The sequence below is a fragment of the Equus caballus genome, chromosome 16 (assembly GCF_041296265.1).
Source record: "Equus caballus isolate H_3958 breed thoroughbred chromosome 16, TB-T2T, whole genome shotgun sequence".
NCBI classification, from domain to species: Eukaryota; Metazoa; Chordata; class Mammalia; order Perissodactyla; family Equidae; genus Equus; species Equus caballus.
In genome coordinates, this window is record NC_091699.1 from 27,980,732 (window position 1) to 28,052,820 (window position 72,089).

At 40.0% G+C, this 72,089-nt stretch overlaps 1 long non-coding RNA gene across 2 annotated transcripts; it reads right to left on the reverse strand.

The window, feature by feature from the left end:
• Nucleotides 1-12,749: 12,749 nt before the first annotated feature.
• On the reverse strand, nt 12,750-60,431 carry LOC138918203 (uncharacterized). 2 transcript variants are annotated; one of them, XR_011427232.1, is made up of 5 exons: nt 60,186-60,416; nt 48,514-48,618; nt 22,015-28,993; nt 16,041-16,494; nt 12,750-15,301 (listed from the first exon to the last, which is right to left on the reverse strand). It is a non-coding gene; the product is annotated as an uncharacterized lncRNA (long non-coding RNA). The 2 variants fall into 2 exon arrangements; XR_011427233.1 differs by lacking the exon at nt 22,015-28,993 and having other exon boundaries at nt 60,186-60,431.
• Between the last annotated feature and the right edge of the window lie 11,658 nt (nt 60,432-72,089).

Consider the following 72,089-nt stretch of genomic DNA (forward strand, 5'->3'; position numbering starts at 1 on the left):
GCATGTGCTGGCACCCTAGCAAAGAAGCAATTCCCTACTAGGAATTAACTAAAAGGTGTCTGTTTCCATTATTATTTGTATTTCCTCCCTTTGGCTGAATGCACTTTCATTTCCCCTGGGGTTTTACTTCTTTCAATATTTCTTGGCTGTGATCAGTTTGATTTCTGACACTTTGGCAGCTGCAGTTCAAGAGATGAATGCAACTAATTTGGTAGATAAAATTCTAATCTTTCCTGTCCTGATTGTCAATTTTTGAAAGGTAATCTAAGATGATGTCTTTATCCCATAATTTATTTTGTCTAGATTTGACTAAAGCCAGGCTTGAGCAGTTGATTACATTCTCTCAATCTGATCTGAAGGCTGAGACCAATGACACAGCCTCTAATTGTGGGAAAAGAACACAAATCCAAAATCTTTTGTGACAAAACATTAGCTATAAATTTGCTAGTTAAACAGAGTGTTTACGAAGTTGCTAATGAGTGAACTTGGCTTTCTTCCTTCAGGTCTGCCTTCCTCTGCTTTCCTTGGTCCAGCAGAAAACTCTGTTGGCATATTTAAGAAGAACTGGGAAAGGTTTTCCTTTAGAGAGAATTCCCTTGGCTCCAAAGAGAACTCTATTATGCAAAGTAAACTCGATATCTGCCTAAGCAAGTGCCAACCACTAGTATCTGGCACTAAAAAATATACTTATTAAAGTATATTTTTGGTTCAGAAGCCATTGCAAAATGTGTCTACAATTTTAAGCCAGCTAAATCACTTGTATATCTCTCACTTAAAAATGTATATATATATATATATATATATATGTATATATACACACATTCCCTTGGGGCTCACTAACCCTTAAATCCACTAATCTCTTTATCTTGAAAGACTCTGTTTACACAAATGAGCTTAAACACTTTCACTTTAATTCTGGGCTTTTTTAGTTAAGCCAATAATGAGCTTACTCATCCTTGTGCATTGCTAAATGGAAAAGCACCTTTGGCGTCTGTGGACACGGCCTCCCCGAGCTAGGCCAGGGCTACGTCTCCTCGACTTTCTCGGCTTTAACCTTTAATGTGGCATGAGCATCCCAGCCCTGCATGCATGATGAATGGAATCTCCGGCCCATCTGAAAACACGTTTGCGTTGGCAGGAAGATTTAGTATCCCCTGTGCACCCTCAAGATAAAAAATCTTCTGGGCTTGTGGGAGCAATTTGTCTAAGAAGAGTAATTTTAGAAATTCTCGCAATGACTTTAGAGGGGCTGAATTCATGGTGGTTTTCCCCTTGATTTTATTTCAAACACCTGTTCTTCATGAACAGGCATAATTTGAAGCCAAGGTAATGGGGGCCCACGGATGCGCAGAACACAGAGCTGACTTTTGTCCTTTGTGTGGTTTCTCTCCGCGTGTTGCATGGGAGCCAGTGTGTGTATTAAGAACATTCGCTAACTCTGGCTCTTGCATTTTCAAAACTGCGGTCCCCATTACAAGGCTCACTCGGTGTGATAAGTCTAACTGATGAATTACTAAAACAAAAATAGAAAATTGATAGTTGCGATAACTTTCTTTGGTGCACAGCTGGTACAAGCATCTTGTTCTCACATCTGTGTGTCAGCAGTCTGCCCCCCACATCCCACCACTGCAGGCACTTCTTTTCTTCTTGGAAGTAAATCTCTTTGCCAAAAATCTGTTTGTTTGTTCTGCTCAACAAATGGTACATGATCTTGTTAATGAGCCCTCCTGCATTTTTCGCAGCAACACTTTCAAACATTTTTTCCTTTTCCTTAGTCTCTTGACCAGAGCCTAACTGCATAACCGTGTGTTTTCTCCAAGTGAGGCAATGCTGGGGGGAAGTTTGTCTCTGGCCTCCTTGGCACTTCTCTAAATAGCAGACACTACAACATTAGTCTGTCCGGTTTGTCCTACAGCCTGGTTGAGCCAGCCAGTACTAAGGCAATGAAAGCACAGTGTTTGAGAGCAGGAAGTCCGTAGTCAAGCAGATTTGACTCTGTTTGTTATGTGTGTGATCTGAAAGGGGGGTACTCCATCTCTTCTTGAGCCCAGTGTCCTCATCTACAAGAGCAATGACAACACCTGTCATATATAGAATGAGGGCAGGATATTAATTTAGGCTGGGGTTAGGCTTCCATAACAAAGAGAGCCGACATTAACCAGGGGTTTAAATATCGTAGAAGTTTATATCTTCTAAACACCAGAGTCTGAAGGGAACATTCCAGATTGGTGGGTAGCCCGATTCCACACAATCATTTAGAGATCTTCATTCACATTGTTCTGATATTCCCTAGAATTTTATTTTTATCTGTAGGGTCCAGGCTGGGTTTCCATGGGTTCTGGTTTGCTGAAGGGGATACAGGACATCAAGGAAGCTTGCCCATGGTCTTATATCACCTGCCTTGACATGGCACATATTACTTCCACCCATATTCCATTAGAGGAGACTTAGTCACGTGGCCATACTTGACTGCAAGGAATGCTGGGAAATGTAGTCTTACATGGGCCCAGGAATGTGGAAACAGATTAAGGTGAACAGTTAGAAGTTGCACCACATAGCAATAGAACCTGTCTCAAAATTCTCAGAAGATTAAATGAAATCACATATGATTGTGCCTAGCACATGGTTAACGTCTGATACATGTAAAAGTAGTATCTGATCAACTCAAATGTTAGAGTGAGAACAGACTACCAGCAGACTCAGTTTCACTTATTCCTAGCTCTAAAAAGACCTATCTCTGACAGGATATCAGGAGTTTCTGCCCCACTAGAAAAGGGATCTGGAATTAATCCACATCCCCATGTCTGCTGGTCCGGAATCCGTGTGAAGTACCTGTTTTCTTGGGTTTCCAATATGACTTAGAGTCCCACCTGAATTCTTTGCTAGGTTAGGCACTACCCCTCACTCTCCACATAGTTCTTGATACTTCTTTTTTTCATGGTGGGACCCTGCTTTCTATAACCCCAAGCATCTAATTGGGCTCCCCTCCCTCTTGACCACCAAGTTCGAATTAGGATAAAACCAGCAGACTACCTCTGTGCTCTCTTGCCCTATCATGTCATGTAATTTATCTTTTTGCAATTGCTTGCTTACTTGTCTGCCTTTTGCCCCAAACTATGAATTTTCCAAGGACTAGATATGCCTTATTTACCATTATACCCCTAGTTTTCATCAAAGTACCTAGCATATAGTAAGTGCTCAATAAGTATCTGAATAAATGGAAAATTAAATAACAAACAACTGAAAAATGTCCCTAGAAACTCAGTATATCATTTAATTTTCTTAGATATAAGCAACTAAAGCTGACGGTGGACAAATTAAAGGAGAAAAATAATTCGTCTTAAAAAGTTAAAATATGGGAAGTCACAGAATTATTGAGAGCCATGAAATGAGTAGGCTGAGGCCAAGTAATCAGGGCAGCACCCAGAGCCATACTAGAAACAAGTCAGAGAGAACTGGTGCCGCCACTGAATAGGACACTACATTTGTATGGCTGCCGCTTCCACTCTCAGAATTTGATCTTGGAACAATCATCAAACCATGCATGATTGCTTCTGATTGAGGCTCTGTCACATGCCAGTGCACTAGCTGCAAAGACGTGCTCAGTATCTGTGGTGGGATTCTGTAGCTGCTGTCCCTTGGGATTCACAGAAGGGAAGTTCCCCAACAGACACAGGAAGGGTCAATCGGTCAATGTCAATTGGCCAAAAAGAAAGACAATTACAGTAGTCCCCCCTTATCCAGGTTTTGCTCTCCATGGTTTCAGTTACCTGTGATCAAATGAAGTCTGAAAATATTAAATGGAAAATTCCAGAAATAGACAATTCACAAATTTTAAATTGTGCGCTGTTCTGAGCAGCGTGATGAAATCTCACGCTGGCTGCATTGTCCTGCCCAGGATGTGAATCCTCCCTTTGTCCAGCGTATCCACACTGTATGCGCCACCTGCCCATTTGTCCCTTAGTAGTCCTCCCTGTTATCAGATTAACTGTCGGGTATCTCAGTGCTTGTGTTCAAGCAACCCTTATTTTACTCTATAATGGCCCCAAAGTAAAAAGCATAGTGATGCTGGGAGTTTGGATATGCCAAAGAGAAGCCATAAAGTGCTTCCTTTAAGTGAAAAGATGAAAGTTCTTGACTTAATAAGGAAAGAAAACAAATCGCATGCAGAAGTTGCTAAGATCTACGGTAACTTTTATTACAGTATATAGTTATAATTGTTCTATTTTATTATTAGTTTTTGTTGTTAATCTCTTACTATGCCTAATTTATAAATGAAACCTTATCATAGGTATGTATGTACCGAAAAAAAGTGTAGTGTATATAGTGTTTCCACTGTTATCCACAGTTCCAGGCACCCACTGGAGAGTCTTGGAACATATCCCCTGCAGATAAGGGGGGACTGCTGTATTCATTACTCAAATACACATGTTGCTTTTTTAATGTTCTGATTCCTTCCAAAGAAAGTTGACCTAAAATGCAAAGGATTAAAGTGTACCATAAGCATCCCACACTGTACCAAGAATGTTTCCAACATCCTCTCTCACTTTCTCACTTCTATATGCATGAATATTTCTGAAGGACTTCTTGATCAATTTATTCATTGTGGTACCAGCCATGTTTTAACTCTCTCTGGACACAGAGAAGAATTGCACAAAGACTTCTCAAAATCTACTGCTTTACAAAGACAAGAGCTTATTTGTATATGCAAGATGAAGGGGGATGCTAGGCCTTAATGAAGTGGTTGCTTTCCTCTATGAGAAGACGTAAGACATATTCTGTGTTTGTATGTTTATACATTTGTTTATCTTTTTCCTCACAAATTGCAGTCTTTATAAGGAACAAAGCTGTTTTTGTTTGTTTGTTTTACTGCTGTATCCCAGATCCCGGAACAGTTTACAATGAATAGTAAGCACTCAATAAGTATTTGTTGAATGAGTAAATAAATGGGTATATGCTATATAAGTATAGTGGTTAACACAAAAATGAACATTCTGACCTGTTCTGTTTCTCCTACTTGAAGTTTGGGTGTTTGTATGTTATCTTTCTATTGAGTAGGATAAGACACAGGAATCCGTGAAGTCAGACATGGGCACCATCCTTGGCCTCCACGACATTTTCTTCCACCTACTGCATGATCTTATTCTAGTAAGATACCCATCTCCCCCATTCCCAATCCCCATCCAAAGCCTTTCCCTCTTCACTAGCTCATTTTGTAAAACTGCTTCTCCTGGAAAAAAACCTTCCTATAGCCCTATTATCTCTAAAGTACCACCTCTTTCTCTCTCCTTCCTGCCAAGCTTCATAAAAGAATAAACGTGCATGCTTTCTCTACATTCGCCCCATCTCTCATCTTTTAAAATACATCTTTAAGTGCTGCTTACCATTCTTGACATACCTGTGGTATTTGGCCCTATTGAGTCCGCATGATTTTCTTCCTCAAATCTTTCTCATGCATTAAATTCTGGACTATGTGTTGTTCTGGTCCCTTCCTTCCTTGACAACCACTCATTTTTAAATTTCTCTTCCTCCTTCCCATACGCCTTAATATAGGCCCACTCTCATGTCTCATCTTTCACCTTCTCCTCTTTTACTGTTTCCTTTGATGATCACGTTTATTTTCATGAATTCCTCTATTGCCTTTGCTTTATCTATCACATTCTTCAAAAGTTACTAAACACATGTTTTAATGAATAAATGAATGAAGTTCAAATCTGTTATCTTTCAGATCCATGCATTTCTAAACATATATGGAACTAGGTTTTGCTTATTATCTATCTCTAATGCCTGGCATAGATCTGCGTTCTTTACATACTGAATGAATGAATAGACACTTTCGTACAAATATCTCATTTGCATAGAAAAATTCAATAAATCCAATACAATTTATTTTCCCACAAGCCAGATCTTCATTTCAATTTTTTCCCCAGCTATAAGTGTCATGCTAATACTTGGGGTCATTTTCATTTCCTCTCTTTCTCTTACATTCTGTCAGTTTCCGTAGTCTTCTGAATTCCACATGTATAAAACACTTCAAATCTTTCTTTCTTTTCCCAATCCCGATTCTCATACTCTAGGTTGGTGTTCATTTCTCCGGTGTTTTCCACATTCTTTTCCATCCAACCTAAGCCTCATAATTATAATTCAAATTCTCATCTCTTCTCCCTTCCTATCTAGCCCCTCTAGTAATACAGCATGGTTGTTAAGAATATCAATTTTGGTGTAAGCTAGACTCAGGTTGAACCCATCTCTGCCTCTTATTAGCTGTGTGATCTTGGGCAAGTAATGTAATCTCTCTGAACCTCGATTCCTCATTTGTAAAATATGGAAAATAATAGTACCTATCTCACAGGTGCAGAACACAGTGTCTGACCTGTAGAGAATGTTCAGTAAATATGAGGATTCATGAGTATGTAGGTAGTGGCCATGGTGGTGGCAGCAACAGCACTAGAGGTCCAGTCTCCATCCTCTCTTGCTCATTCAGTAATCTTTCAGAAGCTCCTAAAAGACTGCATCTAATGATGAACCACTTACAGGCAGTCTTATGCATCCTGTGAGGAAGAAGAGAAATGCCTTGAATTGACCAATCAGGAGGATGCTAAAACCAACATCAGAGAATTCTTGTAGGAATTCAAAGAGAAAGTTCACATGAAGAAGTTAGCTCAGTACCTGATACCGATTAAACACTTAATAAATGAAATAATCTTTGAGGATATTCTAGAGGAGAATGCATTGTAGTGCTAAAATAAGACATAGTCTTATGGAAACCACCCAAGGATGTTGTAGCAGACATTAAAGCCATTCTCCATTTTTTAAGTTCACAAAAGGATTGTATTTTCCTGCCCTCTTGAAGTTAGATGCATCCAAGAAGTTTACTTTGCCCATTGAAATGTGGACCAAGATGACCTCTTACTTCTGCAGGGAAGCATTTAATTGCCAATACTCAGTTCTCTGAAATTCCCTAGCCAAACAGAACTGCTCTGCTCACCTTCAGTAGACATCTAGTGTAAGAAATAAATCTTTGCTGTCCTAAACCACTGAGATTTGAGAGTTGGAGCATAACCCAAGCTATTATTACTATTAGGGATTGATAACCATGTGCCCAGAGAACTATCTAACCTTCATTCTCACCCTTGAGTTATTTTTTTAAATTAAGTGGACTACAAATTTTTTAGATGAATTAATTAATAAAATCCTGAGTGTTCTCTCTTTAATGAGAAATGACACTAATACTGTGTAAGGGAGGAAGACAATTCCTCTACCCTCTAGGTCCTTCTGGCTGGTCTAAGAATTAAATTGAATGAGACAGAATAGCAGGAGAAAATCAAACAAAGTTCAATAACGTGTATACATGGGAGAAACCCAGCAAAACTGAGGAACTTGCCAGAATGGCTGAAGCTGCCGCCTTAAATAGTATCTTCAGCTAAAGACAAAGGACGATGTTAGAAGTAGTGGTTTCAGACTCCAAAGGGGAGGAAGGCAATTTACTTGGAGATGGAAATGCAAATGTTTGTTAAACAAGTGTTTGCTGGGCCATCTATAGGCAAGTTGACCAGAGAGAAAGAATTTTCATAAAAATGGGCTTGTTAGGGCCTTTCTATCCCACCCATTTTACGTTATACTATAGTTTAATCTTACAGTGTTAGCTGCTTCCTGGAACAGACCTATCTTAACTTCTTTTAGGCAGTTAACTGGAAGGTCAGAGTTTCTTTCAGAGTCTTCTGTTGTTAAAAATAATCCAGCCTGGGACCAGCCCAGTGGCACAACTGTTAAGTTTACAGTTCCACTTCGGCAGCCTGGGGTTCGCTGGTTTGGATCCTGGGTGCAGACATAGCACTGCTTGGCAAACCATGATGTGGCAGGCATCCCACATATAAAGGTAGAGGAAGATGGGCACAGATGTTAGCTCAGGGCCAGTCTTCCTCAGCAAAAAGTGGAGGATTGGCAGCAGATGTTAGCTCAGGGCCAATCTTCCTCAAAAAAAAAAAAAAAATCGAGCCAAAGAGACACATTTAGGGGTAGGCAATTCTGATCCTTCACAACTGGAACTGGAACTTGTGGAAAGACCAAACACCAAAAGAACCTCATTTCTGCTCTCCAGAATAGAGCTGCTTACAGCTTACACCTCCTGCTCCATGCTTTCTGTCCGACTTTCCTGACACATCTCAAGTTATAGTAGATGACTATTCCCTAATAACTCCAGGTTTTCTTCCTTCCTGAATGTATGCTCACTGTTCCTTTGACCTGGAATGCTGTTTTTAAATATCATCATTCTTTTATCTCATGTCTAAATTTTACCCATCATTCAAGGTCCAACATAAATCCTCTCTCTCTCTCTAAAAGACTTCTTACCTTTAACCCAGCTGCAATTATTGTTACTACCAAAAGGGGGTCGTCTACTTGCTGTAAGACAAACCAACAGTTGAGAGGGAAGGTGGTAGGAGAGAAAGGTTTTATTACAGCTTGCTAGCAAGGTGGAAGTTGGAGGACTAATGTCCAAAATAAACATCTTAAAGGGGACACAGAATCTTGAAACAGCTATATGAGCCAGTGGGTTATAGGGAAGGGGGTTAGGAATGTTGACCCTCTGGTGTTACAGACTTGGAGTCGCCACACCAGATCTTTCAGTTGTCATGGATATAGCATAGAATCTATGTCCAGGGGTCATCACGTTCCTAGGGAACTCAAAGGAACAAAGTTATCATCTTATGGCAGCTGGGAGGGAAGATAAAATCTACAGAGCATGTATATCTCCTAGAGGGTGCATAGCCAGCTGGGCTAGTTAATTAGAGGTCATTCAAAGTTACAATATAGTCTCTTTTCTACAATATGGCCTCCCTTCTGTCAACCTTGTGTTGAGCCAGTATCAGTATGGCCTCTTCTTTGATCTCCCCACGGCATTTTATGTATACCTCTCTTAATTTACTTTTTATTTTACATTCTTTTTATCAACATGTATAATTTAAATCCCTCAGTAGATTGAAGCTTCTTGATGACTTGATCCGTGACTTGTATACCTTATCCTGGGTGATTTAACAGATTACTTGGCCTTAGTAAGTCCTTGGAGATAATTGTAATGAATGATGATGAATGAAGAGTATTGATTTTTAATTGTACGACAAGACAGCAATCTATGGCACAAGAAATAAACTGTATGAAGATTTTTAAAAAGATGTCCTGATTTGTAGGAAACCTAAAAGGAAAGAAATATTTCCTGTATGGGAGGAACAAGAAGAAACCCAGAAAGCAGAAGAGAAGGGTCATCCCTGCAAAGACATTTGGAAGCACTGCCCATGAGAGCTAAACTAAATCACTTCCCCGTAGGAGATGAGAGCTCAGAAGAAAGGCCACACAATTCTTCCAACTTCTGTAGTTTTAATGCCAGATTTTTAAGAAATGATACATATGCTAAGAAAAATAAGCTTTAGATCATATTTAGAGAATCTTATATTCCTGGAATCTACAAAGTAAACTTTTTTAAGTATACCAATTGTGTACTGTTTAGTCACTCATTTGCTCAAATACAATTCTTGCACTTTAATTAAAGAACAATATTAGCTGGGCTACATCGTATTGTTCAAAAATCTTACAGAAGGCAGAGGCTTAAACAGACGCCCTGTTTCCTGACTGCCCGGCAGGTCCCAGTAGAGCGTGATGGCATATGTACATAAGTGAGATCGCATGCTCACACTTAAAATGCGTAACATCTTCACTTCTGACACCACAATCTTCCCCACCCCAGAAATCCAAACATCCAGGTTTTTAATGAAGTATGTCAACTCCGTAGAGATTTAGCGGTCCAGCAAGTACGTGGCTTCTCTGGTGAGGAAAAGGAGGTGTACTGGCTCGCAATAAAATACACTCCCTTAAAACAGAAGCAGGAGGAAAGTGTGTTATTGCCTCTATTGTTTGAATTGTGTCTCCTCCATGGGTTTGTAATGCTAATATTTCACATTAGGTCACTTACGAAGAAGAATTTTCAAATCATTAAAAGGCTATTGTTAATAGAGTGATGCGAAAGAATAAGAAAGTGTCCCCTCCCCCTCCACAGACCTCAGCCCTCCCCAAATACCAGCACCTGGAAGAAGCCACGCTGTGCTTTCTTGAAAAGCTCTTGGAAGCCAGAGAAAAACAGGCAAGATAGAATTAAGAGAAAGGGACGTATCCCACTGACTCTGAGAATAGAAGAGAAATGTGGAGAATGTCTGAATTATTAGCACAGCAGAAAAATATTTTATTTAAGAGCTACATCTTCACAGCTCTGCCTGAAGGGTTTCACTCAAGCTGCCAAAAAAAAAAGGTACAGATTCAAAGCTCAGGATACTCGAGAATCCGTCATGTTGTGTGTAGGAAAATCATAAAATCACCAGCGGAAAAAAGACACAGTGGGAGTCCCAACTGGTAAGCCATTAAGCTCCCGGGCATGCATCATACTTCATCCTGAGGGACAAAGGAGGAATTTCAAACGAATTTCCCAGCTCTGTCTATGGAGCAGCTCTTTCTGACGATAAAGTCTATCTTTTAAGGAAGCTAACTCAGGGTTTTGTTTTATTTTGTTTTGCATTCATCTTCATCAAGAAAGGAAATTTACATTTTAGGTCCTCAAAATGAAAGATTGCAAAACTATGTCTTGGCCCATGAATTTAGACAATTCATGGGTCACCAAGATAAGAGCTATGTCTAAAGAGTATAGTAATAATATCTGCTCTACACCAAGCACTTGCTTTCCTCCAGGTCTATGCTAAAGAGTCTGTCTACATGTGCGACTACATTTGCACAACCACCTCACCAGCTGGATGCTTTGCAGTGGAGGAAAGTGGAGCTTACAGAAATTAAACATTTAGGTGAAGGTCACACTTTTGGTAAGTGAGAGCAAGAGTTTGATCCCCACCTCTGTCTGATGCTAAAGCCATGCTCTAAAAGAATTTCTCAACCTCAGCACTGTCATTTTGGGCCAAATAACACTTTGTGGTGGGGGGGCTGTCTTGTACACTGTAGAGTATGTAGCAGCATCCCCAGTTTCTACCCACCAGCTGCCAGTAGCACCTCCTACTCAGTTGTGACAACCAAACATGTCTCTAGACATTGCCAAGTGACCCCGGGGAATAAAATTGCCCCCAATTAAGAACCACTGCTCTGAGCTAGTGCTACTAAAAAATGTAGACCTTGCACGAGTTCCCAGACTGCAATCATAAGAAGCTTGTGCCAGAATGCAAATCAACTATGTCACTAAGAACTGTTTACTTTCAATGACTTTTTCTCAATAGCAAGACTTTTTCAATGAAGGAAGCAATGTGTGGATTTTCATTCTGCAGCAAGCTTTTTATCTCATCAAAGACCAACACTATGGATGGGGTTGCTCTAATCACTGTGGTGTATTGCCTCCATGAAACGCTGATATTCAATGAAAATGTGATAATACTTGTAAAGTTGCTTTTTCTCTTAAGCCTGTGGTAGTCTTTATTTTTGCCAAACTCCTCTCATCAGTGACAGAAAATTATTGTAAAGCAGAGCTTTACGAAGTATCAAAGGTCTGATTTGAGTGTTGGATTGTGTTGCTAGGTCCCTGACAATATGCATGAGTGAAAAACCTCAGTGCCCGACCAGAGAGCCTGTCCCACATTACACCATTATAAAGTCTAACACAACTCATCCATAGTAGCCATTGCAACCTGCAAGTTACTGGGGACTCTGTAGTCCCCATACTCCCCCACGGCCCCATGCCCATCCAGTCCCTGTTTCTATACAGTAGTCTACTGTCATGTCGTCCTTTACCATCGCATTGACAAATACCACAAATATCAACACGTACTGCGAGGTAAAAATAACAACAACAGGGGCCAGCCCCGTGGCCGAGTGGTTAAGTTTGCGTGCTCTGCTGCAGGCGGCCCACTGTTTCGTTGGTTCGAATTCTGGGCGCGGACATGGCACTGCTCATCAAGCCATGCTGAGGCAGCGTCCCACATGCCACAACTAGAAGGACCCACAACTAAGAATATACAACTATGTACCGGGGGGCTTTGGGGAGAAAAAGGAAAAAGCTAAAATCTTTAAAAGAAAAAATTAACAACAGTGGCAGCAGCACTAACTGTCAATAATTGAATGCTTCATTATGTGCAAGGCATTAAGTAAGCTCTGCATATGCATTAGCTCATATGGTTTTCACCAGAACCTTATGAAGAAGGCATTATTCTAAGCTCCATTTTACAGATAATGAAACAAATCAGAAAAGCTAAGTACTTTGAGAGAGGTCTTTTGACTGGAATCAGCCCCAGATAGAACTCCAAAATCTAGGTTTTTTTCTTTAACTTTTTATTATAAAAAATTCAAACATAATTAAAATTGGACAAAAGAGTACAATAATCCTCACGAATCAGTCATCCAGTAACAACAATTACCAACTCACAGACAATCTTGTTTCGTTCCTAACCCAATCCACTTCCTCCTCCATTTATTACTGTGAAGTAAATCCCACACAGGATTATCCATAAATATTTCAGAATATATGTCTAAAATATAAGGACTGTTTTTTAAAAACATAACTCCCAACCCATTATCGCACGTTAAAATATCGTCAATGATATCTTAATACCACTAAATATCAATTGTGTCATAATTGTTATAGATGTTTCTTTTCTATTTTATAGATTGTTTGAATCAGAATCAAATATGATCATTTCATTGCGATCAGTTCATGTAAGACTTCAGTCTCTTTTCGTCACTCTCTCTTTTCATTTGCAATGTTTGTGTTAAAAAAAAAAAAAACTGGGTCATTAGTCTCCTAGAGCAGGCATCTGTGTCACATTTTCTTCTTTGTTTTATTTTTTTTTCAACCCTTTAAAAATGTAAAACCATTCTTAGCTCCAGAGTGTACAAACACCAGCAAGACCTAGGCCGTAGTTCGCGGACAGATGTCTATCGTAGAAGATCTCACAGTCTGCTCTGTGCTAATCGCAGCCTCGCGTGTCATTAACGTGTTCCTCTATTGTTTGTGTTTCCTATAAGTTGTGGTTAGATCTAAATGAGGGGTTCAGGATCAATTCTTTCGATAAGACTACTTCTTATCAAAGGTGGTGGTATATTCTTCCATCTGGAAGCACATATCTGTTTTTTCTCTCCCCCCCCAATTTTTATTTTAACATCAGTGCTCTACGTAGGTCTTTGACTTCAAAGAACTTTTAAGTCTCTTATGAGGGCATAAAATAAATATATACAAAAATATAATAGTAATACCAAATAAGCAATTTCCTCACTCATTCCTGCAGTGTTTGTTGAGGGACTCCGTGCTAGACCTTGAACAAGGCACTGGGGATACAGGGACTCTACCCTCAAGGAGTTCAGTCTTGTGATATGTGCTTCGCTGGAGTCATGTCCGACAACCAGTGGAATACCATCCTGGCATTCAGGGAACCAGGGAAGCTGCACCCAGCAAGAAGAAATGGCAAGAATGATAAACATTTGGAGGAGGGAGAGATCAGGTCCTCTTGCTCTGGGCCAAGGATGCTTCCTAAAAGTGTGATGTGAGTTGGACCTGGAAGGATAAGGAAGAGGTGGGGTGAATGTGGGGCAGATTCCAATGCAAAAGAATGATGTGAACTGAAGTACAAGTGTAGGCGAGTGTAGAGTGTGTGGATGGCCAGGGAGATGAGCAGTTGGGTGAAGCAGAGGGACTGTGTAAGGCATCACACGCAGAAACCTATTACTTTAGGCAATCCAATTCATGAAATCTTTAGAATCTGAAGATCCTTTGGAAAGCATCTAGTTGAGTAATAACAGTAATAAAAATAATGATATCAAACACATTTATTTTTATCATCTTATTTAATCTTCTTAGCAATACCACTGGCTAAAGATTATTATTCTCCTTTTTTTTTTTTGCTGAGGAAGATTCGCCCTGAGCTAACAGCCCTTGCCAACCCTCCTCTTTTTTTTGCTTGAGGAAGATTAGCCCTGAACTAGCATCTGTGCCAATCCTCCTCTATTTTTTTGTCTGTGGGACACTGCCACAGCATAGCTGGTGAATGGAGTAGGTCTGTGCCCAGGATCCAAACTCGTGAACCTGGGCAGCTAAAGCAGAATGCATGGAACATCAACCACTCAGCCGCAGGGTCGGGCCCCATTCTCCATTTTATAGCTGAGAGAGAGGAGTTCCAAAATTCTTAATTCTCTCCCACTCAAGTTCACCCAACTTGTAAATGCCAGAGCAAAAGTCTGTCTCCATCCTAATTCAAAAGCTCAGATCTCCCTAAAAGAATACTAAGTGGTAACCCAATCTCTGATTAAACATCTCTAATGTTGGGGATTGTTCAGAAATATGACATCCCAGGAGGAACCACTGCATTTCTTCTTCAGATACTCATTTCTGCCCCAAATCATTTACAAGGCTTTTTAAAAAAAATGTAGGCCCACCTCATTAAAAAAAAAATTACTAAAATAGCAGGCTTGAGAAAACAGTAAAGCAAGTAAGTCACCAAATTGATCAATGCAGTTGCTCTGATGGATATAAAATCTGTCTCTAGGCTCTAAGAGAAAAGGAAACGGAAGGAGGAAAGAAGAGAAGAAAGTCCTACTTATTAAGCGTCTCCGTGACTGGTGCTATGCTGGCACTGACCCTTTAACGTAATTCATTTAATGTCAAAACATCCCTGTGAGGTATTTGAGAGGTGACAAAATTTTTTCTTTGAAGACAAAGTTCTTGAGTGTAGACCCAAAGGAATTTCTCATATAGGATGAAATCGAGTGTATAAGAGCCAATGTTATCAGCAAAGCTTTGCAAACAGCACACATGCGGACGCCTCGCCAGTTAATACCCAAATCCCCATCTTCAGCCACCTTTGCCAGTTAATACCCAAATGTTGGCAAACTCACGTGAATGAAATGATCCCAGTGTGCAGTGTGAGTCTGTCCAAGTTTTATACGAGTTCAGATTGGGATGAATAGCAAAAACTGGCGAGAGCCAAGAAGCCCAGTGAGCAGAAATAACAAGCAGAACAATGATGAGTATAGTAACAGCAGCCAAACAGGCAGCTGAGAAATGGAGTGGGGGTGCAGAATAAAAAAAGGGAAAAAGCCAAATCTGTGTAACTTGCACTTCAAAACTTGAACTTCATAAGGCTACCTTCTCCACAGCAGATAGTCTCAAGAGAATAGATTCTTCTGGTTCAAAGTAGGGTTCTGAAAGATGGCTTTCCCCACAGAAGTTATTTTCCCTCAGTTCACTCACTTCAGCCTCAGTAGCATTTGATGGTAAGAGAGAACCACGGGGTGCGTGTAGAGACAGATGATTGATTGTTGATTGTTCCTGTAAGAACATTAATGCACAAGAATGATACAACCGGAGTGCTCAAATCAAGGGGGAAAATGTCTATTCAAATATCTAGTTCAAGGTCTCTCCAAGTATTTCTGAAACAAGCTGAAAGTAAGATTTTTAAAATGAACGTAGGTATTTAGATTGGATTTGCTTGTTCTTTAAATGTTACTAAACTGCACATTTTCAGTGGTCAGATCCTGCAGATTTACTCTTATGATAAACAATAATCGCTGAGTGATTAGGAGTAAATATTTCCGTGTCATCTCTTTTGAGAGTGACCCTCCTAGGTTAATGTGAACTGGGCTAAAAACATTGATCCCAGAAATGAGTAGGAAATGTTATAATTTCCAATTATCCTAAGAAATTGGTCTTTGAAATTCTGCCTTATAGAAGGATAAAGCAGCTCCAATTTAATCTGTGAAACAGGACTTTATTTAGTCCTTGGCAAGTTAGCAAGGAAAAAGGAATAAGAAAAATCATGGTGGGAGAGTAATATTGTCGACTGATGCCCTCCAGTGGCAAAACAGGAGGGAGTTTGTAGTCAAGGAAAATTCAAGGTACCTTCTATTTCACGTCTCAGGCTTTTTGAACGAATGAGCCCAAACCATTTGAGAGCCCAATAGTTAAGAATAAAACCACGACCTCGGGTCGGACTTGGTTTTACATTGTAGGATCATAAGGTGCCAGTGAAGGAAGTAGTTTGTTTGCCTTTAAAGTAAAATTGACTTACTCGCTGGCAAAAGGGTGCTCCATTTCAACTGACTTGGGAAGATGTGGGGAAGGCATTTTCAAATCCTCAGGCTGAAGGATCCCCCTTTTATCACATTCCTTTATGACACTCCTTTTAGCTTGAAGGCATTCACACATCCTGGAAAGAGCGGGTCCTCACATAGGGGTACAAACTCTTTGCTTCTTGTTAGAGGCACCGACCATGCTGCCTGCTGATGTGGGTGTTCCATGAGGAAGCTGATGGCCACACAGTCACCTGATAAATGTCTAGCTTTGGGTTTCCTAGTCACACTCTGGGTCATTTACTTCTCTTCTTATTTTAAAGGCTTTGCCTTGACCTCCTCAGGCTGTCTCCGGGTCCTGCCTGGTTTCTTTTGGATCTCCCACAGACTGTTCCCACCTTCCTCCAGGGTCTTCCTTCCAACAAGTGTCCACGTCTTCACTTCTCTTTGGATCTGAGGAAGTGGAAAAGCCTGTCAGACATCAAGAGAGGCCTAAGGTACCTATATTCTTGACTTTCTTGGTATATTATAAAGAAATGCCACAATAGATATAGCAGAATTCTGGTATATTCTAACACTTCCATAATTGGAATATATTTTCCCATTAATAATTTTAACATGCAATATAATTGTATTATTCCTGAGGAGATTACTGGTGGGACTTTTAAAAATGTGACTCCTAGTGTACCACGGAAAGGAGAGCTGGTAAAAGCTGACAGCTGTAAAGGCGTATAAAGCACACCATCCTCCTTCAATCCTGTCACTACATCTCTCTAACAATAAGTATAAATTCACTGAGTGAGGATATGATAGTGTCAAAAGTCTAAAACTATGTAACATCAAAAGTCTCAGCCCTTCCTGAATGTGATGTGGACCAAAGGAAGGCTCAGCTTTCTCCCAGAGACGAGAGAGAAGCAGAGTGTTTCTATGCAATGAAACAAGGGAGTGAGTTCGTGCACAAGAACAAGTCGGAATTGAGGAAAGTCTTTCAACGAGGGAGAGAGTTAGATGGTCTCTTAGTAACACCCACCCACACAATCCTTGGTGAATTCAGATTTGAAGCCTGTGAAGTTTAGCTGGATGAAAAGCACATGGAGCCCCCACCTCTGCACCACAGATTGGGGAGGGCGGTATCGTGACCAGATCATAATCACCTCAAAATGGAAGCAGAGGGTGAGGAACTCTCTCTCTGGATGCCACGTCCACTAGGGATAGTTCATATTCTAATGGTTTTATCAACTCTTTTGAATATTTATAGCATCTAGAGGAAATAGGAAAAGCTAATTATAGTTTACTTCTATCGTCCTTGTCATCAGTTGAACTTCTCCAGCCTGTGTTTGCAGATAGATATAAGCAGTAAAGAAAAATTTTCAGTGTAAATCAAAACTACCGTTTTAAGGAGACAATAATCTTAATATTCTCTATGTCAGTCATGTCCTTTTCTTCTTATGCAATCTGAGAAAGCATGTGGGCCAGTGCTCCTCAGCTTAAGGTCACATAGCTGTTTACAGGAAGGTTTCTTAACTCTCGATCTTATGACCTTTACATTTTGCTAACTTGAAGTTTCAATAGTAATGATTCTCCAGTGGCTAAAATGTTACATGCATTCCCCCTTTATTGCTGTGATATTTTGACTAGATTCTATTCCTTCGTGGATTTTCTTGCTAAGTAGTACCAGAAATGAAACATTCAAAATCAGTTTCCCAACATTAAAGGATTAAGATGGCAAAGCAATGGTACAGTTTAAGACTGAAGTGTTTAGGTTCATCATGGGAACTGATTTTATTTAATTAATTAATTAATTTATTTATTTATTTATTTATTTATGAGGAAGAATGGCCTTGAGCTAACATCTGTTGCCAATCTTCCTCTTTTTTTGCTTGGGGAAGATTGTTGCTGAGCTAACATCTGTGCCAATCTTCCTCTATTTTATGTGGGATGCCACCACAGCATGGCCTGATGAGCAATGCTAGGTCTGCGCCCGGGATTGGAACCTGCGAACCCCGGGCCACTAAAGCAGAGCACACGAATTCAACCTCTACGCCACCGGGCCAGCCTCCTTGAACTGATTTTCTTTGGAAAGGACACAGATAGAAGTTTGTATTTGTGGTGTGAATTCGTCAATGGTATACATCTAATTGCATAATTTAATATCTCTTTCCACTAAATCAGTGATTTTTAGTCTGTTTTGGGTCACAGATGCCTTTGAGAAACTATAGAAAGCTGTTGACCCTCTCTCTCTCTCTTCACCACTTCCTCAAAAAGCGCACCTAAGCACACAGGCCCTAAATGTCGTGTTCAGTTCCAGGGGGCTCATTAACCTGGTTGTAGAAAGCTTATTCTAGATCAGTAGTGCTCAACTGGAGCGATTTTGCCTTTCAGGAGACTTTTAGTGATGTCTGGAGACATTTTTGATTGTCACAATTAAGAAAGCATGGCTGAAATGTAGCAGGTAGAGGCAAGCGATGCCTGCTAAACATCCTACTGTGAATTGTTATAGCCCCTCTCAACCGAGTATGTTCCTGTCAAAACGTCAGTGGTGCCCAGGTTAAGAAAGCCTGCTCCGGATCTGCACTGTCCTCTACAGTGGCCACCAGCCCCGTAAGGGCACTGAGCTCTCGAAATGTAGCTAGAATGAATTGAGATGTGCTCTAAGTCCAGAATACGCACCAGATTCCCAAAACTGCATACGAAAATGTAAATGATATCTTCAATGAAATTTATATATTGAAACTATTTTACCTATATTTGGCTAACTAAAGTGCATTATTAAAATTAATTTCACCTGTTTCTTTTTACTTTTTGTCATGTGGCTACTAGAAACTTTACAAATTACATATTTAGCTCACATCCGTGGCTGACATTATGTTTTTATTGGACAGAGCTATTCTAAATTCTATATAACATTGAGTCAATGAAAACTAAGAGTTTGATCCTAAAGCAGGGGTCAACAAACTGCAGACTATGAGCCAAACCCAGCCCACCACCTGTTTTTGTTCATCAAGTTTTATTGGAACACGTCCACATTCATTTGTTTGCCTGTTGTCTATGGCTGTTTTCATGCTACAACCACAGAGCTGAGCGTTGCAATGAAGACTAAATGACCAGCAAAGCTTAAAACGTTTGTCACTTGCCTCTTCACAGAAAAAGTTTGCCAACCCCCCATCTAAAGGTGTGACCACTACGTGAGTGGGATAAAAATGTTGTCATCCTGACAGTGGTAATGTTTTCATAGTTGAAGTAAGCAAATCTGGGACTTTTGAAGAGGAGCTGGCTGAACAGATGGGGAGCAGGTATAGCACAAAACACTCATTGGCTGAGCTGCCCTCATGTAACCGTACTTCACCTTCCTATTCAACTGGAATATGGCTCTTTGCAAAGGAGAATAAAGAACATAATATCTTGTGTTAGAAATAGATCATTAATTCAGTCAACAAATATTTTTTGAGCACCAACTATTTGCCAGGCGCTGTTCTAAGAGCTGGAGATATAGTAGTGAACACAAGAAATAAAGTCCCTGCACTCATGGGGCATATAGTCTGCTGGAGGAGAGAGAATATAAACAAACAAAGAAATCTCTAATATGCCAAGTGATGATAAGTGCAGTGAACGCAGTCATGGGATAAAGAACGCTCGGGTAGAGGTTTTTAATTTTATTTAGAATTTTATTTATTTTATTTAGCCTGATATCGTCATGGAAAGCTTTTCTGAGCAGGCAACATTTGAGAGTATGGAAAACAGACAGTTATAAGCTTTCTCTGAGGACCATTTGACAGCATGTGTTTAAATCTTAAGTGTGAGCCAGCAGCCCTACCTGTAGTAATTTAACATAAGCAGTTTTTAAAACAATTGTCCCAAAATATGTGTATAAGAATGTTCCCTGGAATGCATTCCTTGTAATAAAAAAAGGGAAAACTATTAAGCATTCAAATAAATTTATTAATATAAACAATGTTCATGACATAGTAAGTTTTTTTAAAGAAGCAAAAAAAAGGTATTATAGTTTAATCCAAGTTTTATAGAAATTTTGTGTTTGCAGAAAAAAAAGTCTTAGCACAAATGTTAGGATACCTAAAAGGTAGAATTTTAGATGTCTTATGTGCTTCTTTATAGTTCTCTGTAGTATCATCTCTTTAAAAATAATCTATAAACAAATCCATTTATTTTTTAAGAAGGAGCAGAGATTATATTCTCCCAAATATGCACGTGCAAAAATACTCCCCTTAAAGATCACCCTCAGTGTGATAATCTTCCACGGAAACATCAGAGTTGACAAGGAGTGCGATAATTAACAGAATGAACAGAATGAATTGCCTTTCTCAACAAATCCCATAGATTCTGGGACACCAATCTCTTACATAACCTACCAGAGAACTGAAGTAAGCCCAATTAGTTCCTTAGCACATGGCCATGTTGTAAGGCCCAGAGATGTCAATGGACCCCCTGGAAACTCCAGAGAGAACAGAGATCACTCACCACTTGCAGGTGGCAATTGCAAACACTACACTGCCCAGGAAAACTCAGTTTCCAGTGTTTCTCAAAGTGTGGTCCTGGGACCTCTACGCAAGCACCATTTGATAATGGTGCTGGCAGTGGAAGTGGTTGGGGGCAGGGGAGGAGATGCTCATTGAAAATTCAGTCTTGGCCCCTACTCCACAGCCCTTCTCGGATGGGGTCCAGGATTTGCACATTTAAGAGGTTCTCTGACTAACTCTTACACAACCAAAGTTTAAGGATAAATGCTTATCAGAGGGGAACTGGATCACTCTCAGCCTTGTTATCTCTTTAACTTAGAAGTGCTTTCATTATAGGAGAAGAAAAAACACTTCTGAAGATCCAGAGGAAACTTGTGTCTCTTCAGAGCTTTTGGGAAAAGAAAATGCAAATTGAGACTTGCCTGATCATCTGGTAATTATTGAAGGAAGGACTCTTGGCTGTCACGTTGGTTCTGTAAAGAGGCCTGTGGCTAACTAACACAGGTTAACAGAGCCTTGGCCTACCTTTGAACGTTGCTGATACTTTTTGTCTGAGTGCTGAAACCAGCCTGATTTCCTGTCCCTGGTGAACAATTCTGGGACGGGGTATATTTTCCCGTGCACGTGTTAAACAATACTGAGAACAAGCAAAAGTAAATGACTGCCTGGTCCCGGAAGGACATATTTCCTCATGGAACTTAGGACTGCCTACAAATTAAAACAGCTTATTTATCACGACTTGTAGCTTGCTCATTAAGATTTAATTCAAGACCTTCTCCTCTCTGTGTCTACCTATGGAGGACAGCTAATATGTCATAAAATATGCCCAATCCCAACTATTGCCCACCTTGCAAGACCCACCTTAAAAGCATTCAGCCTGGCCTAAAACCTTATAAACACCCTTCCCTGACTTCCCCATTCTGAAATGCTACTAGGCTCTGCCCTGGTGGCGTCTCCCTCGCTGGCAATAGGTCTAATACACATTTCGATGTTGATTTGCTTAATCAACAGTCTATTCCAAAGGTCTATGAGATATTGACAGTCAAGATGCCATTATTTCAGTTGATGTGGGCTGGCCTATTCCAGCTTCTCTGGGATATCTGTTGAATATGACTCATAAAAATTCTGTTTCCAGGCTTCACTGTATCCCTTTCAAGATCCTTAATTTCTGTTATTTCTGACTAAGGCTCTTGGCCAACATCCCCACTATGCACATGAAAAAGATTTTTAAAAAAAACAGAGCCAGATATGTTGAAGTTTTTGTAAGATTCTCTCCTAATTTAAATTCTGGATGCTACAAGAGATGCTTGTAAGCAGTGGCAGCTGAGTTTCACCTTTTATTAACTTTCTTGGTGCAACAGCTGTCTCATTGTTACTTAGGAATTAGAGCGTGAGCTCCAATCTCCATGGAGAAGCAAGCAGAACACAAAAGAAGAAAAGTGGCAAAAATGTGCAGATTGAGAGTTTGGGCATACCTGGAAAGCGAGGTCAGACATACCTGGTTACACATTTGCTCTCCTCTGTGCTGTCTGTGAGACTTTCGGTATCTCAATGTCTCCAACCATCAGTTTCTTTAACTTTAAAATGGAAACAGGGGCCAGTCCCACGGCCTAGTGGTTAAGTTCGGTGCATTCCACTTTGGTGGCCTGGGTTTGGTTCTTGGATGCGGACCTACACACCACTTGTCAGCAGCCATACTGTGGTGGCAACCCACATACAAAATAGAGGAAGATTGGCATGGATGTTAGCTCAGGGAGAATCTTCCTCAGCAAAGAAACAAAAAAGGAAATGAAAATTTGTACAGTGGTAAAGATTAAATGATAAAGTTTAAACACTAACTCTATAAACAATAGCTAATATTATATTTTTACAAACCATATCCAAAAACTCTTAGGTGAAAATTGAAATATGACATAAATTCAGATTTACATTTGAATTCTGGTTCTTTCTCTTACCTGCCTTATGTCCTTGGGTAATTAATCCCTTTAAGTCTTAGTTTTCTCACCTACAAATCTGAAATACTGCTACCCCATCAATAATAAATAAAATAATGTATTTAAGATACTAGTGCATGAATCATTCAATCAACTCATATTGAGAGCACAGACTCTGTGTCAGACTGACTGCATATAAAATTCCCAACTACTCTCTCTAATTCCTTATTAAGGTATGTAACCTTCTGTGCCTAAGTCAGAGAGTATTACCTAGGCTAGATTTCCTCCAGAAGCAGAGACCTTTGAGACCATTCCAATGGGATGCACCATTGTCATAAGCCAAGATTTCTCTCCCTTTTGCTCCCCAAAGTTCTCCAATATACATCAGTTTGAATGCTAAGCTGACTTTCAAAGAAACTCCTATAGCTCTGAATCTTTAGCTTTTCTCTATAAGTCACAGCTACCTTGTTAGGTTTTGCTTCCTTTGTCTTCCCTCTTTTCTTTTTGGTCTATGCTTCTGCACACACGTTTTAACCAGAGATGATTACTTCATGGACTTACTCGCGAAGTAATCAAGAAAGAGAATTTTAGACCTAGTGATCTGATGCCTTGAATATGAATCTCTTCTATCCCTGAAAGTTATGAAACTGAAAATATGTTAAGAAGAAAATATTTCCATGGTTTGTTATGATATTCAGAGACTTTTCACTACTCCAAGTTTGCATTATTTAATTTCTCCAGGAGCAGGCAAGAAAAATACCAAGAGCTTGCCTTTGGGGAGATGCCATTTCATGAGCAATGAAGCACTAATGAATGGTAAAGCTGGAATTTCAAGGAATCATTATTGAGGGGGAAACGCAGCTATAAAGCTACTCTGCTCAAGAGACTGACATGGGACGTCCTTACTTATCAACTCTCTGTGCATGCAGTTAATAAATATTTATTTAGCGACTGCAGCATGTCAGGTGCTACGGTATTGGAAAGGGATTACTGCAAGCTCATTGATACTCGAGGGGACGGCCCTCATTATTGGAATGCTGTTATTCAAGAGAAACAAGGCAGGAAGTAGTGTCTAGAAGTGTAATAGGCAGCCTGGGAACCTAAGGGTGGAAACAATACTGGACCCGTTGGGAAAATGGTAGGAGAAAGGAGCCGAAGAGAAACTGTGCATAGAATATACATCTCAGTCAGATGGAGCCCAAGGATAAGGTGACATCTTATAGGTGGCTCAACTAAGTGAAGTCTCTTGAAATCGGTTAGGTGTCTTTCCTCCCATGAAGGCTCCCCTGGGTGCCTAAGTCTGATTTGGCTTCTAGCCTTTGTCCTCCCGTAGTATCCATTTCCTTCTCTTATGCTAAGTCGAATCACTCTGTCTAAAAACTGCTGCCTTGCCTTTCTCCCATACTGGTCTACAGGCTTCTTGAAGCCAAAGATTCTCTCTGGTTTTCTGTAATCTCGCCAGGGCCTGGCTTACTGTTAATTCTCAATAAGCCTCTGTAGAATGGTGGAGGTGGATGGATGATTGGATAGACGAATGGGTGGACCCATGGGTGGACCGGTGGATAAATGATGGAAGCAATGAGTGAAGGCACTGTATACTTGCTTCCCTGAGAGGAGTCTAAGATAATCAAAGTAGTAAAGGGCAATAGCAACAGTCAAGTTTGCTGCTGTTTGTCAGTTTAGATGCTGTTCAGTTGTTGACCTAATTGGAATTCGTAATGCAAAGTATAAAGGTAAGTTTAGTCTAAACTTCCCACATCTCTGCTGAAGTAAGAAGGGAGTGACGTGATATTTGCTGCTCCATTCTGTGTTGTCTCCAGAACGCAGGCTCCCTGTTTCCCCACAGCCACAGCTTTGCTATGGTCTCCATGCGCACGTGTGCGTTGAGTACATACAGCTCCAGCCCAAGCAAAACGGCTACGAACCCAACTCCTTCCTTATGAATTAGCCACAGGCTAGGAACAGCTCGAGCTCCTCTTCTCTTCCTCTCACAGCTCTTTCTACTGTGCTAACGAAGAACAAGAATAAAACACTGTTCACTTTATGACGTTACTTGCATTAAAAAAGAAAGAAAGCCACTTACATGGGTATCAAAAATATAGAAAGGACACACCAAAATGTTAATGGTAGGTATTTCTGAAGCAGAGGGATGACAGATGGAGAATTTTTTGCTTTTTTCGTCTCTATTTTTTAAGATTTTTTCCTATAACTAAATTGTGTTTCCGGTGAAGTAAAAACAATTTAAAATTTATGACAGCAATTCTGACCTCACAACAATAATTGTGACTTCTATGGCCTTACCACTCAATATGTGCTTCCTTTCCAATTCACCCTGAGTTCCTCGGGGTCAGATACCCCAAGGTGTCAGCCGCTTAGCCCTGAGCACAGCGCTGTGCAGAGTAGGGACTAGAAACTAAATGAATGAACTCTCTGTTTCTGTCTATAATTCGAACATTCATGCTTAGAACTGAGGATGATGAATTTTTTAGTCCTCATCTAAAACTTGGAGAAAGTCTGAAGGATATTTGTACACTTTGGGATTGTCAGTCATTGAAATAATGTTAGCTTAAGGTCAAAATCGAGAGAGAGGGACATTAGCGCTGGATCAGTTATGCCAATATGCTCCTTAATTCTGACTGACTTGTAAAGTTAAACCATCTTCATTCTTCTTCCACATTCTTCTTAAACACAATTTTTTCCCCTGCAGAGCAGGCCTGTCCTGAGGGTGCCTTTCAGCGGAAGCCTTTGTCTTTGAGCACAGTCTGACTGAGAGCCCAGGGAGGGACAGAGAAGCCAATGTTCCATTTATTCCATCTCTTCTGAAACAGGCCAATTGTGCATAACAGTGGCAAGCCTGACAGGGTCTCACTTAGGGAGCATTTCCTTAGGGCTGTCATTTTTCCTGGGCTTCCAGCAGACCTGGTAGTGAGCTGCCCTCACACCCCGAGCAGGATCCACTTTAATAATAAACACCAAAGATGGGCACAGCACAGGACAGCATCGCTGGGCTGGGCTTGATTTATGCTCCAGGGACTAGAGCTCTGTGCGTACCTTTCAAATGGTATCAAGAGAGACTCCTTACACAACATAGAAGGAAACGCCCAGGAAAGCAGGATGCAAGGAGTTAACAGCACAAGCTTTGCAATCAGGTGAACTTGAATTCAATACTAGGCTCTATGGGACCTCTGTGGGTCCATGTCTCTCAACCTCAATTTCCTCATCTGTAAAATGGGGGTAATATTAATCCCTATTCCACAGATTCCCTGAGAAGTTAAAAGAGATGATAGTATGTGTGCTTCACTTAGCAAAGTGTCTGGCATGCTGTAGGCACTTAACAAACGTTCTCATTATCATGAACAGTGTACCATAGCAATGTGGGATAATTGGGAAAATCTAACAAATAAACACTGCATTTGGAGTCAGGCTCTGGGTCCAATCTCTATTCTGCCACTAACTGTGGGCAGTTTTGTAATTTCTGGTTCTCAGTTTCCTCATTGGTGAAGCAAACAAATTGGACCGGATTTAGGCTTGCAAACTGGCAGCCTACAGATACGGTTCATTCGGCCCCTTTCAAGTGTTCAAAGAAATTGGAGAAATTTTTCTAAAATACCTAGATGTCTGCCTTTTGATAAAAATCAGGGCAGCATTTCCAGATGGCTAAAACTGAGCAGCAAAATGTTTTTAGGCAGGGCATCCACTCTCCAGTCCACTACAGTCCTTACCATGCCCTGTTGTCTTACACTGAGACCACCCAATTACTTTATATTAATTTCCTGGTCCCTGTAACCATTTAGGTTTGCAACCCATGGATTAGACCAGTGGTTCTTAATGTTAGCATCACTCTGGGAAATATTAAAAATAATAGTGACTCCTCCTCCCATACCAACTAAATCAAAATATCTGTCCATAGGGCCTGGATACCTGCATCTTTTTAAAAAAATTCTTTAAGCATTTGAAATCCATACCCAGGGTTAAGAACTATTGGACAAAGTATTCTCTAGGCTTCTGTCAATGTGACAGTGCCCTAATTCCAAAATCATTAACTTTTACACAAGTCTAGCCTAAATGTGTAGACAGCTACAACATGAAAATTATATGTTCAAAATACAACTACTACACATTAAAACATGATAACCACAGCAAATGAGAACCTCAACTATTTCTGTGCCTTCTTTTAATAGCCATGGGAGAACTTAGAGATAAATTTCAGTTTGCTTATTCCAAACATAATCATCGTAAAAGAAAAAATATACATAGCTTTTGTCACTTTTATGTTTCCTTTCTCTATCTTATTAGTTACCAGTTCCTATATCAAGCTTAGAAACCTTTCTAGAGTTAACATTTAGATGTTCCACCGGAATTACTCTAAACAAGGAAGAAAAATATTCATTACTCATATACTCCCTACCTTATTAACACCAAAGTAACATTAAAAATCACCATTAATTCCTTTGGAGAGAAGCATCATTTTCAAGTATTAAGAAGTTTTCTTTACCTTTCCTTTTTCCTTTCAGCTCCTCTGAATATTTAGGGGTCTTTTTTAATACATTTTTGTCATCCATTTACAACTTTTGGAAGTTCATTTTAATGCTCTTAAACTTTTAACTAAAAAAGATTATAATGTGTTTGATTTTATTGTTTTGATTTGCCTATTGCCAAATTTTATATTTTTATCAACTACGGTGCCTAGAGAGTTTGGGGTGAAAAACAGGAAAGCAAAATTAAAATTGATATAAAGTAGTGGTTCTCAAGGGGGGCACGTTTTGCCCCCCTGAGGGACATTTGGCGATGACTGGAGACATTCTGGTTGTCGTGACTGGGGGTGTTGGTGCTACTGGCATCCAGTGGGTAGACAGCATTACGCTGCTAAACATCCTACAGTGCGCAGGACCGTCCCCACCACAGAGTCATCTGGGCCAAATTGACAATAGTGCTGAGGTTGAGAAACCTAATACAAAGCTTTTTTTTTTTTTTGCACTGTGCTTCACATGATTTAGTAAATTGTGGGTTTTCAATCTCTGACCATGGAAAAATCATTAAGACGGTGCTTGCAATTTAAAAATGTGGAAGATTATTTTTCCCCCTTCAAAGTACTTTGTGTTCTGAAATGAAGAGTTTTATGCAAATTCTGGACAATTAGCCTGTGGCTTACTTAAGAACAGGAAGAGGACAAGGTGTGGCAAGGACTCGGGAAAGGAGACAATCAAAAAACTGTATTTCATTATATTTATGCCAATTCTTCTATGCTTTACATCTTTATAAACAAAGGACATTCTTGTGGGAAAACCAGCCCCTTTTGGGGGAATGAGAACTTGCTGGTATTAAATCAATCAGCATAATTACAAAGCGGCATGGGGAATCTACGCATTTGCTGTAAAAAGTCCACCCTCTACAAAGGATGGTGGGTTATAAACAGCTAAGGTCTGGCTTAAAGACACATTGTCAATTTCCAAGACTCGAATCCTTTGTTTTCTAAGACGGTTCTGGGTTGTTACGCAGGTTCTTAGAGTGGGAGTTCTCACTGACCACGGTTACACAAGATTCATGGCTGTTTAAAAAAATAATAACCTGCCTTTGAAATTTGACTTGGAATGGAATGAAACACACCCAATAATACTTTTCCTTTGGTCAGAACTTTGCTTTGAGATTATTTGGCAAAGGCTTCTTCATGTCTCCCAGCTCCACCTGGCTATTCCACAAAGCTCAATTGTCACACCAGGATAGGAAACTACAAATCAGAGGCTAAACACTAAAGAAAAAAAGAAAAGATAAACCACACCATGGGGACCAAACCCAACAAAATATACCCTTGCACTCTAGCTGGCCCAGGGGCCACTAGCTTGAAACTGATGGACGAATAAACTCTAAATCTCTTTTAGGTCAAAAGTTCTGTGGTTGGACTTTTAGCAAGAAAACTCACCATTGCTAGACATGTTCTTAAAATGCGGTCATTTCCCTTAATGTGTCATTTTCCTGTTGAAAAAATCCATAGTTGCTCCCTACTGTTCTACAAATTGAATCCTAGCCTCAAAAATGCAGAACTCTGCAATTTGACTTGGGGCCTCCCTTGTCCCCATGATTTCCCAGCATCCACGGACATTGGTCCAGCTTTGAGCCCTATGAGATTGCTTCACGTCACCTAAAGACGCTTGGTACTTCACAGGACGGCATCCTTGCCCACCCACTATCTCCACACAACCTGCTCTCTCCTACCCCATCTTGTCCAAAGCCAGACATCCTTCCCTCTTAAGTGTCTTCGTTTTCAGTCCCTCCTGACTCCTCCCAGGGCGCGGGCTGGCAGAGAGATTTATCCATAACACTTTAACACGGCCTCAGCCACCGTCTACCTGGTGGGATGAGATGGGTAAGAATTCAGGCCTGGGAGTCAGTTTCACCAGCTCTTAACTTTGGGCAGTTTATTTAACCTGTTAAACCACATCTTCCTCACCTCTCTAATGAGTGTGTCACTCAAGTGTCAGCTGTCCCCGTGTCCATAGGAGTTGACTGTTTAAGCTCGACGTTGACTAGTTCACAAACTGGTTTCTGCAAGAAATCCAGTCACACCATGCATTTTAGACATTTATACTTTTTTCGGAACACCTATTTTACTTGAGCATGCCTTCTTGAAAATTCTGCCGCCTTGCCGAAGCCTTCTTCCCCCTCACCCTTCCTCCCCTCCCAACCCCTCATTCAGCGCTTCAACCCCTGCATTTCTGATTTTCCCTCTACTGGCCTCTTCAGACATTTTAAACCCCTCGGCCCGATTACGCATAGAAGCCTTGTCTACAATCCTGCATCCATCTACGCAATCCCAAACTCACCTCCCATTTCCATGAAACAAGGGACTCTTCGGCTTCTTAAAAAGTAGTGGGTAAATTATCTTTGTTTTTGTATTGGTGATAACAGTAGTGCCCATCTTATGGTGTTATCATAAAGAGATGAGATATCTAAAATATATCATAAAGAGAAGTGATGTCTAGAATATGATTTCATAAAGAGATGTGATATGTAGCATATAGTTAAGCACTCAAGTCTTAGCCTAGTGTTATCATGATCCGTTTCAGTTTTGTTTGTCTCCCTTATGAGACCGTGGACATATTAAAGGGAAGACTCCTAATTTATTCATCTTTCAATAGCTGGCACAGCAATTCTATTCTCCACCTTGGCTCCACATTAGAGTCACTGAGGGAGCTCGAAAAATGTTCATGCCCCCAACCCAGATCAGATACATCCAAATGCCTCAAACAGGCCCTAGGTGTCAATGTTTTCCAGGTGATTTTAACGTGCACCCTGGCTTGCGGTCACCAATGACCATAACACCTTACAGGCAGCAGTAATAATTGCTAATAGGCTCACACTCCTATTATAGGGCACGCATTACACTAAGCATTTTCCTTGTAACACCTCATTGTAGTCGTTTTTAAAGGTCTCCAGGCAACTCCAATGTGCGGCCAAGTTTGAGACCCAGTGCCAGCTCCAGAACCAGTTTGAGAAGCTTCACTGCCTCCTCCTCAGGAGGTAAGTTTAGGTTATCCACTTTTTACGGGCGAGAAGCAGAGGTTAAGGGAGGTTAAGGGTGCTTGAGTCCCTCGGGCCGCAGTCAGTGGTGAAGATGGGGCTCCAGCCTGAGCAATCTGACTTCAGAGCCCCAACTTCCTCTTCCACAGTCCTCTCCTGCCTTCTTGGGAGGAACCAAGTCAGTGTAACTGAATGGAGTTCTGTCATCCTTGACCCCACAGGTGCTGCCACCAGGTAGGAGAAATGTTCTTCTGATGCTCTGTTTTCTTTCTCTACCACGACGCTTCATGTTTCTTTCACTAGCTCTCCGCGTATACTCACAGCCTTTTCACCCTCCCCATGATGCTTTTTAGCTAAAGAGACTTAAAAGCTCAAATTTATCACTTTGTGGTATGAAAAAATCCTGAGATCCCGACATAATCAAAGGACGTGACTTGATTTCAAATCTGCATTTGCAAATAAGGTCTCACATCCTAGTGTATGTTAGGATATTTGATAATAATGACCTACTTTTTATTATTACTTTTCACTGATTTTAAATGAGGCAAGGTGGAATAATTTGTCTTTTTAACTCTAAAGGATTTGCAGTTTGGGTTTTAGCTACGTGTGTGAATAAAGTTTTAGTTATTTAAGGGATTTAGTTTAATCTCATAAGTGATTTTAAAGTAAGAGAAAATATAAGAAAATCTAAGCCAATGTTTCCTTTCTTTTAAAGCCTTGATAGAAAAATTATAACTCCCTAGCCAGAAAAAAGAAATACTGAAGTCATATTGTTGCCACTCCATGAGATCTATTTTTATCAGAAATAACTATCTTCTGTTTGCCCATTTATGAAGCCACACAGTGGAGTCAGGTTTTTCTCACTGCTTTTTCCTTCTCTCTTCCCTTCTGTAAGCACCCCGGCTTTACCTCGTCCCCCATTCCACCCACTCTATAGAAACCCCACTTCCGAGCATCCAGATCCCCAGTTCTCAGACTTTAGCACACAGCAGAACCACCTGGCAAGCCTCGCACCGCCCCATCTCCATCCCCCAACCCCACCCCCAGAGTTTCTGCCTCCTAAGTCTGAGGTGGAGCCCACGTTTTTGCATTACTAACAAGGTCCCAGGTGCTGCTGCTGATCCAGGAATAAAACGTTAGGAACCAATTATTTAGATGATCCAAGAATCTATTAACGGCTGAACTTGTGTGTCTTTTCTGAAATTCAAAAATCAGGAGCATGGAACTGAACCATAAATATCTTTTAATATTCTTTTAATATCTTACCTAAAGGAGTGTTTTTTACTAAAATATGCTGAGAATAATATATTAACAAGAAGGTAACAAGTCCTCTTATATTCTGAGCCCTCTTATATTCTGAGCAAAGGCCCCCCGCGTCGAAACCCATTTATTTAACCTTAACGGATGCAGCTAGTTTTTGTGAGAATTGTAGTAGCCCCTGGTTACCTGCAGGTGGCAGAATATTCCAGGATAAATGTCATCTCTGTTTATCTTGTGAAATAATTGACACCTTTCAGAAGAATTTATCAAAATTGGTTTGTATGTTAAGTAAAGAGAGGAAAACATTTTAAAGTATAATGGGTACAACATTCTGCACAGGAAAAGGAATGTTATTAGCAATTTGGATAATTTATTTGGCAGGTCTTGAAAAAGCAACATTTAATAATAATTATTATAAATAGGTATTAAATGCTTACTATATGACAGGCTATGTATTAATTGCTTTACATTGATTCTGTCTCTCAATTCTCAGAGTAAGCCTATAATGTGAATTATCACTGTTTTTTTTTTTTTTTTAGACTGACACCTGAGCTAACATTTGGTGCCAATCTTTTTTTTTCTTCTTCTTCTCCCCAAAGTCCCCAGCACATAGTTGTGTATTCTAGTTGTAGATCCTTCTGGTTGTGCTGTGGGACGCCACCTCAGCATGGCTGGACGAGCAGTGCTAGGTCCACACCCAGGATCTGAACCAGTGAAACCCTGGGCCACCAAAGCGGAGTGCACAAACAACTACTCGGCCATGGGGCTGGCCCCCAATTATCCCTGTTAAATAGAAAAGAAACCTAAGGTTGAAAATTCCACCCATCCTTCAAGTTCATTTTAGGCTTTTCCTTGTTCTAGGAAAATTTTTCTCAATATCCCCATATATGAACTCTCTCTTCTCTTCTTCCTTCTCTCCCCCTCTCTCATAGTAGTTTCATAGTCTTCACTGGATTACTGGCGTCATCCTCATTCACAGGGATGCTGTGATAATTAAAATTTTAAGTGAGACAGTGTATATGAAAGTTATTTGTTTTAAAAACACAAGACCCTATTACAAAATAGGGTGCGTAGTGAGTTGAAAGGTAGTCCCCCAAAAAATGTGTTCACATCCTAATGTCCAGAACCTGTGAATGTGAGCTTATTTGGAAAAAAGATCTTTGCAATTATAAGTTAAGCTAAGGATCTTAAGATGAAATCATCCTAGATTATCCCAGCAGGCTCTAAATACAATAGAAAATGTCCTTACTAGAGATACCCAGAGAGAAGAAGAGAAAGCCATTTTCAGACAGAGGCAGAGATTGGAGTGATACAAAAATAAGCTGCAGAGAGAGGTAGAATAACTTCTCTGGGTCACACATCTTCTAGAGGCCGGTTCAGAGACACAACTCATGCTGCCCAACTCAAGCTTCAATCCATCCACCATCTTTAAATGCCTCTCAGTGTATTACAGTAAAGAAAAGGTGAAAAACAGACATGCCTCCTGTGGTTAATGCCTGGGTTCACATCTTTTTAATGAAGGAGGGTTTAACAAATTCACAAGTAACTTTTCCTTAGCAACAGTGCCTTAATGACAGCATCATAAAATTATAGTATCACTAGATTAACGGGAAGAAAGTTTGCTTTAAGTCTGCTGGGAAAAGCAGACTGCAAGACAGAGATTCTGTTCAGACATCCTCCCAGGAGGGGGGTAGGAAAAATCATAATTCTGTGTTTCTTAGATGATGAGATACTTTTTTTTCAGTTTAAGAAAATTTCTTCTGGAGTCTTCAGTTCCATGTTCCTCAACGTATAGCCATTTTATCCCACGCACCACTTAGCTGAGCACCCCCCTCCAACCCCTGCCCCCAGAGCTGAATCAGATATATGCCTCCTTAACAAGGCCCTGGGTGTGCACTAAGTGAGAGAACCACTGCCCTCAGGCCCACAATTACGGCGCCACCAAAGGAGGACCTCATATTAGAGATGCAGTGAGTGGAACATGCCGGGTTTGAAGCCAATGGATTTTGTTAGCGTCTCGATGCCGCCACTGAGTAATTTTCTCAACTTGGGCATTTATACTCAGTACAGCAAGTGGAGTAGTGTCTTCATGCTAAGAGAGTACGGGTGGATGGGGGTGGGGTGAGAGTGAAGGGAAGGTTTTGAAGTCAGACCATAACACTAAAATAAACGGTATTTAAAATTACTCTCGAAAATGAACATCATTTCAAGTGCCCATCGTTTAAAGGTTTGTACTTCTTCAGTTGTAAATTAAGACTTTTTGCTATTAGCGGTCATGTGTGTGGGGGAAAAAAAACGCATCTTTAAATGCCTGACTTGTCCTCACCCCGGTGTGATTCCCACCCGCTGAGAGGAACAAAGAAACAGACTGGTGGAAGAAATGGCAGGTCTACACCTTCCTCTTCACACCAAGTCCTGAACAGAAGATCCTTCTGGAGAACAGAGAGCAAAGTCACTTTGAAGAGTCATTTTCTCCTCTCCTTCCTTGGGCTTCCCTTTCTCCCTCTCTCACTTTGCCAAGGGACTGGGGTTTAATTCGTGGCAGTTGAACACATTAATGATAGGATTCCAACATATTCTTTTCTTAAAAACATATATCACACCTTGAGAGTATATTAAATTATATCCCAGTGCAGTGTCTGGCATGTCACAAGCACTCAGCATGGGGAGCGATCTTTTTAAAGCTTCTCTTACTACTGTTGTTAGTTTCAGGGTTGTTTGAAAACTAAATGACATCTATGTATAAGGAACCTGGACCATAGGAGATGCTTTTAAAAATAGTTATTGTAATTACCCTCGTGGCATGGCCATATATCTGAATCTAGAAGGATCTAAAGACACCCCTGTGTGTTACAATCTTGTGTACCAAGGACCATGAGATACAGCGAAGTGAAGGAATTATTTGCTGAGCCTTAAAAAATAACTTTGGCATGAGTCTGTGTTTACTTGAAGTTTTTTTTTTTCCTTCTAGTATAATAATTCCTATCAAAAAGAGAAGTCTTTGCCTTAAAGTATTTGTCAGATCAGCAGACTCCTGAACTACCAATTTATTCCTTATGGACCATTAACCCAGCTAGATATTTCCAATCGGCTACTCCAAAAACACATTAGTTTGAATGACCAGCCTCCTTCCTGATGGCTCGCAGCCGAGGATGTTGCAGAAGGAAGAATAGATGACTTGAAATGTCTGTGCATCAGCACCAGCAGTTTCTCCACGAGGTTAGATTTGACCAGTCATTTTTGGAAATATAATATTATTTATTCATTTTGGCAAACCGCAGACCCCTGTCTGCAGTTTTGTTTTTATATGTCGTATTATTAGAGGTCTTTGGCCCTCTCCACTGGGTAAAATTATCTGCTGCCTAATTGCTTTCTCAGACTCCTCCCCACTTGGACCCCTGATGGGATGGACCATGCTGGCTCCTCTGGTGCCCACTGGTATCTTGGCACAAGCTAATAATTAATGCAGCTAATCGTTGAATAGAGTATCTGGTTTCAGGCACTGCCTCTCTGATGTAAGACATCACCCTTAAAAATTGCAAAGAAACCTAGAAATGTCAGAAATTCAGAATGTGGTAAGATCCATCAATCTCTATTTCTTTAGTAATTCTTTGTCCTGTGATAGTCCCCAACTTATGAAGTCATCTTAAATGTAGTCAAATATTTCATTGAAAAGAGAGAAGATCTATGGGGAAAAAAATAAAATGGAAAGGTGGAAAACATTCAAATGAGGTTCCAATTGACAAAAGCAAGAATGAGAACACATATTAGATCTCACTGTAGACAAACGCCTCAATAGAAAGAACTGAGTCATTAGAAACATTTTTCTCTGTTCTTTTAAGAGCTGTATTTACTTTCTTTGAATTAATTGATCTTAACATGTAAGCTATATCATCTGCTATTTCAAGACTAACAATACTAGAGTTGTGGAAACAGTATGTTAATGTAGCATCTCAAGGCCTTACAACCCCTTTTTAAAATACACATTCTATAGAGCTATAGCCTATATACCAGAAAAGTGCACACAGTGTAAGGATAGGGCTCAATTTCTTTTTAACAAGGTGGATATACCCATGTAACCAGCACGCAGATCAAGAAATAAGACATGACCAGCACCAGAATGTCTACTCAAGCTTATTCAGGGAGTGACTGTCCTCCAACAGGGAATCTGTGACTTCTAAAACCAGAGATTTCTTTCACCTCTTTCTGAGCTCTTCATAAACAGACTCATACAATTTGTGTTCTTTGGTGTCTGGCTTCTTTTGCTCAACATTGTGTTGAGATTTTCCCATGTCGTTACTCTATTTATTCTCATTGCTTTCTAGGATTCCATTGTACAGCTATGGCACTATCCATTCTACTATGAATGGACATTGGGATTGCTTCCAGTTAGGGACTGTTATGAACAGTGCCACTATGAACATTTAGCACAAGCCTTTCGATGAACAAGTTTATGCATTTTGTGGGGTTGCATACATAGAAGTGAATCATTAGGTCATAGGGTAGGCTTATGTTTAGCTTTAGTAAATATTGACAAAGAATTTCCAAAGTGATTGTACTTATTTGCACTCCTACATGAAAGTTCCAGTTGTTCCATATCCTTACCAATATTTAGTATTATCTCTCTTTTTAATTTAGCCATTCTGGTTGTGTGAAACAACATCTCATTAGCATTTAATTGCATTTCCTTGATGACTATTGAAGCTGAGCATCTTTTCTTATGTTTGGGTATCTCTATTTTTTTTGTCAACTACCTGTTCAAGTCTTTTGCCCAGTTTTCTGTTATGTCATCTGCTTTTTCCTTTGTTGATTTCTTGAGTGTCTTTGTATGCTCTGGTTCCCAGTCCTTTCTCTTATTTAGGTTCTGTGAATATCTTCCTCCACTTTGTGGCTTGTGTTTTCACTCTCTCAATGGTATTTCTTTTATGAATATAAGTTCTTTAAATGTAACGCAAATTATCTTTTTTCTTTTATAAAAGCACTTTTTGTGTCTGCTTAAGAAATTTTTACCTACTCCAGGTCAAGAAGAACTTCTCCTATTTTTTTTCTAAAAGCTTAATTGTTTTATCTTTGACATTTAGATCCCAAATCAATCTAGAATTAAGTTTTATGTTTGGTGTGAAGTGCTAGTCAAGATTCTTTCATGGATATCTAATCCTGCACAGATTTTGTTCAGTTACTTAGACTGTTTCTCCTCTGAACTATTTAAGTCAAAATCTATTCTTCCCATCATCTTGCACAGAGGATAAATATTTACAAAATAGAATCACATTTTACGTATTTTCATACTTTATATTTGGTAACCTAGTTTTTATGCGCTTAGCAGTTCATAATGGACCTTATTAAAGTATAGATCTGCATTATCATTTTCGTAACTATGACATTCTATTGGAATGGCTGTGTAATAATTTATTTAATCCATCTTCTATTGGTAGATATTCAGGTTGGTCCAAACCTTGCAATATCATAATCAAGGCTGTGAGTGATCTTTGAATGTGTAGCTTTGCACATTTATTAGAATAGTTATTTTTAATACTATTGAGAATTAGTTTGCTGGGCCAAAGGGTATCCACATTTTAAGGCTTTTGAGCAGAAGGTGATGTCCTATGAAGCTTAAACTTCGGGGCCCCTTACTTACACAGGCACCATTCAAGTTCCTGTAGCAAATTTTCTAATTGGTAACTTTGTGTCTTTTAGCAGTGATTAAACGGGCTCTTTTTCCTTCATCTTTGCCACATACGGTATCATCAGTTGAAGGCATCATTTAAAGGGCCCATTGTTACTTTTGATAATGTCTATCTTTGGTTTGATAAAGTCCACTGGTTCTTTTCCCTGTGTTTATTGTCCAACTAGTTATTGGTAATGGGAAGAAGAGTTTCGCTGGCCCCATGAAGTAAAGAGTGCCTCTAACAGATTTCTGATGACATTTTGGGTTGATCTTCCCATAGTAACAAAGAATGCTATCCATTTCGATCCCAAGTCAAGAAGGAAATAGCAAGTACAGAATTGTCCTTGTGTCCCAAGGAAATGATAGTATTTAGAGATATATGTGTGACTCAGTATAAAGAGCAGGGGGAAAAAGTTGCAATTTACTATTTTTTGGCATTCAAGTGATCTGAACTTGATTTAAAATGAAAGTTAAGGTCAAACTACCACATCATCTGCTTAGGTTGCAGCTTTATGTCTTTACTCATAAATTTTTACTATAAAATGTTCTTCCCAGGCAAAGAAAAAGATGAGGAAAGAAAAAGGAAGGGCCTCGGTCTGTTTTTGCTGAGAGGCATGATAAATGCAGCGTAATCGAATCTAATTTCCTCTTTTAGATCATTAAAATCTTCATCTAATCTCAGTCACTGAGTAATCAGAAATGAATAATAAAATTTCTCTCTGCCCATTTAAAACAAACAGGTATTCTAGCTACCTTTTTACTTAAAACTTTGAAAAGTAATAATTTAAATTTTGGAAACCCTGTTGATAAAAGGGGCATTACAGAAGTCGTTAGCATGGAATGTAAATTCAAAAGCTGCTACTAATGTCTTTCCATCCTTGCTCCTCCCCCATACTCGTATTTCCAAGTTGATGGCTTTCTTTTTCTTTTAAATGACCTTCTCCCCTTGATGAGTCTATACACAACACCCTTTAACATAACAGATTGTTGGCCATTTGTGCAAGAAGTAAAACCACTTTCATGAATACAAGTTACTCATTTTTCTGTGTGGGGTTTGGCGTTGCCCATAACTTCAGATAATCCTCGCAGCCTGCAGCTGTTAGAGGGGGCCGTCCATCACGCGAAACAATCCCATGCAGTCAGATTAAGTTTAGGCATCTGGAAAGAGCACATCTGAAAATAAGTTTTATGATGACACCCAGCAAGCAGCTTTCTTTTCTTGCAATACCTAAAAGTTTCTGAGCAAAGAGGGCGTTGGCTGATAAACTTGGCAGAAATGTCACCCAGTACTAAGAGAAGTAATTTCCTTCCAGAACAAAGATGCCAAAGGAAAAAGCAACTCAATTTAGGAATGATGTAAATAAATAAATAAATAAAACCCTAAGTTTTCAAGGGGAGTCTTTGAGTAGAGTTTTTTTCTTGTCAGCTGAGCATTTCACAAGTTCTGCTGACTTTCTAGATCAAGTGGAAACAGAAATACAATTTTCTACTTGTGCAGCCAAATCCACTTGTATGGATAGCTCCACTGAACAGGCGGTGCTCTGAGCTCAGGATGGCATTAAAAATAACTGGAAAAGTGCTAAATCACACATTCCCTACCACCATCAGAAATTTAAAAAAAAGAAAAGAAATCCCTGGAAACACATGTTTAATTTCCTCCAAGCACTAAAGATCCTTGATTATTTTTACATGATATTGTGAGATATTTCAAACATACGGGTAAGAATAAACAAAATTATAAGGAATGCCCGTATGTCCACTGGTCAACATTGTCAAGCTATTTCACTTGTTCATTATCTTAAAGAATTAAACAGGATATAATTGAGCCCTCCCTGTGAATTCTCCTATCCACATATGCTTTTACATTTCTACTAAATATTTCATATTGATAAACATTACAAACTATTCTGATATTTTATTTTATTTTTTACATTTGAGATTGATTTCTTGTATATAAATTATCCATCAACTTACGTAAAAGGAAGAAGGAAAGAGGATATGGACATGGGAAAATATTAACTTAATTTTTGTACTTTGGCAAATTTGTTACAACTTACATTTTCCAAATTCATGAGAAATAATTGATATACATCACTGTATAAATTTAAAGCATACAGCATGATGATTTGATTTACATATATTGTGAAATGATTACTACAATAGATTTAGTTAGCATCCATCTTCTCATATAGATACAATAAAAAGAAAAGAAAAAAGGAAAAAAAATTTTCCTTGTGGTAATAACTCAAGATTTACTCTCTTAACAACTTTTCTATACACGATGCAGCAGTGTTAGCTATAGCTATCATGTTGTACATTACATCCCTAGTATTTATTTATTTTATAACTGGAAGTTTGTACCTTTTGACCATCTTCCTTCAATTCTCCCTCCTCCCATCCTCTGCCTCTGGTAACCACAAGTCTGATCTCATTTTCTATGAGTTTTTTGTTTTTGTTTTTGTTTTAGATTTCACAAATCAGTGACATTACACAGTATTTGTTTTTCTCTGACTTATTTCACTTAGCATAATGCCTTCAAGGTCCATCCATGTTGTCGCAAGTGGAATAATGTCCTCATTTTTTATGACTGAATAATATTCCATTGAATATATATACCACAACTTCTTTATCCATTCATCCATCGGTGGATACTTAGGTTGTTTCCATGACTTCACTACTGTAACGGCATTCTCAGTAAGATCTGATCCTCTGCTGCTTCATCCTTGTTCCTAGGGCATGGCCTTTCTGATGTTTATTTGCAAGCCTGACTTTTTAGGCCTGAAAAAATGGCAGGAGATTCAATCCTGCTCTTTGGGAGTTTTGCGCTCAGCTCTTTAACATTCTATCTCTAAAGATTCAAAACTTGCAAATTTTGACAAAAAGAAAGTGGTTGTGTGTTTCAAGAAAGCCCCGTTTCTCCAACTTGTCTTCAAGATTACTATAAGTTTCACTCTGACTTTAGGATCCTTTTGTGCAGTCTCCCAGCTTCCCATGTACACCCCAGAACTCACTGTCTGTCTTGTGGGGAAAACCAACCCCATTTGGGCCTTCTCAAGTTTCCAACTCATCAGCCAGGATCAAGTACCCACAAGTACTAGATCTTCAAGTCTGCTCTTTCCTCAACTAGAGTTTCTCTGTTTGGATAAAGCATTAGCCTGACTGCTGCCTAAATCGGCAAATACCCCAGGAGAAAAAAAGGACTGGTGATTCTCAGCTCCCATTTGAAGTTCCCTCCACCCTACTCTGAGCTCCAGCTTCTCTCGTCCTTGTTATTTCTATGGCTCCCCTAGATCTTCAAGTATATGTCTTTGGTACCTTACCTGTCTTCGTTAGTTCTTGCAGTGGGAGTGTTGGCCTGCTTTGAGTGACTACATCCTGCCTGGAAGTAGAAGCATTCACTTCAATGCCTAAAATTTGAGGCCCTAGAAGGTTAAGGTAAACACTTTGCAACTGTCTCTGAGACTACCCTCCACCTTCAAAACCATAAGTCAATCTCAAAATTTGAGAATTATAAAAGAAAAACGTTGATTAATTGGGCTATAATCAAAATTTTAAAACTTCTGAGCTTCAAAAGATCTTTGAAAAAAATGAAAAGAAGCCACAGACTGGGATAAAATATTCCTGATAAATATATCATGTTAGTTTTTTTTAAGTAATTTCATTAATCAAATGACATCATCAAGAATTTTTCCTTTGGAGAAGTAAAAAGATCATTATTTACTCATTCGACATTTTTAAAACTTTTTCCCAGTGTCCAATGTTCCAGGCATTGTCCTTGGTACTAGTTGAATGTACCAGGCGTGGTTACAGTCTTCACTTATGATCAAAGGACAAAAACAAAAAAATCTGAGTTTACAAAGACAAAAAAATTTCTGTATGGAATCATTATATTTGTTGATGAGTCTCTTAAACAGCTTGGAAGATAGTGATCATTGATTTTGATGAAGCACTTGGAAATATGTTTTTATTTAAGAATGTGCCCTCCTCTTAAGAAGTTTGCCTAGAGGAATGTTTGCTAGTTTAGGTAGAGTGCTGATGGCCACTGAGAAGCCTGGCGTTTTAATGCTGATCTCTGCAGCTGCCTTTGACAGTGCTTGGGATCATTTGATTTTCCTTGCATTCTCAACATCCCTTCTTCCTTACAAATAATCCTGAATTTAAGTATAGGGTGTTTAAGGAGCTCTAGTCTGATATTACCATCCACTTCCGGCTTTTGACTCTAGTAACACCAGATTGCTTATAATCCTCTCACCTGGATGATCCCTCTCCTTATTCAGTCCTCCATGCTTTGGTCATTCCCTTCTTCACAATGCACATGCTTTTCTCCAATCTCCTTTTGCTGTTTAAGTACACTTCATAAAGACTTGGTGCAGGTATCGTCTCATTACTGAGGCTCCCAAATTAAAGAGGATAGCATTCTTCTCTGCCCACCCCTAAACACCTCTATGTGCTCAACTTTATTTTATCATTTTATTAAAATTCAACAGTTGAAAACAGACTCTAAGTACTGCACGATCTAAAGAGAGCTATCAACAGTGTGGGACAACAACTTGCAGCTCAGACTTTCCAACAGTTGCCTGAAAAGTCCCTACCACAGTCAACCAACTCAACTGGCTAGTTTCCGTTTACATAAACTGATTACTAAAGGGGGTAAATGTGGAGTTTAGCTAAGCTACTACATGCTATTGTGGCCTCAGTATCCGTTTTGTTTGGCCAAGTGGCCTGCAGAGACCTTAAACTGACATTAGCCTCCTCATGTAAGCCCGTGTCCTAGTTAGCAGCCTGCAGAGTAACAAGCAAATGTAAATTCCTGATATGACTTCTCCAACAGCCCTTGCAATCAGCAATCTCCTCTGCCTCCCAGCACCTGTGTGCCTTAGGCACCACTTAGATGAGACTTTCGCGGGGCTTACCAAAACCCTGCTCTTTTGGTTTGAATTGACCAATCCGGCCCCAGCCTAGGAGCCCTAGGTCACTCCACCCACGGATCCAAATAAAGGCATGTGCCCCAGCTCCTGCCTCTTTCTGGCTCTCTCTTTGTACTCTGCCTTGATCTCCTCATTTAGCCCCTTGAGGCATGCTATGTACTTCCTCCAGGACCTGTGAGTAATAAACTTCTCTATTTTAATTTCTCTTGTGGTCTGTTGTTGAACCATGGCTCACCATCCAGCACCCTGTGCTCCACTTAACAGATGTTAATTTAACAAAGTCATAATAGGAAAGGGGTGGAGAGAAAGTCAAATTCAGATGCCAAAGACTTTCCCCAATGCTCCAGTCCCTTTCTGCATTCTTCTCCCTCGGAACTTCACACTCTACTCACATGCAAGTGAGAAAGGAAATTTTGACACATCCACTCATAGAGAGAAGGAATGCGTGAAATGAGGGGGAGACTGGAATTTCTTACTCCGGTATGATGTTTGCATAGGCAATGCACTTGAAGTTTCTTTCTGTTCTTTCTGCTCAAGGGAGAAGAAATTTGGGTAAAGATGACATGATTATTTAGTCCCCACAATTTGAGCCACTTTGCTGTTAAGGAACCCAAGAGGGCTGCCTGCCAACCAAGAAACTCCTACAGCTCTAGGCTGTGAGATGGGCCACTGGGAGCAGGAGCTAAGGAGGCAGGGGAAAGGGGTGGAACCTGAATTTGATCTGGAGTCTGCCTGGGCCTGCTGGTCTCCAGTACCGCTCTACTCCACATTGGCTGTAGGGACTTGGGCAAAATACTTAATTTTTCTCAGCCTTAATTTTCTCATCTATAAAAAGGGATAGTCTAAAAACTGACCTTATAGGATTTTAATAAGGAATACACAAAAGAGTGAAAGAAAAATGCTTAATATAGCACTTAGCATAAAGTAAAAGCATATTTAACAATAGTTAATAAATGTAAGCATTGATTTTTTTTTTTCTCTGCTTCTAAGACTAGATTTCATCCCAGATCTTTATCAAAGTTGGATCCCCTGGCAGAGCCTGGTCCACCCAGCGCTCAGTTTAGTATCAGGGTTTCAGTCTCTCCCATTCTACTATATCCTGCTGTATTTTAATTAGCTTTGCCTACCGGTGCCCAGATATGATTAAATAATTGGGTTTTGTAGTGCAAACATTTTTCTTTTTTAGATTGGCCCTGCATTAACATCTGTTACCAATCTCCTTTTTTTTCTCCCCCAAACCCCTGCAGCACGTAGTTGTATATCCTAGCTGTAGGTCCTTCTAGTTCTGCTATGTGGGATGCCACCTCAGCATGACTCGATGAGTGGTGTTAGGTCCATGCCCAGGATCTGAACTAGTGAAACCTTGGGCCGCTGAAGCAGAGGGCAAGAACTTAACCACTCGGCCATGGGGCTGGCCCCATAAAAATGAAAACTTTCTTATCCTACCTCTTAAAATATCCTAAATTGTATGATAAGGTATCAGGAAACTTTCAAAAGCCAGAGGTACAGCCAATCTCAGTGTTTGGATTGTGTAAAGAAAGCACACGCACACTTCAAGTATCTGAACTGCAAAACTCATAAAACCAACAGAGCACAGTAAATATACTGAGATATGGAATATACAAACATAGATTGGCCAGGCCATGTATAAAAATAAAACTCCAACTCACAATCTGCAGCAACCAGCCCAGGAAATCAGCTGGCTATCTGTAAGTCAGACTTCTATCTCCAGTAACAATCCAGGAAGCCAAACAATAACCCCTATAATGTTGGCCTAAAATGGTCAAGACTTGATTCTTGTTATTATTATTTGCTTTTACTGACAGTTTCCCTAATTTTTATCCCTGCTTCCAACTTTGGAACAATCAGAAAAAGCTAAATGTGCACCTTAAGCAATCAGATAGGATGCCCATCTTCTGGTTAGCTCACCGACAGCTTCTCCACACCACCAGCCTCCAATCAGGGTACACCTGAAGCCTTCCTTTCCTCTACTAAACTTCCCCTTCCTCTGCCTGCCTTTGAGTCTGCCAAAACACAAGGGATGGGGGCTGACTCTCTTGCTTTAGTAAGCTCTGAATAGATAGCTTTTGCTTGTTCTCGTTTGGGTGGTCTTTATTTCCACAATATTTAAGTGTAAAATCTTGTTTCCATTTTATCTTAATGAAATCTGGTCACATATTAAGCTATGGCTGTACGGTATCCTGCATAATGGCTGGTCTCATTGAGGGGTACCACTGAGGCTTAACCTCTGGCATCTCATAAGCACCCAGAGTAAAACATGGCACAGTGAGAAATAAGTCAAGGTCCAGAGTATGTGACAGGAAGCAATTAAAGATTTAAGAACCTCTAAAAGTGAATGAGGGCTCCGTCTGCCCCACCAATCTAGGTCAACTCTGAGAGGATAACCTGGTTGATCTGGAAGGCAGTTAGAAGTGTCACCTTAAAATTAATTATGTAGTCAGGTTAACCATTAACCCACTGACATCATCACAAATGGTCAACTCATTTCCTGTTTTCATATTACCCAAAAACTCCAAACGCATTAGGAATTCCCAAACGTTCAGCAACGATTTTTGTTGACTATGTTTTCTCTAACCTATACATACATTACCTTTAAAAAAAATAATGTAAATGTATACCAATATATTCCTTAATAAGTAGATTATTTTAACCTACTAGAGAATTTTCAAGTCCTTTGCCCCCCACCCCCTTCAGTTCTTTTATTTTAAGACCAGAGGAACTAAGCTGTTTCAGAAGCTTGAGTGGTGTGTTGGGTTAGGGCTTGGGAGAATGGAGCACCATCATACAACGGAAGAGGAAGAAAGCTGCTCTTAAATTTTTTTTAAGTGCATTTTGACAATAACATCCCCAGGCTATAGAGCTAAATTGCTTTGTTCATTTATGAGTGTCTGTGTCTCCTCAATAAGTCTTTAACTCCCACAGAGGAACAATGAAGCCAGAAATAGCGATCATCATTAATTCAGAAGAACCTCACTTAGTGTGGAGTCCAAAATAAGGCTGGCTCATCTTAGACACTGGTTTCATATATTAAGGTATTTTGGCTATGTGTATAAAGAAAGATTTCAATTTACTCCATCTGCAGCCTCTTATGCCTACTAAGGGAGTGTCAGTAAGCTTGGGTTCCAGCTAAGACCACCTCCCACTCATTCTTCAGATCTCAGGGTGATCAACACTTCATCTGGGAAGCCGCTCTGTCGCTCCCCACCCTCACGTCCCCATCTCCCTATTATATTCTGTCCTTGCTCTCTTGCCCCCATATTTCACATAGTTTCAATCTGGCATTTCTAGTGTAATTGTCTCTTTAACATTTGTTTCCCTAATAAGGCTATGAACTCCATCAGAGTAATGACCCAGCACAGTTTTGCTCATTTTTCCATAGTGCCAGGTTCTTAGAAGGGGCCCAAATATTTCTTGAGTGAGTAGATGTATTAATGATTGAAGTTCATGGCTGGGACGGTGGAAAGGTGAGACAAAGAGAACTAAACTTTTCTTCTCAAAAAAGCAAGAATTTGGGAGTTAATGCAAGCAGAACAGCGTATAAAGCATGGTGCGTAAGTAACGGGTAAAGATGGTGGATGGGCAACATGACAGCTGGTGTGGGCACGCAGTGGAGGCCATGATGGTAGTTGGAGGCCCTTCAAAGACAGAAATATCTAACGGTCAATTTTTAGGTTCCTAGCTATGAATGACAGAAGGTCATCCGATATCACTGAAGTACTATCTACTATGAACATAGTCTTGAGTAAGTAGTATCCAATGAGAATGAAAAACACAGAGGCCCAGGAAGAATTGAGAGTAAAGCTCAGGACAAACCTCAGATGAATGCTTTTTTCCTCACACCCTCAAATATACTAGAAGGAGGTTTCCAGGGCTGATATTAAGCCAGGAAGTACTGGTACCACTTATTAAATGTAAGTTGTATTGTTGTATTGTACCACTTCTTAAAATACAAAATTGCTTTCATACTGGTTAGTTGAACTACTGCCATTGGCCCCTTTCTCAGGACCTCTTGGAGTGCTTGGACCCCTTGTGATCCAGCAGGCTAGGGCACAGTGCACCTGGCACAGTAGAAGGCCTCCAGGCCCGCCACCAGTTCTGAGTAGACAGTGACCCGGCCAGAGCAGCTGTTAAATATCTTTATCTCTCTAGATGGCATTTGCAAAGAGAAGGGAGACGCTGCTTTCTGAGTTTTTCTCCAAGGCTACCTCAAACCTCAAACTTCAAAGGAAAGAGTACTAGTCAGTTTTTTAGGTACTCCCTGCAATTCTTTCACTTGTTCAATTTTTAGAAATATTGCTCATCACTGTGATTGCACGATCATATTCCCACCTACAATCTATGAGAGTTTCCATTTTTCAATATCCTCATCATATGTCGACACAAAACTTGTGCATGCATGTTCATAGCAGCTTCCTACATAATGACCCCAAACAGGAAACAATACACACAGCCGTGTACAGAGAATAAATGAGAATGAGATATACCATTTTTAAAAGAATCACGTTAGATTTTTCCTAAACCTCTACCAATATCTCATAACATCCTCACGTTCTTGGTTTCTATCTATGATAAACTACCAAGGTGGGGTACTACTTTACACTCCCACCAACCGTGTATGCAAGTCCGAAAGGCTCATCACCAACATTCTGTGGCATTAGACTTTTAATTTTAGCCGTTCTAGTGAACATGTTGTAATATCCCATTGTTGTTTTAACTTACGTTTCCAATGATGAACAATAATGTAGGGCACTTTATAATGTGCTTATTAGTCATTTATATATCTGTTCAAAATCTCTCCTCGTTTTTTTAAGTTGGGTTTTGTTTTGTTTTTTTGAGGAAGACTGGCCCTGAGCTAACATCCGTGCACTTCTTCCTCTGCTTTATGTGTGGGATGCCTGCCACAGCATGGTTTGACAAGCGGTGCATAGGTCTGCACCCGGGATCTGAACCAGCGGACCCCGGGCCACCGAAGCGGAACGTGTGAACTTAACTGCTGCGCCACTGGGCTGGCCCCTTAAGCTGGGTTTTCTATCTTCTTACTGTTGAGTTGTACGAGTTCTTTATACATCCTGGGTTGAGTCTTTTGTCAGATACTTGTATTGGGAATATTTTATCCCAGTCTGAGGTTTCCCTTTTTGTGTTTTCAAGGTGTCCTTTGAATAGCATAAGTTTTCGGCTTTTGATTAAATCTCAGCTTATCCATTTTTTTCTTTTCTAATTCTCAATTTTTGAGATTGGCTTAGGGTTTTCATGGGAGCGTTAGTCTCAGAGACGGTTACAAAGTGTTTATACTGACATTATATTAAAGACATCAATTCACAGATTCCATCAGCTCTGTGACACCCTTGAAGGATAAATAAAGAAAATAACACCAGGACAAACTGACGTCAAACTTTAGAAAACCAAAGGAAGAGAGAAAATCTTAAAATCATCCAGAGAAAAAAGACTCGCTATTTTTGAAGGAGAAGCCATAAGCTTAAGAGCTGGATTTTCAACAGAAACCATAGAACCTAGAAGAAAATGGAATGACATCTTTCAAATGCTGAAAGAAAGAAAAATCAAATTAGATTTCTATATCTAAGAAAAATATTCTCAGATACTAATATGAAATCCAAACATTTTTAGACAAAACCTCTGAGAATTTGTCACCAGCCGACTTCCACTTCAAGAAATTATAAAGGAAGTTCTTTGGCTGAAGAGACTAGTTCCAGATAAAAGCACGGAACTGCAAGAGGAATGAAGCTCACCACACAGGGAAAAAAGGGCTAAATCTCAAAGAATATTGACTGTTACAACATTAATACTGATAGCAGCTTGTGTAGCTCGTGAGGTATGATGTAAAATACACACCATCCATAGCACAAAAGGCAGGAGAAAGATAAAAGAAATTAAACTCTTAAATTTCTTACATAATTTGGGAAGTGGTAAAAGTACTAATTTGAGATAGACTGTCATAAATCAACAAGGCCTATTGAACTATAACCACTGAAAGAATTACGTAAGAATGGATAATTAAAAGCCAATAAAGAGAAAAATAAAATATATTTCGGTATACCAAAACACAAACAAAGCCAACAGAAAATATCAGGATCTATCATAAATATACCACAAAGCCTGCCATAGCTAATGTATACTTTTATTCCTTTCTGCCAAAGCGTGAATTCACAGTCCTGATCCACCATCCACCTGATGGGTTCCATTTATTTCAGCCTGTTAGAGACATGTTTTTATACTGAACACATGAAAGAGGGTTCCTGTTTCCCAGCCACTCAGTGATAAATGTCATGGTCAGAGGCATCAAACTAGCTAATCTTTTGGCCAAACTTTCCTATCAGTATTATATAAGTGCGGATTGAAGATGAAACAGGAGAGAGGGGAATAGAATAAGCACACTGCATGAGTTAGGTCTGACTAGGTTCTGCTACAGTAAGAACACCAAAGTCTTAATGGTTCCGAAAAATAAAGGCTTATGTCTCACTCCTGTGAGATGGGAATGGCAGTCAACATCAGCTCTCCTCCATGTTGTCTTCATTTGTGATCCCAGCTGAAGGAATATCCCTTCTCTGAAGCTGGTCCCCTCTCGTGGCAGTAGGATAAGAATAATTGCAGGACAAGACAATAAATTTTAAAGCTACTGCTCCAAAATAGCACAGGTCACTTCTACTCACATTTCTTTGGCCAAAGCGAGTCCCATGGCCAAGGCTGATATCAGCAAGGTCACAAGTATTCTCCAGCAAGGACAGGTCATAGGGGGTGGCCTGAGAGCAATGGGTCTAGAAGGAGAAACAGTGAATATTTCAAAAAATACTACAATCTACCACGTACATGGTATTTCCCAATCAATATATATGTTATATCACCTTCCAACCACTATTTGGAAACTATCTCAGTTTATATGAGATGATCTGATTAATTTGCTTCTTCTCTAAGGCTGAGAATAACTTGACACTGTTTCTTATTCCTCTTTTTCTTTTTAGATTATAATCTGGTTATATCTATATCACATTTCCTCCTCATTTCTTCTTTTTTTTAGCTAAATCATTTTTTTCTTTCCTTCTTTATTTTTTTTAATTCAGATATAATAAACATATAACATTGGATTCGTTTTAGGAGTACAACATAATGATTTGAGATACTTACATATTGTGAAATGATCACTATAATGTGTTTAGTTACCATCTACCACCAAATATAGCTACAGATTTTTTTTCTTGTGATAAGAACTTTTAAGATTTACTCTCTTAGCAGCTTCCAAATATATGATACAGTATTATTAACTATAGTCACCATGCTGTACATTACATCCCGGACTTATTTATCTTATAACTGGGAGTATGTACCTTTTGACCACCTTGACATATTTTGCCCACCCCCAACACCCACCTCTGGCAACAACTAATCTGTTCTCTGTATCTGTGAGTTTAATTTTTTTTTCCCTGATCCCACATATGAGTGATATCACACAGTATTTGTGTTTCTCTGTTTGATTTATTCCACTTAGCATAACGCCCTCAAGGTCCATGTGTGTTGCTGCAAATGGCAGGATTTCATTCTTCGTTATGGCTGAATAATATTCCATTACATATATATATATATATATATATATATATATATATATATATATCACCTTTCTTTATCCATTCTTCCATTGATGGACATTTAGGTTGTTTCCATGTCTTGGCTATTGCGAATAGTGCTGCAATATACATGGGGGTGCAAATATCTTTTCGTGATAGTGATTTCATTTCCTTAGGATAAGTATCCAAAAATGGAATAGCTGGACCATACAGTAGTTCTATTTTTAATTTTTTGTGGAGCCTCCATACTGTTTTCCATTGTGGTTGCACCAATTTACATTCCCACCAACAGTGCACAAGGGTTCCCTTTTCTCCACATCCTCACCAAGACTTTTTATCTCTTGTCTTTTTGATAATAGCCATTCTAATGTGAAATATCTCATGGTGGTTTTCATTTGCATTTCCCTGATGATTAGTGATGTTGAGCAGCTTTTCATGTACCTGTTGGCCATCTGTATGTCTTCTTTGGAAAAATGTCTAGTTAGATCCTCTGCTCATTTTTTATTTTGATTGTTTGAGGTTTTTTTTCTATTGAGTTGTATGAGTTTTTAAATATATTTTAGATATTAACCCTTTATCAGATATATGATTTGCAAATATTTTCCCCCATTCCATAAGATGCCTTTTCATTTTGTTGATGGTTTTCTTTGGTGTACAGAAGCGTTTTAGTTTGCTATAGTCCTACTTGTCCATTTTTGCTTTTGGTGTCAAATCCGAAAAAGCATTGCCAAGACCAATATCAAGGAGTGTATCCTATACATTTTCCTCTAGGAGCTTTATGGTTTCAGGTCTTACACTCAAATCTTTAGTCCATTTTGAGTTGATTTTGTGGTTAGTATAAGATTGTTATCCAGTTTCATTCTTTTGCATATGGATTTCCAGTTTTCACAACACCACTTGTTGAAGAGACTGTCCTTTCCCTGTGGTATATTCTTGTCTCCTTTGTCATAAATTAATTGACCATATACTTCTGGGTTTATTTCTGGGCTCTTCTGTCTATTCTGTTCCATTCATCTAGATGTCTGTTTTTATGCCAATATAATACTGTTTTGGTTACCATAGCTTAGTGATATAATTTGAAATCAGGGAGTGTGATACCTCTAGCTTTGTTCTTCTTTCTCAAGATTTCTTTGGCTATTCAGGATATTTTATAGTTCCACACAAATTTTAGGATTGTTTTTTTGATTTCTGTGAAAAGTGCCTTTGGAATTTTGATAGGGATTATGTTGAATCTGTAGATCTTTGGGTAATATGGGTAATTTGGGTAATATGGACATTTTAATAATATTAATTCTTCCAAACCATGAGCATGAACTATCTTTCCATTCATTTTTGTTTTCTTCAATTCTTTTCATGAGTGCTTTATAGTTTTCAGTGTACAGGTCTTTCATCTTTTTAGTTCAATTTATTCATAAATATTTTATTCTTTTTGATGCAATTTTAAATGGGATGGTTTTCTTAATTTCTTTCTGATACTTTGTTATTAGTTTAGAGAAATACAAGTGATTTTCTTTACTGGTTTTGTATCCTGCAACTTTACTGAATTTATTTATTAGTTCTAGCAGTTTTTTGGTCAAGTCTTTAGGGTTTTCTATGTTGATATCATGTCATCTGCAAATAAAGACAGTTTTACTTCTTCTGTTCTGATTTAGATACCTTTTATTTCTTTTTCTTGCCTAATTGCTCTGGCTAGGACTTCCAGTACTATGTTAAATAAGAGTGGTGAGAATGAGCCTCCTTATCTTATTCCTAATCTTAGAGGAAAAGCTTTTAGTTGTTTACTGTTGAGTATGATGCTAGTTGTGGGCTTGTCATATATGGCCTTTATTATGTTGAGGTGTGTTCCCTCTATACCCATTTTGTTGAGAGTTTTAAAAATCAAGATACATCTATGTAAAACATATAGAGTTTTCCAGGAATATATTTTTCCCTAAGAGATTTTATTGAACCAAATGTGTTTACCAATCAATACGGTTTAAAATCAAGAAATATTCATTGTATTTGTCAGTTCTAAGCTATGTGTACATAAAGCAGATGTATTTTCCTGTTTTTAAAAGAGCTATTGCTATTGAGTGTAATTCATCATGGCTGGCTGAGAGCAGATTAGTTTTCATCTGAGGTCTTATACCTCATTTTCCACATAGTAGATGAATAAATAGAGCAGATTCAAAACATGGACTTCATCACAAAGGAAAATTTTGTAAGTCAACATTCATTGAAAGGGTTGAAGACAGATGCATCCCTTTTAGTAATCTACAATTACGAGCTTAAAACAGACTTCTAGAGTCAAGATATCAAACACCTCTGCAATTCTCTGTCCATGTTTTGCATGTAATTGCTGCCCATGGTATCACAAGCCAACTGAATGGATGAGGAGGAGGGGAAGGCTACACAACAACCATGACAACAACAGTATCCTACACATACACCACACTTCGTAGTTTACAAAGCAGTCTCACATCTGTAACCTCATTTCAACTTGCACACCTCTTTGTTGTAAACAAGATTGGTGTTAATATCCCCATTTTATTCAGGAGCAAAATGAGACTCTGAAACATTAAGTGATTTGTCCAAGTTCACACAGCTATTTAGAGGCAGAGCTTGAAGTCAAGTACGTCTTTGTGCCCTACCCAATGATTTCAAACTTTGTATGCCTGCGCACCAACAGAGGACTTTGTTTAAAATGCGGATTCTTGTCCCTACCTCCCACAGATTCTAATTCACTATTTCTGGTATGGAGCCCAGAAATTTACATTTTTCACCAGAATCCTAGGTGATTCTGGCACAGGACAAACCCCATTTTACCTAACATTGGGAAGGATGACGAGGGATAGGAAGAATCTGTGGGTAGCATTTAACATTGAATATTCATCACTAGCCCAATAAGAAAAAACTTAGCCTACTCCTTATCATTGGTAACTTTAACTGGCATAGTAGTTAGTTAGGATGAAAGAACCAGTGATGCTGGTAGATGTTTTTAAAGTAACATGCTCGTAACATCATTCAACTTAGTCCCATTCGAGCTTTATGAACAGTTGATTTGGGTTAATTTTGCCTGGTTATGATATTACCATCCAATAATACTCAGGTGCCAGTGTCCAGGGATAAGACCCTGTTGTTCCTTTGGGACAACTTTAATAAGACTGAAGTCTTAGTCTCAATAGGATGACAGTTTGCCAACAGATGATACCAACCCTTACCTAACAATCCGCATTATAGGCAATTGAGTGCTGCAATTTTTTTGACTGAATTTTCTTATTTGGTTCTTTTAATATGACTTTGAGCAACAGGACTTGCAAACCAGGATTACAAGAACTGATTTATTTTGAGCAAGTGAAGTCAAGAGTCATGTTTTAGAAAGACTTTTTTTTGTATTTCAGGCAGGTCAATATCAAAGGACATTCACTTAGAGAGTGATGACCTGGTGGTTTTTTCACAAACGGAACAAGGATTTTTCATGTCACCATGAATTTAATACTGTCTCTTGTGTTTTCCTTTGCAATCTCTTTGATTGGATTACGTTCAAGGATACACAGACCTCTTGTCTTTTGAGTACATTTAAGAGTTCGTTCTCCAGCTTTGACGTTCAGCTCAAGAGTTTCAACAGCAATTAATCAGAACTATCCATATGAGAAACATCATTAATCTTTGCCAGACAGAAGCGGTTATGTTTGCAACTCAACTTCAGTGGACTCTTTGGCGGTAAGATTTGCCATTTTATAAATGTTTTGAAAGGGAAGACAAGGCTTTGAAGCAAAGTAGGAGAAATGGTTTTAAAGAGTTAGGAGCAGAATCCAAAAGTCTCTCCACCAGCCCTAGAGGAAACATTTGTTTCTGCTGCAGCTTATGAGAACAGTCACTTCCACGTTGAACACCATCCAGGTGTGCATTAGGGCATACGGTTATCCATCCTCCAAATTTCAGTCCTCAGCTCTTCTCTGCCCTCTTCCCCTGGATGAGCTCATTTCTTCCTCATTTCAATTATCACCTCACTGCCTCCGTAGAGATGACTCATGGATCCATTCAGTTACCCAGCAGGTATTGAAATCCCACTGCTATAATAACTGTCATCAGAATAGCTTCCATTTATTAAGTTCTCACTATTGCCAGATGCTGCGCTAACTCTCTCTGCACTGGGGAGAGTCGGGTATGGCGGTTAAGATGGTGCAGGGTCTGGAGGCCAACTGCTTGGGTTTGAACAACTTTGGGCACTTACTCAGTTCTCTCTGGTTCTGCTTCCCCCTCTCTAAAAAGAGTAACTAGCCATAGAGTCTTGTTTGTTTTTTTCTTTAGAATTAAATAAAAGATTTCCTATAAAACATTTAATATAGTGCCTTACTCATAGTAAACTTTTAATCAACATTGGTTATAATAAATTAATTGTTATTATCTGTCTTATTTTTATATTTTAGAATGATACCCTTAGGATGTAGTTACTATTTTTTCCAATTTTTTCCATACCTGTGTTCTTAATCATCATGATAAGAGCATCTCTGGATTATGCCCTGTGAGAATAATGCATTGTTAGAAAAGATATCATTTCCTTAAGAAGGATCTTTTCGAATATCATGTCTTCTCAGACAAGGGAAACAAAAGAAAAAATAAACAAATGGGAGTTCATCAGACTAAAGAGCTTCTGCAAGGCAAAAGAAACTAGGATCAAAACAGAGAGACAACACACAAATTGCGAGAAAATATTTGCAAATCATATATCCGATAAGGGGTTAATCTCCATAATATGTAAGGAACTCACACAACTGAACAATAAAAAAACAAACAACCCAATCAAAAAATGGGCAGAGGATATGAACAGACATTTTTGCAAAGAAGATATACAGATGGCCAATAAACACATGAAAAGATGTTCAACATCACTAATCATCAGGGAAATGCAAATAAAAACTACACTATGATACCACCTTATGCCTGTTAAAATGGCTACAATCACTAAGACTAAAAATAACAAATGTTGGAGAGGGTGTGTAGAGAAGGGAACCCTTATACGCTGCTGGTGGGAATGCAAACTGGTGCAGCCACTATGGAAAACAGTATGAAGGTTCCTCAGAAAACTAAAAATAGAAATACCGTATGACTCAGCCATCCCACTACTGGGTATCTACCCAAACAATTTGAAATCAACAACCTAAAGTGACATCTGCACCCCTGTGTTCATTGCAGCACTATTCACAATAGCCAATACATGGAAGCAACCCAAGTGCCCATCAACTGATGATTGGATAAAGATGTGGTATATACATATGATGGAATACTACTCAGCCATTAAAAAAACCAAATTCATCCCATTTGAAATAACATGGAAGGACCTGGAGGGAATTATGCTAAGCGAAATAAGCCAGACTGAGAAAGACAAGCACCAGATGATTTCACTCATATGTGGAATATAAACAAACACATGGACAAAGAAAACAGTTCAGTGGTCACCAGAGGAAGAGGGGTGGGAGGTGGGCACAGGGGGTGAAGGGGAGCACTTATGTAGTGACAGACAAGAAATAACGTACAACTGAAATCTCACATCAGTGTAAACTATTATGAACTCAATAAAAAGGGAAAACAAGATGTCAGTTCTTGAACTCAGGTTGCACACATACGCAAAGAAGAGGACTGAGATAACCATAACAATAGTAGAAAGTGCTATGAGAGCCCAGGATCCTAATTGTCTGTCCAATAGCCTTGATCCCCTCACCTGGCTTTCCAAGTACTTGCAGAGTCGCAGAATGTCAGAGCTGAAAACGCAGTGAACATCAAGACACAGAGCAGCAATCACAATAAAATGCTCCATTTACAACCAATGGCATTTGTCTCAGAGAGGTTAATAGGTGGTTAAATGGTTAAGGGATGGTTAGTGACATGGGCAGAGTTCCTGACTCTTCACTCTGCCACTCACAGTAATATGTCACCACTTGGTGTCCTACCATCAACAATATTCACCATTTCAAAATGTAAGCTTACCATTCAAAATATTGATTACCTATTTGTTACTGTTTAGAAGGCCTGTGTTTGACAAAACTCGCTCTTTCGGTGTAGTGCACATACCACATTGCAATTAATCAGAACTCTCCATATCAGAACCATCCTTAAGATTTACGAGACAGAAGCTGCTATTTGTGCAACTAAACTTCAACAGAACTTACCATTTTGCAGATGCTTTGAAAGGGAAGGCAAGGCTTTGAAGCAAAGTGGGAGAAGTGATCCTTTTTTTAAGAGCTCAGTTAGGGTATTTATCCAAAGAACTTGAAATCAATGATCCAAAGAGATTTATGCACCACTACGTTCATTGCAGTGTTATTCATAATAGCCAAGATGTGGAAGCAACCCAAGTGCTCTTCTACAGATGAACGGATAAAGAAGATAGATAGATAGATAGATAGATAGAGTAGATAGATAGATACATGAAATACTACTCAGCCATAAAAAAGACAAAATTGTTCCATTTGCAACAACGTGGATGGACCTCGAGGGTACGATGTTAAGCGAAATAAGCCAGACAGAGAAAGACAAATACTGCATGATTTCACTCATATGTGGAAGATAACAAATACACGGATACAGAGAACAGATTAGTGGTTACCAGATGGGAGGGGGGTTGGGGGCATAGGCGAAAGAGATAAAGGGGAACATATGGTGATGGAAAAAATTAGACTGCTGGTTGTGAGCGCGATGAAGTGTATTCAGAAACTGATAAACAATAATGTACACTCGAAATTACACAACGTTATAAACCATTATAGTCCCAACAAAATTACTTGAATAAATAAATAAATAAATGTTTTAAAAAAGAGCTCATTTAGAACCAAAACCCAAGAGTTGTTGAACTAGTTCTGTAAGGAATCGTTGGTTACTACTGCAAGATCTGGCAGATTATGTCCTTTTGATACAGGAACCAGCGAGTTCCTACATTTATAGCTTCCCAGCGGACTCAGAAGAAAACTCAGCTCCCATGCAGTGGCTTAGGGCCCTACCCTATCTGGCTCCCTGCCCCTTTTCTCCCGACCTCGTCCTCGATTGCTCTTCCTCCATTCATTCCACTTCAGCTGCACTGGCTCCTTTGCATTCCTTGGAAGTCTTCAGGCCTTTGCCCTGTGTACTTCTCTGCCTGGAACAATCCTCACTGAGGTGTCTGGGTGGCTCACTCTCTCACTCCCTTCAGGTCTTTGCTCAGAAGTCCCCCCCTCAATGAGACTTACCTGGATTACCATGTTAAATATCGTAACGTGGCCCTCCAGGTGCGCACACACACGCATGCACACACATTAGGAACTATGGTTACTCACTTATATAGTGTCTGACCCAAACTGGGACATCATTTAGAGTTAAAGGGGGTGCTATTAATAATGATGCTGGGACAATGGTAATAAACTGAGCCTGCCTTGGGCAAACAGAGACATACACCCACCCCATACCTAACCTGTTCTGGTTTTCCCCTTTAGTATTTATCGCCCTTTGACATGCTATAATATTTACATATTTATTATGTGTGTTAGTTATTGTCTGTCTCTCACTCTCTTAGAACGTAAGCTTCATGAGGGCAAGAATATCAGTCTCTTTTATTTATTGATATACTTTAAGTGCCTAGAATAGTGCCTTACAGCCTGGCACATAGTAGATTCTCAATAAATATTTGTTGAATAACTATGTATGGGGAAATCAAAGATGATCTTGCAAATCCTTTAAACTGTAAGCATGAGATGAACTTGTTGGTTGAGTTGTGTCAAAAAAAGGTAAAAAATGAAACTGATGAATATGCAAACCCAAAACTTTAATGAGAGCTGTGAAATTCTAGATTTTAATACTGGGTCTAAAAGAGATGCTAATGAGTAATCTGGCTCTAACTCCCTTCCTTCAAATAAGCACACATTTACATTGATGCTCCTACATTATTTTCCTCTTCTCCATCCTTGAATGTCTCTGACTGGCTCTTCCTCATCTTTAAAAAGCTCAGGTGGAAATTTCTCCCTTGAGCTTTCACTTTCCCCACCTCCTCCACCCCTAAAGAAAAAGTCACACCCACAAGACAATGCTACTTGTTCCCTTATCATTTTATTTCTCTACCTTGTACATGTCCTGGAATGGTATATGTCTCATTACATACATACATCATTTTCTGGCTTATTTCTCATATCTTCTGTGTCTTCCCTGTGTCTTTCAGAGGACTGCAAGTTTATTAGAGACAGGAGCTCTAACTTATTTATTTTTGGCTTCACAGCAACTAGCACAGTACCTGGCATACAGTGGGCACTGTATACATAAATTTTTGTTGTTTTTGGTGAGCCCTGAGCTAACATCTGTTGCCAATCTTCCTCTTTTTGCTTGAGGAAGATTGTCACTGAGCTAACATCAGTGCCAATCTTCCTCTATTTTGTATGTGGGATGCTGCCACAGCATGGCCTGATGAGCCATGTGTAGGTCCTCACCAGGGATCCAAACCTGTGAACTCCAAGCCACAGAAGCAGAGCATGTGAACTTAACCACTACACCACCGGGCCAGTCTGTGTATTTATTGATGTGAATTAAATTGAATTTGATTCAACGACAACTATATATTTCATCTCATTAACCACCCCATCTACACAAAAAGCGCTGTATAACTGCAACATTCCAGCTTAACTGTAAGATTTTACATCACTGTGATAGCAAAGGCCCTTTCTAACATGACATTTTCACTTACTAATAGTTTCTCAGCCTCCAACTGACCCCACTCCCAGCTATAAATGAGCTTCAAACCCTAGTTGCCAGCTTAGAGAAGGCTACCATTTTCCTTGCAACATCACACATCAGCAGTCTAAACTAGGTGCTTGTATTTACTTGTGAATAAAAGAATGTCAACAATGAATTTGAGCCTATCAAATCCAATCTGTGTATATATGAAATCTTCCACAGTTGTCTTCTCAATCATAAGTTTCTGTATATATATATATATATATGGAATACATGCACACACACCCGTGTATCTATCATCCTTAAAATATATGGGGATAGATATTATTAAAACACATCTCCTGATTTCTGTGGATTATTTTTTGACCCTCTAATAGTTTGATGACGGTGGGCCAAGTCCTTTTTGACTCTGTTACTGAATGATTTGTCCATCACTGCTCATATTTTCTGCTTCTGAGCTATTCGACAGACTTCACTCTGAGATGCTTTTACCATCTGCGTAGTACCACGCATCTATGTTTAACTTTGATTATACTCCATTTCTTAGCTTGCAACGAGTTCCTTTCCATACCTCCAAGCCTACTTTGGATTTGAATCTTTCAACAGTGAAATGCCTAGGAGTAAGTGAAATACAACAGATCTTCTAAGCAAGACTGTTCAGATTCGCCATTAGCTGTCAAATTTCTTGCGTTTTGCCCTCCACAAATCCATGCCCGGAGCCTTCTCCCATGAAAGCATCCAGTATAAATTGGTGATAAACTCCATCATTTAAAAATCTCCGCCCATTTTCTCCAGAGGATGTAATATACGGCATCTTTTCCCCATCCTTTCCCAGCATGTTTCTTTTGTTCAGTCCAGAATCAGGCAATTCAGTTGACAGGTACACTTGATTTAAAGTGTGCTGACTCCCCTCCCCAGCAACAGCTCCAGATTCTAGCCCCCTAAATCACCACTGCAACGAGGAGAGAAATAGACAAACATCACTGAAAATTGTGAAGAACACTTTCTCGCCAGGTCGAGTCTATCGTGGGATGATCTTCACAAGGCCCCAAAGCTACCAGGGGTCTCTTGGAAATAGTTGCAAGAGTCAAGCGCTCTCAGTTACCAGAAATTCAAGCCGCCTTATGTATGTGTGGAAAAGATGTGTAACATAGTTGCTCTCTAAAGCACCTTAAGGATAACATCCTGTTCACTTTTCGCTCAGTTGATATCTGTATTTCAGCAAATGTCAGCGAGTCCACATACTTTGGCAGAACAAATGTTATTTTTCCTTTCATAACCGTCCTAAGAGGAATTGTGCAATCCTGTAGATTATCGCACGGAGCTCTCGTTGGCACGTGGCCAAGGCGGAATACTCTTCTCCGGAGGAGGCAAATTGTGAATTAGGTTTGCTGCTGGCAAATTGCTTTTTGTGTTCAGTTTAATTTAGTTTTCATGATTTTTTCCTGCGGGCTCATCCGGCCTTGCTCAACTAACTGGTTTAACAGATCAGTTTAAGTTCAGAAACCCTCAATCTCTCCAAGATTTCAAAATGTCTTTTTATTTAATTCCTGATTAGGACAAGTGAGAGTCACAAATGTTTTACAATTCTCCCAGACAGATATGGTATAGGAGAAGGGGCGGGGGCGGGGGGGGGGATTACAATAAATGACACCAGGCATAATTTTACTGCACTTCAGAGGAAAGAAAAAAAAATGAAGAGGAATGAACAGCTTTTCACTTAAAGTGAAAGTTACATTCTCTGGACAATGACTTCTTTGAAAATATATTGGGTAACCCATGAATAGCAATAGCAATGCAGCAAAGAAAATTGAGGGTCTCTGTTGAGAATAAGAGAGCAGGACCCAGGACCTGAATGTTCAGGAACTTGGTTTCTGCTCACACTAACCGGCTGGAACAGTCAGCTGTGAGTAAACTCAAGATCCCAGGTTGGCTCATTAATGAAACATTATTAGAATAACACAGTTTATAGGTTTCAATAATACACCTGAGGGATGCTCTAGTTATAATTATGTTCAACCACATAGGACACTCAAAAAAAAACAAAAATTAGAGTAGTTCAAATCAGGTAGGCATTTCTATCTTACCTGAAAGAATTCTGGAGGTAAGTAGTCCAATACTGATGGAATAATTCCCTACTCACCCAAGCTTTTTCTATCTTTATGCTCTATGGTCTTATCATGTGACTTCAATTCCGTGTTGCTTCATGTTCCAAAACAGCTGCTGGCGTTATGGCCTTTATGTCTGCTTTCTGGGCGGGAGGGAGAGCGGAAAGCAAAAGGCAAACACCTACTGGCTGAGTCAGCTCTCTTTGAAGAACCCTCCTAGAAGAAACTCACGGCTGGGTACTAACCAGTACACACACCATTGGCTGGATGCGTGGAGGCTGGGAAATGCAGTCTTTTAGCTAGACACATTTTTGGCATCCTAACCAAAATGTTGGTTAACTTACTAGAAAATACAAGAAGAGTGAATATTGACTGGGTCGCTTCAGTCCGTCATACGGGTAAAGTAAACTTTCCTGAACCTGGAGAGAAGACACTTTGAAACCTCTTGGTCTGTTTTAACCATTATCTTATACCTTATGTAAATATTTCACGAATTATTTTCTTGATGCAAATACATACTTACTTGATTCTTTTTTGTTTTCTGATAAAATCCTGCAATTAACAAGTAGAATGACATCATGCAGGATGACACATTGCTGACTTCTCATAAAATTTGGGAGGACACTAAGAAAGCTCATCTGACCAAAACCACCCATGATATATTTCCTGAAACATCCATCATGAAAGCCAGTCCTTCTGCATCGTGATGGTGTAGTTCTAAAAGATCTTTCTTGAAATGAATATATGTTACTTGGAAGGAGTAACCATTATGCTATTCAAGATCTATAAATCTGTTTCTCCGTATTAGTTTATCAAATTAAGTATTATCACGGAAAGTGGAGAGCAAGGCTCTGAGGGAGTAGAAACAAGCTGGGTACATTTTCAAGAGGTGGGTATGGAAAAGCCAGAGCAGGAGGGGGTCCTTTGTCATCAGAGGACACAGCTCCTGTGAGAAAGATGGAGAAATTTAGGAGAGCCTGCCTAGGAAGAGAGACCATGTAGCATGAGTTCCATAATTACTTTGAATGAATCGAAAAATGAAGTAAAACACACGCACAGAATAAATTCTCAGTAAACCTTTCTGGCTGACTATTAATTTATGAGTAGAATAATGGATGAATAAATCCTCAAAGGCGAATTTGATCTAGGAAGAGTCCTTTGTTTCTTCAAGCTATTATTCTTGCTAATTTTGGAAGTTTTTATAATAGCAAATTTTGGACCTAACTAAAAAGAGGGAATGTGTGCTCTATGTAGCCAGCCTTGGGAACTGTTGATTCTGGGTGAAGATTAGAGTAACAAATATCAAAGGGACACTGAGAACCACAGGTCACATGCCAAACCAGGCCCTGTGAACACCAAGGAGGCCGGCCAGAGGAGCAGGCACTGGGCTATTAGTGTCAGCCTTAGCATGTAATTATTTCATCCAGCCCTGAAGCAGAGAGGGCCTGGAAATATAAACACTCAGCCCAAGACGATCAATGGACAAAGATTTTCGTCACTTGACCACAATCAAATGGGTATATCCAACTTAACCTTAATTATAGACCATATCATAACTCTGACTATGCTTTTCTTTCCTGCTCTGGGGGCAGTGTGGTATAATGGTTAAGAATATCAGCCACTGGGCCAGCCCGGTTGCGCAGCAGTTAAGTGTGCACGTTTCGCTTTGGCGGTCCAGGGTTCACCAGTTCGGATCCCAGGTGCAGACATGGCACCCCTTGGCAAGCCATGCTGTGATAGGCATCCCACAAATAAAGTAGAGGAAGATGGGCACAGATGTTAGCTCAGGGCCAGTCTTCCTCAGCAAAAAGAGGAGGATTGGCAGCAGATGTTAGCTCAGGGCTAATCTTCCAAAAAAAAAAAAATCAGCTATTGTTTCAAGAAAATTTGAATTCAAATGCTGCACCTCCACTTACAAGTTGCATGGCCTTGAGCAAGTTACCTAACTGCCCTAAGAATAGGAAGAATGCAGTTGCTGACCGTGTAAGTAATTTGGAGGATTAAGGGAAGACTCAGTGATGTCAGCCACTGTTCTTAGTTTTTTTCGTTGGTGTGTTAAAAGGACTGTATTAGCTAGAGTTGTCCAGAGAAATAGAACCAATAGAATACACATGTAGAGAGAGATACAGACAAACAGAGAGACAGAGACAGAGAATAGAGACATGGAGAGATCATTATTTTAAGGAGTTGGCTGCAGCTGTCGGGGCTAGCAAGTACAAAATCTGGATGGCAAGCTGGCAGGCTGGAGATTCAGGCAGGATCCAGTGTTGCAGTCTTGAGGCAGAACTGCTTTTTCTTCTGGAAAACTCAGTCTTTGCTCTTAAGGCCTTCAGCGAATTAGATGAGGCCCACCCACATTATGGAGGCTAATCTGCTTTACGTGAAGTCAACTGATTTAAATGTCAATCACATCTACAAAATACCTTCACAGCAACATCCAGAGTGATGTTTAACCAAACAACTGGGCACCATAGCCTAACCAGGTTGACATATAAAATTAACCATCACAGGGACCCAATAAATGTGACCCCCTTCCCCACCTGGATTCTGAACAAATAGAGAAATAAGAGAAAAGAGCTCCAGCTTGGAAAATCCACTGTCACTTGTATGACAGGCAAAGGCTAGGATGGAAGACGCGTTTTGTATTTTCAGGTAAGTGGGTGCAGTGGAATTGGGAACCCCCAACCCGCCACCCTCTGCCAGGTAGATTAACACAACCAGCCCAGGCAGTGTTGCCAGATAAGATTTACAGCATGGAGTTGCGGAGAAGAACTCATGTTTCCACTCATAGGTTCACACCTGGAAGGACGAAAAGGAAGATCTAGTTTTTCCTTCCCAAATTTTCCAATCAGAGAAGTCCCTGCTGGGTGGAGGCAGTCCAGAGGCAGAGAGGCCAGCACAGCTTCTGTCCGTTGCGTGCCCTGTCTGGGAAGGAACTATCAGGAGTCAGGAAGAATCATGTCACTTCCAAACATCCTTCTCTGCTCACCACCATCATCGTTTTTCTTCCTGATGGAATGGCGCCGAAGGAAACTCTGCCCAAGACATAGTGAGGGCCTTGTACAATCCCATACTCTGCCAGCGGCTTATTTCCTCGGCGCTAGGAACCACCAATTCGTGTCTCCACCCCCAAGGGCTTCAGTTGAGCGCCAGCTGGGGTTTAAAGCGTCAGGCCTGGTTTGGATCTCTTGACACCTCTGAAACAAATTCCCCATCACTTGGGAAAACTGCTCTGTCCCTCCGTAAAAGCTTTCAGAGCCTCTGCCAGCTTGATGCTGAAGGACTCTGACACGCCCAGGGTAGGGGGAGAGCCGGGTTCTGTGGGGCACCCGTCCCTCCTGTGTCGAGAAACCTGGGGGCTGAAACCTGATGTGCTGACCTCATCACTCTCTCCCTGGCTCAGGATCCAGGGTTGCTCACTTCCAGTCCGCTTGAAGCGGCTTGCCTGGGCAGGGTTGGTGTCATACCTCGTATTGATCAGAGCTAGGGAGTGGAAAGTTGCCTTAAAAAGCAGATGAAAAATTAAAGTGATCTTTGGCTGGCAGACTGGTTCAAAATGCAGAGCCTCTTGGCAGCTTGGGAGCAACGTTATGTGGTCCCCATGTGAGAGAGGGTAGTGAGACGTGACCACAGTTCTTTATTCCGAAGCCAGCAAAACTGGCCAGGCTTCGCATTTATCTGAAATAAGTCTTTTGGTTCTAAAGTGAGTTGGGAAGATGCCTGAATGAGTCCCTAGGTCCCTGGTGACTGGGGAGCCTAAGGAGCCAACATTTGGACGGAGTTTCGGCCTGGTTTGGGAGGCTGCGCAGAATCAGGGCAAGAACGCGGGCTTTGGAGACAATGCTCCCCATTAACTAGCTGCGGGACCGTCAGCAAATTATTTGATCTCTCTGGGAAAATTAGTAACCTCTCTAGGCCACATTTCAAAGGGACTCTGAGCTGACATTTGAGAGCTAACTTTTTCCTGGCAGGAGAAATTGTATGCTATAGTAGAAAAAGCTAGTCAGGTATGGTTTAAATTTGAGATCTGCCGTGTATCTTGCGTGACCTTGGACAATTGCTTAACCTCTCTGGGCCTCAGTTTCTTCATCTCTAAAATGGAAACAAGTAGAACCACCTCACAGCGCAGTGTCTAGAGAATTCAATAGAATAATAAAGTGTTTAGTAGCCCTCCAAAAGATGTGCTTTCTCATCCTTTGGTGCCTTCATTGAAGACTGACATTTGGGGAACTGGGGTTCAAGTTTTGGGTATAGACAACCCTCTCTGGACTTCCTGATTTTTTTTCTTTGCCTGCATCAAGTATCTTATTGTCGGGGATCTTACTTATCTTACTTATCTTACTGCATCTACTTGTCGGGGATACTCATAAGATCTGTGGAAAAAGTAATCTGCTTGATTTCCTGGGGTCAATGTGTTCACTGGTTCTCGGGGAGGATTTGGGTAGATAATGCTAAAGGTTCCCCATAATTCTGCTTAAGCGGCTTGGCTCTGATCAGCGCTGGCAGGGGCTCCCTGGACCATGCTGTACATTTCTGACTGCTGCACAGACGTGCATGTGGATCAAAGATCGCCAGAGCTGCCAAATTCTCGGAACAGTGTTCATCCTCATCAGAAAACACCACGGAGGCCTGGAGCCCTGACCAGGGCGGTTTATATCCAAGAAAGTCGTAAAGTCAGAACATTTTATGCCAAAAACAGGCTCAAATCAAGTGATAGTGATATTGGTCAGCAGGGCGGGATGATTATGTGGTTTTTTTTCTTTTTTTTTTAAAGAAAAGAATTCCAGTATCTACATACTAATACACATAAAAATATTTTTAAAATACAGATGCCACATTTCTTGAGTGCTTTATTTGTGTGAGGTGCTTTTCGTATGTAACCTCATTGAACCATCATAGCAACTTTAAGGAGCAGGCACAGTGAGTTCCCATTTTTAAGATGAGGAAATCGAAGCTTAGAGAGGTTCAGTGACTTTCCCAATGTCATCCAGCTACTTGCAAGCCCACTTTTATAACCACTAAGAGGTACCACCTCCCAAACTAGCAGCTTCAGTTGATGGAGACCTTGCACTTTACACATACTAAGTTCACTTAACGCAATTACCTCCGCAAACCCATAAGACGGTGTTCTTACTCCAAGTTACAAATGGGGAAACTGAGGCACAGAGAGATGGTACACTCACCCAATATCACACAGTAAAACACCTGCAGACTGAATCCAGGACAAAAGCCTGACAACTGTGTCCACAGGACATCCTGAACCGCATGTAGACTTTGCTGCCTTCACGTCCCTCACACTGAGTGCTCTGTCACTGTAGAAAAGGTGTCCGTGAAAAGCCCAAAGCAATCCTCTGCTCACGGCCCAGGGCAGGTTTCCACAGCTAGACTGACAGAAGGAGCCAGTGGTGCTCACTAAATGTTCCTCAGCCTCTGCCTTCTGCACACGTTGTAGGATTACAGCCCCACGCCCCCTTGAGGTTGGATGAGGCCGTGAGACTAGCGCTGACCAATGAGCTTGAGTAGATGCCACGTGTGTCACTTTCAAGCCAAAGCATTTCATTGTCAGTGTGAGACCATCCAGAAGTCTTGCTGGGGGTGTTTGAGGTGGTAGCTCCTCCATCAGTCTGGATGCCCAAATGACTATAACAGCAGGCTTCTGCCCCAACCCTGATGGACGTGGAGCATGAGCAAGAAGGAAACACTTGTTCTAAGCCATCATGATTTGGGTTTTGTTTGTTTTTATATAAACCACAACCATCCTGATATAGAACCAGACCTAAAGGAGCTTTGTAAACCTCCCACGGGCCCCAGCAGGTGTCAGGAGTCTCTGTACCTAGAACCATGAACGCAGGTGTTAACACGGATCAGGCAGCGCAGGGTAAATAAGCGAAGCAGCTGAGCATACGATAAGAGAGAGTGGAAGGGACTAGATCAAACCGGAGGGCACATGCTCAAGAAATGTGGGCTCCCTCTTGCCAAATTTTGCAACTTTTGAGAAGCAGCTGGATATTGGTGACTTTTCCTAATGCATTAAAACACCGTGCGGGTGAAACAGAGCTGGACTGTGGGCTAAGTTCACTCTAGGGTTTTCACTTCACAACTCCTGTTCCATCTGCCTCAAGTTCACAGACAGGTCCCAGCTGTCAGCTGTAACCCAAAGACTTGGAGCTAATTCTTTGAGTAACTCATTGTGTGACATTGGGCACGTCAGTGATCTGTAAAATGGGTCTAGTGGAGAAAATTCACGACTCCTAATCTTTCTCAGGGTCTTCTGCCCAATAAAATCTTATATACGCGCAGACCACAAAATCTTATTTATACGTTTCACGGGTTCCAAAGATGCTGTAAACCTGAACCACTGAGCCCTTCCACCCTGCAACAGATTTTTGAAATCAGAGTTAAGGATTTCTGGGCTATACGATGCTTAAGTTTTCTTCCATCTCAAAAGATGTGTCATTTTAGCAGGAGGAACGGAGAATTTTCCTCCCTACTGGAAATCCTCAGCCTCTTCCACTTAGGGAACCCACGGCTCTGATGGAGCTGGTGATGGTGATCACGTAGAGTGATATCTGTGGGGGTATAAATTTTGTCGCGATGTTTAAAATGGGATGATGTGTCTCACCCTGATATTTTATGGGCATCTAATCAGAAGGAGACCTAATATATGAATGCATGCATTTTTTCTTCTGGCTTGTAACTTTCTAAGTTCTAACTTAATTCCACTGGTTTGAATATAGTTATCTTTGGCCTCCTTCAGCTTTATAATTCGAACCATCAATGCAATGGTGCTTTTAAAAGTAATCTTTCAGGACTCACGTCCAAACGGCCTCCCTCTCAGCACAAATGATGGGTGGTTCCCACTGAAAGCCTTTGGAATAAATCTTTTTCTGTGGTTGCGTTGTCAGCTCTAGTCTACAACTCTTAAAAATCCATCCGGACAGACCTTCAGATGCATTTTTCCAAAGGAGCCATTGTAACATTTGTGGGGCCAAGAACGTGAAATCGCCCAAGTGTGCATCAAATACATGAAGCCAAATTCTGTTCCAGGTGGGCTCTGATTTCCTTCCCATTTTGATAGCGTGTGCTGTTAATGCTTTCCTCAGTAGCACCTTTGACTGCGTGTCTTTAATAAGAGAGGATTCCTACCCCATTTATCAGGATCCTGAAGGTATGAAACTGTTTTCTCTGGGAACCTCTTGATGTGGTTGGACTGAGACCGAAACTTGTATTAGACAATCATTCAGCTGAAATAAAATTTATCATAAAGGGCAACTCTAACATGAAATCTTTATATGTAGCAACGAGGTCTTAATTTGAAACAAAAAACCCGAAATGCAGTATTAAATTATGTCAGGAAACGGGTCCAAGGCCATATGATGAATGGATCACAACCAAAACATTAAAGCTAGAAAAAGAAAGTGAAACAGCATTTTAAATTTGTATTAAATTAATTCAAGCAAGGTAGCTACCCCAAAATGCTAGAAATTTCTGGAAGTAATTTGATTCTTTTTAACTATCCTGCCAATTCCATATAATCAGCCTATCAGGATAATCTGTCCTGTCTCATTACTCATGTTCTTGGAATGTGCATTCAATTCAACGAATATTTTAATGGACTAAGATTTTTAATATTTAAGACATTCTATGTACAGACCCTTTACAAGGTCCTGGAGGGGTGGCCAAATAAAGAACTCATAATTTAAGGAAGCAGTTCCCTAAAGCTCATGTATAGGCTGGTGACATCTGAGTCATTTAGGCTCCTCTAAAAATACATATTCCCAGGCCCTACCCCAAGCTAACAAAATCAGAATCTCCAAGGATTGAAGCAAGCATCTTTTAAGCACATTCATCAGATGAAACTAATACAGAGCAGTTTTGGGTCCTGCATAAGCCAGGACATCTCTGTTGCAAGTGACAGACATCCAATTCCAGCTGGCCTAAAGCAAAAAGGGAACCAGTCAACTCTAGGAACTAAAAAGTCCAACAGGGAGATGGCTTCAGGCACAGCTGGATCCAAGTGCTCAAGCAATGTCATCAGGAATTGAGTAGCTCTCCTGTGTCTCAACTCTGTTTTCCTCTGCATTGGCTTTACTCTTAAGCACAACCTAAAGCAGCAGAAGAAGTAATAGCAGCAGTATTAAGAGTAATAATAGGGCCAGCCCCGTGGCCGAGTGGTTAAGTTCTCACACTCTGCTTCAGCGGCCCAGGGTGTTGCCAGTTCGAATCCTGGGTGCGGACACGGCACCGCTCACCAAGCCATGCTAAGGTGGCATCCCACATGCCACAACTAGAAGGACCACAACTGAAAATACACAACTATGTACCGGGGGGCTTTGGGAAAAAAAAGGAAAAATAAAATAAACTAAAATAAAAAGAGTAACAATAGAATTCTTACTATGTTTCAGACACTGTACTTTACCTATATTGTCTCATTTAAACTTTACAGAGATAATATGAGGCGGGAAATATTAACTCCATTTAACCCACATAGAAACAGAGGCTCAGAGAGGTGAAGTGATTTATTCAAATCACACAGTTATCAAAAGAGGTGAGAGGAGAATTAAACCCAAGGCCATCTGGGTGTAGCTCCCACTCTCTCACCCCTTCTCGTATACACAGAGGTAAAATAGGCCAAAGAGAAGTCATTAAAATACTGAAAGAAAAATCAGTGTCAGAAGGCAGAAGAAGGGCAGGAGGGTATAGTTCAGAGAGCAGTCTTTATTTGTCCTCGTGAAATGCCCCATATGCTCTCAGCTTGCTGTGGATTAAGTTTCGATAGGCCCAGGAGTCTGCACTTCAGATGTTCCCCCCAGTTGGTCTGATCCTCACCTCCTACAACTCCATAAAACTTTTGCCAGTCCTTCATCACAGCTCACAGGAGATCTGCTGAAGTGTTTGAATCCATGGACAACACGTGCAGGACTATAGCTAAAGTTTTATTTTACCAAAAGGGCAGAGAAAATGACTCCAGAGCTGCCAGAGGCAGCAGGCTAACAACGTCTTTGAAGTCCAAGTGATAGGAGCTGATGATCTCACTATAGAAAAAGCAATGTAATACATGGAAGCAAGATTTAGTAGTAAAAAGGATATGAAACACAAAGAGAGCGGTTCAAAATAAAAAGCAACAACAAACAGGTGGCAACAAGTCCCAGATTTCCAAATTGGCCTGTCCTAAGAAACCGTGGTAGACCATGGACCCCATGATCGTGCCTTCGGACATTCCTACCTTGCATTCCTCTGGGCTGGGTCATAGGACTTGTTTCATCAATGGGACATTAGCGAGCATGACTGAGCAGAGACTGGATGAGCACTTGCATGTTGAGGCTCGTCCTATTGGAGTGCAGCTTTGAGACTGCCATGCTGTGAGGAGGCTCAAGAGGCTGTGTGGCGACAAACCAAGACATCCCAGTGAACAGCCCCAGTCAATCTCAGCCTCTAGTGATCTTCCAGCTATGAGTGGCCACGTGTGTGGGCCCAAGCAAGACCAGCCAAAGAATTACCCAGCCGACCAAAGAGCCCTGAAAAATCATAAATTGCATGGTTTAAGCCACAGGTTTGGGGTGGTATGTTATGCAGCTATCTGTAAGTGAAACAAACCAGAATGCTTTCTTCAAGTTGATGAAGTAATCCGTTGTTTCATCCATTGTGTTTCCTCTCTGCCCTGGCTGCCGGGAATCGCAGAGCTAAGTTTTGTGCTCGTTGCTCTATTTTTCTTCAAGCAAGAATTCTCACTCGAATTCATCCATTTCTCGTTCAGATTTTTGCCTTTTATATTCATTGATTGGTCTTATCATATCCGTTGTTTCATTTTAAACTGAGTGAAATTACTCTTAAAGTAGTTAGGGTATGTATAAAATAAATAAAAATTTGTGGTAGATAAATTTTAAGAAAAATTCTTTTTTAGTAAAAGAATGACCCATAAGGGAGAAATAATAGTAATTAACTTCTGACGTGTGAATTAAACAAACATAGTAACCAATTTTCTAAGCCAGGACCTGTTCCAAAATATTTACATGCATCCTATCATTTAATTCTCCCAACAACTATGCACAAGCACTGCTAGTTCCCATTTTATAGAAGCAGAAACTGAGGCACAAAGTTTCGTGGCTTGCCCATAGTCTTGCTGCTGGTAAGTGACAGAGCTAGGGTACAATTCAGGCCCACTCAACCTCAGAGTCCCCCTTCATAACCATGACAGAGCACTTCTTCAAGTGTTTTTTCTATTGTATGCAGCCTATTTTGTCATTATATGCAATATTTAAAGGAGAAGAAATTATCTTCCAAGTACTTTTAAGTCCAAGAGCTGTCACCAGATTAAGTAGTTTTATAAAGAAAAAAAAAGTAGAAAGATGGAAATGAAGATGCTGTCGTCTGAATTGGGCAGACATTGCATTCAAGAGAAAATTAATTTTCTCCACATTCCAGACAGAATCTCAAGCCCCAGCATCTGATGCTACGTTCATCGCACTTATCAGAGATAATTCACTAACCTCATTTTCTCCTTTCATCAATGTATGTTCTTTCAACTGTATTTTCACAGAGAAATAGTACTTTCATAAGAGGCTGTCTGAAATGTTTCAAAAAAAGTAAAACTATTATATAAACACAGGGTATTATTGCACACACGGTCCTCAAACATCATACAACCACTACATTCACACATTGGTAACTTTAAAGCACCCAAGAGCCAAATACATCCTTTGATACATTGACTGAAGGAACATTTCCTAATATTCTGTTTGCTCTGCCTTTTGGCTCATTGAACCATAGTATCAACAACTTTGCCTATAAAGCAGAGCTTATGGAATACTTTAAATGCTTTACTGAATTCCAGAGTTAAGCTTTTATTTTTAAATGATTGCAAAATGGAAAGCAAGAGTATTGATTCTAATGATCAAGTATTTTGAAAATTAATTAAAACCACAAAGTTAAAAGAAGTTCTTAGACGTGCCAAATGTGGACTCCTTTTAGCCTCAGAAGGATGATTTTTGCTATCGGTTGGTCAATTGAGAAGGAAAGGAACAAAATTTTTAATTGCTTATTATGGAACTATGTCATTGAATTTCATATCTAAGAGGTAAAGTATAATTCAGAATTTTATTATTTTTAGTTTTTACATTATAAACTGAAAGTTTGGAATCACAGAATTCTTTTTGTTTAGTTCTAACTCAAAAATTAGACAACATTAATGAGCTATTCAAAATTACACTTGTCAATTTAAATGTAAGTTCAGTCCCAGACTGTTATTTCATTGAAGTTAAATGTTACCTTTTCAATGGAGAGATGCCTGCCTTAGGGCATTCACTTTCCTGTGTCCTCTATTTACATCCTTCCAAAAGGCAGAAGACTAGCCAAGTTGACATTGTGAGATTCAGTCTGTCTGAATGATTCCCTTCTCCAGTCTGTGAGACTGGGTTCCAACACCCCTGAAGAAATTTGAACTGAGCCCAGAAAGGTGCAAACCTACTGTGTTCTGATTTGTTCCTAGCAACCACGTTCCCTAGGGCTGCTGGCCCTGTGAGGCAGACACCCACCCATCCTGTCCACACAAGCACTGATATGGATCGCCCCTACGTCTTTGACTTCCTCCAGGCTGCAAGTGAGAGTTTTCATTGCATGAGGTCGATGCTCTTTTTCTTCTTAAATCTAAATGACAAACACACTGACAAAAATACTTTGGTAGAGTTCTGTTAAATGTTCACTCAATGTAGTGTGAGAGCAAATCTTTGCTAACACAAACATGGCACTAATGAAATCCTATCACCAGCAGCCTCATTACCCTACAGTTAATAACTCACAACTTGGCCACCTCATAAATAATTGTGAGTCTTCTGATCTGAGTGTGCTGATGGTGAGAGGTGGACTGTTGCCGATTTCTCTTTC